Raw genomic sequence first — 62,834 nt, 5'->3', positions numbered from 1 at the left:
GGCAATTGGGACCTAGTGTAGCTTGGACATGTGGCCGGTTGTGGGCAAGTTGGGCTAAAGAGGCCCATTTCACACGTCATCACGCTATTGTATCACTCTATCCTATTCCATAGAATTAATGTAAAAATCACCAATGTTCCTGCACAATCTACTCCCTTCAACTTCAGACAACTCAATTGTATCTCCTGCCATTAGGTGAAGGAGGTTCTGTGTTGCAGTTTGCTTTGGTTCTAGATTACCAGTATCCCCCCATTTCACAACAACACGCTAGCAACATGCCCTGATCTAGTGCTTTCAAATTATAAATAAAAACTTCCTACAGCCTTTTATTTGTATTTTAGAGTACAAAGTTCCTGCTTTGGTGTCTGGTGCTTGGTGGTATAAATTCCATTGCTGTGGATTCTGGCTCTGCGCAGCTTGTGCTTTGGAAAGGAACATTAATATAGTTGGTCTTTGTATAAATGATAGTGGGCCATTGTTTGTTTCTCTGCTTCTGTATTTCTTTAACCAGTTTTATCTTTCTCTGTACTACTGATGTTGTGGCAATTCCCAAGAACTATAAGATTTACTAATAAAATGTGAAACGGGTGATAAAATGTCAATGTCGTGAAGTTTTATTAATGCGACAGAACGTTAAGCACTCCTCAATCTTCCTCGAGTTCATTCATTCTATTTGTCATATGTAGGGTAACACAGGGTCAACGGTACATGAGTTTGACAAGACCACAATACCTCCAATGACTACACGGATGAAAAATAAATATAAAAATAAGATATTACGAGGATGAAATAAGATTTTAAAAAATAAGATAAAAGTGACATTGGTAGGTAAAAGCCGATAATAATAAATAATCAACGATATATGATGTGTTTATTGAGTTTAGAAGCCTGATTGGCCTCCTGAATTACATAGTGTTTAAGAAGGAACTGCAGATGCTGGAAAATCGAAGGTACACAAAAATGCTGGAGAAACTCAGCGGGTGCAGCAGCATCTATGGAGCGAATGAAATAGGCAACGTTTCGGGCCCAAAACGTTGCCTATTTCCTTCGCTCCATAGATGCTGCTGCACCCGCTGAGTTTCTCCAGCATTTTTGGTGTACCTTACATAGTTTTTAGTTTAGTGTATCGTCACTGGTACTGACTGGGTAGCATGCAACAAAATTTCACTGTATCTTGGCACATGTGACAATAAACTAAACTAACTGAAATAGTATATATTTTAAAGATTTGCTTAAGATTTGTTTCATCTAACCTTAATATATTTTTACTGCTATCTAGAAGCTACCATTGAGATGCAGAGGGGGAAATCAAATATATTTTATAAAGTACCTGCACACATTTTATTCTCTTAAATCTCTGTTTCTACTCTTATCACATTGTGATTGTCATCTTGAATGCAGAGATCAACTCTTATCCAGAGTCCACCAGGCGGGGTAATTAATGACTGAGTATCCACATTCTTTTCCGGATTGAAATGGTAAAAGATTTGAAAACACAAAGCTCTTCCTCAAATCATCGACTTCAACAGTTTAAACAAAATAAATGAGTTTAGGTTTGGTTTAATCCACTGCCTTTAGAAGTGGATCAACAGCACAACAGTATAGACTGGTTGGTACACAAAAATGCTGGAGAAACTCAGCGGGTGCAGCAGCATCTATGGAGCGAAGGAAATAGGCAACGTTTCGGCCCGAAACGTTGCCTATTTCCTTCGCTCCATAGATGCTGCTGCACCCGCTGATTTCTCCAGCATTTTTGTGTACCTTCGATTTTCCAGCATCTGCAGTTCCTTCTTAAACAGCATAATAAATAATAATGGATGGGATTTATATAGCGCCTTTCTAATACTCAAGGCGCTTTACATCGCATTATTCATTCACTCCTCAGTCACACTCGGTGGTGGTAAGCTACTTCTGTAGCCACAGCTGCCCTGGGGCAGACTGACGGAAGCGTGGCTGCCAATCTGCGCCTACGGCCCCTCCGACCACCACCAATCACTCACACACATTCACACACAGGCAAAGGTGGGTGAAGTGTCTTGCCCAAGGACACAACGACAGTATGCACTCCAAGCGGATTCGAACCGGCTACCTTCCGGTTGCCAGTCCGAACACTTAGCCCATTGTGCCATCTGTCGTCCCAGCATAGACTGGTTTGTAGGTTAATTGACTTGGTATAGTGTAATGTCCCCAGTGTGGTAGGATAGCGTTAGTGTGCTGGATCTCTGGTCGGTGCAGACTCGTGGGCCGAAGGGCCTGTTTCCGCACTGTAATCTCTAACTAAACTAAATATTAAAGTACAAAATAGAATACTGATGAGGTGGAGTAAGAGTACGTGAGGCACTCTGGGGGAAAAGGCTTGAATGGAGGTGTGGGGTTCAGGAGTCAGATAACAGAAGATAGCTTCTGCTATAAACAAAATCAGTTTGCAATGTTATGACAGTGTTGTCACCCATGGTTGCATTTGGTTCAGTGTCCTGTCCGAAGTTTCAGACACGGATCATAGAACCATCTGTTCGCCACAGTGCCATCCTTCCCTGTAATATTAACAAGGGGAACAACTGTCCCAACTCCCCTGGGGGCCATACCATTACACTGCAGCCCACGCGAAACAGTGCACTCACCCAGCAGTTCAGAATGACACTGAGGTACAGGATGCAATGGCTAGATTTGAGTTTCATATGACTGATTTTTTTTAAATGGAAACTCTCACATTACCTGAATGCATTCTAGATTACAATTATTTACTGTAAATTATAAGTTTTCTAAACAGTGTTTACTTCCTGTAACATTGATCGAGCTTTTGTCCTTTTTACCTTTGTGTTTATAGATACAGCGTGGAAACGCCCTTCGGCCCGCGCCGACCAGCGATCCCCGCACATTGGGCTGAAGGCCTGTTTCCATGCTTGCTTACTCCAATTGAAAGTGCGAGGGGTGGGTTTAAAGCAATTGTCAGAGCCACCATTACATGAAAGAAAACTGCATTTCCCCCACTGCCTCCCAGCAACGAACATGCAACACTGCCCTAGTTTGGTGCAAAGGTCTCACCTCTGAGCGATTGGTTGGAACTCTGTTTCACACTGAAAATTAAAATACTCTCAATCGCACGGTGGCGCAGCGGTAAGTTCTGCTTACAGCGCCATTGTACCCAGGTTCGATCCTGACTACGGTGCTGTCTGACGCGTTGTACATTCTTCTCCTTCGTCCCCGTGGGGGTTCTCTTCCACACTACAAAGAAGTGCAGGTTTGTAGGTTATAATTTGGCTTGGTATCAGTGAAAATGTCCTTAGTGCGTGTAGATATTTTAATATGCGGTGCCCGCTGGTGGTGGGGACTCGGTGGTTGAAGTGCCTGTAACTGCACTGTACCCTCGAAACTAAACTAAACTCAACCCTACTGATGCCTTTTAAACAAATCAGTAACGTGCATCTCACTTTTCTATGCAGCATTGAAAGAATTAACTGAGTCCCACTCCTTTATCAACCATGCCAGCATCCATCACACTCAGGCTACAACACTGGTGCCACAATCTTAGAATCAACCCATACCAAGTTGTGAAGCCCATTTGTCCCAGATTGAATAATGAATCATGGACCATACTTGATAGCAAGCTATTTATTCACATATACTGATATTAAACACATACGAAAGATGGAACAGGAGCAGGTAGCAAAGCAAGGGAATAGCTGAGTGAGATGAAATATTATTTTGGGTGTACACCGAGCGATTTATTAAGTGACAAAGAGATGGCTATAGTCAACGTTCAAGACTCACACTTCACTTGCATGTACTTTAGGTGGAACTATAATTGTCACTTGTAAATGCTACCCCCCTTCCCGTGATAAACCTGTCAGCGTTATGGCAGGACCGCTGTTAATTAACTGAAATCCTATGGAATCTAATTGTGTCTGAAGAATGCAGATGCTGGTTAAAATCGAAGGTAGAAGCAAAATGCTGGAGTAACTCCGGACAGGCAGCATCTCTCATGTGAAGAATGGTCTTGTGTCGAAACATCACCCATTCCTTCTCTCCAGAGGTACGGCCTCTCCCGCTGAGTGTACGCCGCATTTGTGGTCTACCTTCGAGTCTAATTCAACTGGCGTACTCATGTACCAAGATTCAAGATACGGGAGTTCAGCATGTTTTTATTGGTCTCATTTCGAAATTCGCCGCACAGAGTCAGTTGCAAATGACTCAGCTTCGACAAGTCGCTCTGCATATCAATAAGGACCCGCTCCAGCCTAGCCGTGTCCAGAGCACGGGCAACATCGAGTTCAGAGACAAGGTTCACGATTCTAAAAGGGCCTCCTTATTAAATGAAGGCAGACGTGACATCTCCCACCTGGGAGTGAGGAAGCTTGACAAAGAACAACACCTGCCTCCCAGTCACCGACGTACTGGTCAAGCTGGAGGAGCAAGTCTTCAGTCAGCAATCTTGAGAGAATCACACAAGGTAATTAGGAGAGAGAGCTATATCTTAATTGAGGAGGCCTGTGATGCAGCAAAGTATTCAACAAGATGCAATAATGCAAGGCATAGATAGAGTAGGATGTGGAAAGAGTGTTTCCACTGGTGAGAGAGTCTAGGACCAGAGGTACAGCCTCAGAATTAAAGGGCGCTCTTTTAGAAAGGAGGTGAGGTGTAACTTCTTTAGTCAGAGGGTAGTTAATCTGTGGAACTCATTGCCACAGAGGGCTGTGGAGGCCATGTCAGTGGGTATTTTTAAAGGCAGAGTAGGACAAATTCTGATTATAATGGGTGTCAAGGGTTATGGGTAGAAGGCAGGAAAATGGGATTAGGAGGCAGAGATCAGCTATGATTGAATGGCGGAGTAGATTCGATGGGCCGGAATGTTACTCCTAAAACTTGTGAAGATACTGCAATATGCCGAAGATAGACACAAATTGCTGGAGTAACTCATCGGGTCAGGCAGCATCTCTGGAGAAAGGAAGAGGTGACGTTTCGGGTCGAGACCCTCTTTCAGACGAGAGTCAGGGGAGAGGGGAAACGAGAGATATGAACAGGTAGAAAGAACAAATGAATGAAAGATATGCAAAAAGGACACGTCAAAGCCAGCGACAATGATCAAAAGAAAGGTGGAGCCCACAATGGTCCATTGTTGGCTGTGGAGAAGGTGATAAACGAGTGGATACCAACAGTAAACCTCAGCAGGACGGCAGTGAAACTAGTTCGATGACCAAGATGGGGGAGGGATGGGAGAGAGAGAGAGAATGCAAGGGTTACTTGAAATTGGAGAACTATGCACCATGGGGTGGATAGAACACAGCTGATCAGTTTGATTAAGATGAACATCGCAAACTATTTACGTCAACCTTCAGATATCTATTGATCCGATAGCTCAATATCTGCATGAAGGTTAATACAGCCTTTTACTCGTCTATATTCTATCACTGCTCGCTGATGAACCAATTCACTACGTTTTGGAAAGGCTCAACTCCCCACCAGTTACTTTGTTCCCCCGGTACAGAGAAACAAAATGGTTGCCGCGTTCATAGATTGGCAAGAGAGACCAGCTTCCTCTCAGTGAAGAAGCGATGCGGCTGAACCTTTGGGTCTTCGGACTTGCGCTGGAAGTAAGACAGAACTGAGGGTGTATCCTTCTTGCTGGCATCCTCCTCATCATCATCATCATCCCTGTAAAATTAAAACAAGCATCAGAATCGTGGGTCCGAGAGCAGGATTAAAACTTCGGGAGTTTCTGCCTCACATCCCAACAGTGGGAAGTTTCAATCAAGGACGAGGGACGAGAGTGAGGCTTATTGAAGAATGGGAATAGGCGGCATCGACTGCTTGTATCTCCAAATCAGACGCAAGCTGACAAATGGAACAAAAATCAATGAAGAAATACGTTCTCGGAGCAGAATTAGGCCATTCGGCCCATCATGCCTACTCCGCCATTCAATCACGGCTGATCTATCTTTCCCTCACAACCCCATTCTCCTGCCTTCTCCCCATAGCCCCCGACACCCGTACTCATCAAGAATTTGGCAATCTCCGCCTTAAAAACATCCATTGACGTGGCCCGCACAGTGGCAATGAATTCAATTCCAGGTCTTCTTGAATTCCCTCAACTTTTATGGAATTCATTCCCTTTTCCTGGTGGTCTCAGGCTTGTCATCACAGACGAAACAGCCCACTCAAATGTCATCCATTCAATTCCTTAATGGTTGGCCACAGTGCAAAACTGCATAAATAAGATGCTATCAACCATATAATATACACTGTGGTATCCAATCGAAGAACAAAGCCACAAAGCCAAGTGGAAAACAAAGGCAGATTTACTAGGAAGTTACCAGGACTCGAGGGCCCTCAGTTAAATCGAGAGATTGGGAAAGCTAAGACCTTATTCCTTGGAGCACAGGAGGCGAAGGGATGATTTTATATAAAGGTATATAAAAGTGTAAGGCGAATAGATCGGTTAAATGCACAGAGTCCTTTACCCATGAAAACAAATCAAGACCCAGAGGACATTGGTTTAAGGTGGGAGTAGAAATAATTAATATGAAGAACTATTAATCTGATGAAAACACCACCCATTCCTTCTCTCCGGAGATGCTGTCAGTCCCGATGAGTTATTTGTGTTTATCTAAGAATTAATAGGAAACTGAGAGGCAACTTTTTCACTCAGAAGGTGGTGGATATATTGAATGAGCTGCCAGAGGAGGTAGTTGAGGCAGGTAGAATATCAATAGTTAAAAGGCACTTGGACAGGTACATGGATAGGAAAGGTTTAGATTGATTTGGGCCAAATGCAGGCAAATGGGACTAGATTAGATCAGTCATCTACGTTGGCATGGGCGAGTCGGGCTGAAGAACTTGTTTCCGTGCTGCCTGACACTAAAACCTCAGGCAGAATAACCCCATGTATTTTACACTGAATTTGTCAACAAGTCAACTGTTGAAGTCATGCAGCAATGGCCAGTGGCGGCATGTCCCATGCAATTACTTATAACATCAAGCAGCTTAAAACCCCCTGACTCAAGAGAAGATAAAAACTGCCGACATACACAGTCAAATTGGACATTGTAGAATCCATCAAGTGGATGGAGCAGGACGGAGAATCATTTTTTTTTTAGAGATACAGCGTGGAAACAGGCCCTTCGGCCCCACTGAGTGTGCACCAACCAGCAATCCCCACACATTAACACTATCCTACATTAGGGACAATTTTTACATCTATACCAAACCAATTAACCTACAAACCTGTACGTCTTTAGAGTGTGAGAGGGAAACCGAAGGTCTCGGAGAAAACCCCACGCGGTAACGGGGAGAACGTACAAACAGCACCAGTAGTCGGGATCGAACCCGGGTCTCCGCCGCTGCAAGCTCTGTAAGGCAGCAACTCTGCCTGCTGCGCCACCGTGCTGATAGCAAGGCTAAAGAAAGAGTCGGCAAAGAGACCCATGTTTTGTGATTGAAATAAGAATGGGCAAACTCCTGCAACACCCGCTAGGCAAAATGGGAACTCCATTTTGTAGCATGAGGTAGAACGGAAGAGAAGGTGCACCACACACAATAATCTAGCTCATCTCAGTTCCCAATCATTTGTATTGGTAATATTGTACCTAGGTATATTTGACAATAAAGTATAATTTATTTATTCACTGTGCACTCAGAGACAGTTTCTTCCCCAAAGCACTCAATATGAAAAAACACTGAGTATTATTCATGCTGCACTCTTCCATGCTGCTACCCACCTAGAACTTTACTATCACCATGTACAGTACTGATTACTTACTTATTTTAATACCTAGTTTTAAACATTGTTTTTAAATTGTGTCCTGTGTTTTTATGTTTGTATATTATGCACCAATGAAGTAGCAACAACAATTTTGTTGTATGCAGTGCTTACAATGACAAATAAAGGCATTTCATTCATTTCCAATGTTTCAAACCACCTTTGAACTTCATATTTTAATGATCTGCCCCAATAATGAGTAGTTCCTTTTTGATTATTGTCACGTGAACCGAGGTACAGTGAAGAGCTTTTGTTGCCTGCTATCCACTCAGCAGAAAGACAACACATGATTCCAATCGAGCCATTTCCGTATAGATACATTATAAGGGAATAACGTTCAGTGCAAGCATAGGTAAAGTCAGAAATGTCGCTGTAGGAGTAGAGATTTAAGAGCGTGGAACGATTGTGATATGTGATTGTTGATCTACTTCTGTGGCTAGCAGGCAAATCGTCTCCTGGGTTGGGTGCTATTTTGCATATAATTGCGTGTGGCACACTGTGGTACACTGCAAGGGCCAGGAAGCGAGCTGGTAAGATCATCTCTGACCCTGGCCACAAACTCTTTAATCACTTCCCTCTGGAAGGCGACTCCGGACTGTCAAAGCTGCCACAGCCAGCCATAAAAACAGCTTTTTTTCCCACGAGTAGTAGCTCCACTCAATAACCAAAAATCTGTAGCCTCCTGTTGCTCTGGTATTTTATTTCATTCACATGTTTAATCAATAATGTTTTATTATTAATGTTTAATGTGTCATTCGTAACTGTCACTGTATGCCGTGTTGTCACTTGCGGGCGGAGCACCAAGGCAAATTCCTTGTATGTGAATACTTGGCCTATAAACTTATTCATTAATCTTAAAATTGCCGCATATGTCACACTGTAGAAAATCAGAAATCAAATAACCCAAGTTTCAAGGGCGCAAGTTTAATATTATTTCTTACTCTCAATTGCTTTAAGGAGAAGCGTCAGTATTTGATGTGTAGAAATAGATGCCTTCACGTAGCACTTTCTGTGAGCTCAAAACATCCCAGAGAATTTCAATCAAAAGTTATTTTGGAAGCAAGATTACTACCGTTACACTGGGAAATATGGCAACTAAATTGTGCACAGCACAGTACCATAAACAGTTTTGGCAGCCACAAAACTAATGAATGGTAATCTGTTCAAGAGGATACAGTAAGATTGACAAGTGCAGAAAGTGGAGGGACAGGGCTTCAAGAGAAACACTGAACTTTTGGCATCCGCTTCAGCTAGCAGCTCAATTGAATATCTTGCTAAAAAGACGTTGGCTCGGCGCTAAAGAACAACACGATTACACGCTCAACTCTCACAAAAAGACCATTGAACCCATCCGATTTGAAATGTGCAAAGTGCTACCACAGCCAAGGCCTCATGAATACCATCATTGTTTGGTTTTACTGACGAGCTTTAATCCCGATTCCTCTGCCTTTCCGATCCACTTTTCTTAGGTGCAAAAAAGCTCAAAAAGGTTTTAAAAGCTCCAACGCCGAACCTGCACAATTAAAACGTATACACGACAGCGATGAGATTATGAGAAGCGGCTCACATAAGGTTAGAGGGATATGGATCAAACATGGGTTAACGGGACCAGCTCCAATAGAGCATCTTGGTCGGCATGAATTAGTTGGGCCGAAGGGCCCATTTCCGTGCTGTATAACTCTAAACAAGTGTAGATGGACCTACATGTAGATGGATCTCCAGTAGTATTTTAATAACCTTGGTTATTAGAATACAAGCAGCTCATAATTAAGAGATGACAAAGTGCTGTATAACACAGCATCTCAGGCAACATTTTTGGAGAATATGGATGTGTCCTTTCTATCCAATATTCTCCAGAGATGCTACCTGACCCGCTGAGTTACTCGAGCACTCTGTCTTTGCCGACTCTTTCGTTAGCCGTGCTATCAGCACGGCGGCGCAGCGGTAGAGTTCCGCCTTACAGAGCTTGCAGCGGCAGAGACCCGGGTTCGATCCAGACAGCGGGTGGTTTTCACCCCGAGATCTTCGGTTTCCTCCCACACTCCAAAGGCATACAGTTTTGTAGGTTAATTGGCTTGGTATAAATGCAAAATTGTCCCTAGTGTGTGTAGGATAGTGTTAGTGTGTGGGTATCGCTGGTCGGTGCAGACTCGGTGGGTCGAAGGGCCTGTTTCTGCGCTGTATCTCTAAACTAAACTAAAACTCTTAAGTGCATGTTGAAGGTAAACTAATAGACCTAGAAAAGAATTGCAATTGTTGAAAGCTAATGGGCCATTTCACAACAGGTGTGTTTATCAGCTTAAACCAAGGAAACTTTTGCTGCTCTCACAAGAACAAGGAATAAGGTCATGTGATTGGAGCAGAATTAGGCCATTCGGCCCATCCAGTCCACTCCACCATTCAATCATGGCTGAGCTATCTCTCCCTCCTATTCTCCCATTCTCCTGCCTTCTCCCCATAACCTCTGACACACATACTAATCAAAAATCTATCTATCTCTGCCTTAAAAATATCCACTGACTTGGCACCTACAGCCTTCCGAGGCAAAGCATTCCACAGATTCACCACCCTCTGACTAAAGAAATTTCTCCTAATCTCCTTCCTGAAAGAACGTCCTTTAATTCTGAGTCTGTGACCTTACTAGCGGAGACATCCTTTTCACATCCACTCTATCCAAGCCTTTCACTATTCTGTGTGAGTACGGGTGATGACCAGAATGATTCAGGACAGTAATTAGGTCTTTGGTAGGCGAAAAGAGGATCTATCTGGAATTATTCAAGAAGAAACTGCCTGTTAATTTGGGGAGGGGGTGGGGGTGGGGGCAGTGAACTGGGAAGTGTCTGAAGAAGGGTTTTGGCCCAAAACGTTGCCTAGTTCCTTCGCTCCATAGATGCTGCTGCACCCGCTGAGTTTCCCCAGCAATTTTGTCTCCCTTCGATTTTCCAGCATCTGCAGTTCCTTCTTGAACATCACTGGGAATACATTTTATAAAGTATAAAGTCCCCCTATCCAAGAAAAACATCCACAAAAACTCATTCATACCCATTGCCATAAACAGTTTAAATAAAAAATGAACAAGGGACAAATTAACCCTGACGCACTGTCACTTTACACGTATCCACAACTTTTATCTTGTCTATATTTACAGTTTTTAATCTTTATACTTGCTTTTAAGATCTATACACACTGTGTGTGCTCGCAGAAATCTGTGTTGTATGACTGCTTATCAGTACATTGTCCTGGTTGTATGTTGAGCCACGTCAAAGAAGATTTTCTGTTACGACAGACAATAAAGTTTTCTGAATCTGAATCTGAATTTTGCCTCACAGATGTGCTATTGCATGGTTTATATTAAACAAGGCTTCAAAATCTTTTCTCATTGCAATGCAGCAACACAAGCCACTGCTGTGAAAGTCGAAAACAAAAAGGTTAAAAGCAAAGGTGACGGGACTTGCTTTCACTCTGTCACGCTGAAACAAACTGCCTGTTAAAAGCTGGGAAAGTGGACTCCAAAAATAAATAAAATCAATGCAAATTACTTAGTAAGCCCATCAGCTAGAGGGTTTCAGGCAAACCAGACAAGGTGAACACAGAGAAACAGATCATTTATCAACCCGCTGTGCTGGTGATAGGAAGACATCTACCAGATCACTGATTTTACAAACTTGCACAATTCAAGGGAGATAGAGCGTGTTAATGAACAAGTTTAATTTCAGCATAATACCCACAACATATTCTCACCCTCCGATGACTCCCGCCTCTAACATTCCTCCATGCCTGAACCAGAGGCACGGTGGCACAGCGGTGGAGTTGCTGCCTTACAGCGCCCGAGACCCGGGTACAATCCTGACCACGGGTGCTGTCTGTACGGAGCTTGCACGATCACCCCCTGACCACGTGGGTTTTCTCAGGGTGCTCCGGTTTCTTACCACATTCTAAAGACGTACAGGTTTGAAGGTTAATTGGCTTCTGCAATTTGTCCCCAGTGTGTAGGATAGAACTAGTGTACGGGGGATCGCTGGTCAGCATGGACTCGATGGGCCGAAGGGCCTGTTTCCATGCTGTATCTCTAAACGAAACGTAACCAGTTTTTCCTTCATCTGATGTGCGCTGTAACAATCAACATTATATCAACCACTATTTAAAGAATACTATGATCCAAATATTAGTGTGTTTATTTGGCACTATGGCACTCTTTACAGAATGCATTAGATAAGCACACCATAAGGCAACTCATGCCTTGATCTACCTGGGAATGTAGAACCAAACTACGGAAGTGGGGACAACTGTTTTAATTTGGTTGTCAATTCACTTCAGAAGCGCGATTAGATTTGTGAAGTCAAAGCCAGCATCCTCAGGTAGTAATGAAAAAGGATGTGTTAACTATCTTGCCCTCCTTCAGGCAAGATGAATTGAGGTTTAGTTTTAGTTTAGAGATACAGAGTAGAAACAGGCCCTTCGGCCCACAGAGTGCATGCAGACGAGCGATCTGCAGATGGATTGAAACATATAAGATTATTAAGGGATTGGACACGCTAGAGGCAGGAAACATGCTCCCGATGTTGGGGGAATCCAGAACCAGGGGCCACAGTTTAAGAATAAGGGGTAGGCCATTTAGAACGGAGATGAGGAAAAACCTTTTCACCCCAAGAGTTGTGAATCTGTGGAATTCTCTGCCTCAGACGGCAGTAGAGGCAAATTCTCTGGATGCTTTCAAGAGAGAGTTAGATTTAGCTCTTAAAGATAGTGGAGTCAGGGGATATGGGGAGAAGGCAGGAACGGGGTACTGATTGTGGATGATCAGCCATGATCATATTGTATGGTGGTGCTGGCTCGAAATGCCGAATGGCCTACTCCTGCACCTATTGTCTATTGATCCCTGTACACTAACACTATCCTACACACACTAGGGACATATTGCATTTATACCAAGCCAATTAGCCTACAAATCTATACGTCTTTGGAGTGTGGGAGGAAACTGGAGCTTCCCGGAAAAAAACCTAAGCAGGTCACGGGGAGAACGTACAAACTCCGTAGAGACAGCACCCGTAGTCAGGATCGAACCCGGGTCTCTGGCGCTGTAAGGCAGCAACTCTACCGCTGCCCCACTGTGCCACCCAGGTCCTATCCATCTAGTCAAGCAGGAATTGGAGAATTCATCCTAATTCTTGTATCCACATGCACTGAGTTTGCACTACTGCTCCTTTTGCAAATGTATTCAACCATAAAAAAAGATGCCTGCGCATTGCCTATGCTTGATAGCATCTTGTTTATGTAACCATATATTCTTGCAAACACAAGACAGACTCATTGCAAAAATAATTCTTTGCATAAAACACTCGAGGTGCATAATGATACAATTCATTGGCTGCCACGAGCTTTTTTTTTCCTTCTAAAATAAGTGATAAAAATAAGAAATTGTAAATCCCTTCCTCTCTTCTACGAGGATGTATCTGTAACATTGTGCTGCCTTCATATCAAAATGAGCACCATATTCCAATATACTTGTGTGCAACGTTCCTGAGAGAATACCTATGGAAATGGAGCCACCTGCTGGAGTGTTGCAATCATTGCAGAGCTTATAGCCCTGTCCCACGGTACGAGTTCATTCCAAGAGCTCTCCCGAGTTTAAAAACTCATGGTAAGCACGGAGAATGAATGTAGAGGGTACGTCGGAGCTCAGGGACGTCTCTTAGCGCTAACGGTAGGTACTCGGGAAGACTCGCTAACGGCAGGTAAGCACGGGAAGACTCGTGAAGATTTTTCAACATGATGAAAAATGTCCACGAGAGCCCAGAGTTGCCATTACCGTAAATCTCCAAGTTCGAATCAGGGCAAACCCGGGAGAACTCTTGGAATGAACTCGTACCGTGGGACAAGGGGTTTAAGAATGGAACAATAATACAAATAATGTATCTATTCCAGAAAAGTGCTGGGCTAACTCAGCAGGTCGGGCAGCAGCAGCACTGGAGAACATGGATAGGTGACGTTCTGAGTCGGGACTTTTCCTCAGACTTAAGGTTTGCTCCTTAAACAGAACACTTCAACCATAGATTAACTAAGCAAGTCATTCATTACATACCAGTGAACAGGTACTGCTCGGTTATCCAATATAGTCTGGGCTGTGCTCCAACTGAAACGTACGAACTGTGGATAACCAAAAATAGGGTCCACATGGCTCGCCATCCATGCCTTTGTTTTAGGGTCTGTTGAAAACAAAGACAATCAGATCTTCAATTGAATTGAATGTATACTTTATTGTCACATGTGACAAGTCACAGTGAAATTCTTTGCTTGTATACCCAGGTATGCAAATAGTCACTACATAAAGGGCACAGACAAAGTAATGAATCCCGCACCAGGCCACGCTTGTTCACCCCCTCCCTCCCCTCATGGCGGTCCCCCCACACCGGGACCTTCCCCCCCACCCCCCTCACAATGAAAAACTGTAACAAATATATAGGCGTATAGGAAGGAACTGCAGATGCTGGTTTAAAATCGAAGGTAGACTCAAAATGCTGGAGTAACTCAGCGGGACAGGCAGCATCTCTGGAGTGAAGGAATGGGTGATGTTTCGGGTCGAGACCCTTCTTCAGACTGATGTAAAGGGAGCGGGCGGGAGATAGAATGTAGTCGGAGACAGTAAGACTGGTGGGAGAACTGGGGAAGGGGAGGGGATGGAGAGAGAGGGAAAGCAAGGGCTATCTGAAATTAGAGAAGTCAATGTTCATACCGCTGGGGTGTAAACTACCCAAGCAAAATATGAGGTGCTGTTCCTCCAATTTGCGCTGGGCCTCTCTCTGAGAATGGAGGAGGCCCAGGACAGAAAGGTCAGATTGGGAATGGGAGGGGGAGTTGAAGTGCTGAGCAACCGGGAGATCAGGTAGGTTCAGGCGGACTGAGCGGAGGTGTTCAGCGAAACGATCGCCGAGCCTGCGCTTGGTTTCGCCGATGTACAGGAGTTGGCACCTGGAGCAGCGGATACAGTAGATGAGGTTGGAAGAGGTGCAAGTGAACCTCTGCCTCACCTGGAAAGGCTGTCGGGGTTCTTGGACGGAGTCCAGGGAGGAGGTAAAGAGACAGGTGTTACATCTCCTGCGGTTGCAAGGGAAAGTGCCTGGGGAGGGGGTGGTTTGGGTGGGAAGGGACGAGTTGACCAGGGAGTTGCGGAGAGAACGGTCTCTGCGGAAAGCAGGAAGGGGTGGGGATGAGAAGATATGGCCAGCAGTGGGATTTGTTGGACCTGGCGAAAATGTTGGAGGATTATATGCTGTATGTGACTGTCTGAAGAAGGGTCTCGACCCAAAACGTCACCTACTCCTTTTCTCCATAGATGCTTCCTCATCCGCTGAGTTTCTCCAGCATTTTTTGTCAACTTTAGATTTTTCCAGCATCTGCAGTTCCTTCTTAAACATATGCTGCATGTGACGGCTGATGGGGTGGAAGGTGAGGACAAGGGGGACTCTGTCCTTCTAAACAATGGGGGGAAGGGCAGCAAGTGCAGAGCTGTGGGATATCGAGGAGACCCTAGTGACAGCCTCATCTATAATGGAAGGGGGGAACCCCAGTTTCTTAAAGAATGAGGACATCTCCGATGACCTGGTACCTAGGAAACCCCTCCCTAGCAGTTTCCAATATAAATCCAATGTGCTAAGTGTGATGGATTGGTTGGTGCCACTAATCTAAGACCATTTGCCCCGAGTTTAAACCTGTCAGATGGCCTCTGAATTACATGGGCAGTAACAAGCCCTGGTTGCGACTGGAAAGGGAATAGACAAAATCACCAAAGGCATTTATCAAAAACAATTGCACAAGTCAAAACTCCCCAGATAACGTACACAAGAAATCACCGCCAATTAAATTAAGCCCATCTGTTGCTTTGTGCAATCGCAACTAAACCATTTTAATCCATCATTAGCTTAAAAACCAAACAACAAATAATGCAGACATAAATTTTTTAAAAGGGAAAGTGTTGTTGATATACGTTTATTTTTCGTTATAATGTGAGCCTTTAGTGAGAACACAATAATAGAATTAGTTACCTTTGAATTTCATCCCAGACACTCCCTCTTCTCCCCTCTCCCATCACGCAAGAGGCACAGAATTTGGAAGGTGTGGAAAACTCACACCTCCAGATTCAGGGATGTTTCTTCCCTGCTGTTATCAGGCAACCGAACCATCCTGTCACCACTAGGGAGCAATCCTGAACTACCATCTCCTCATTTGAAACCCTTGGACTATCTTTAATCGGACTTTACCTTGTCATTCCTTTTATCCTGTATCTGCACAGTGTGGACGGCTTGGTTGCAATCATGGATAGTCTATCAGCTGACTGGATAGTACGCAACAAAAAAGCTTTTGACTGTATCTCAGTGCACGTGAAAATAAACAAAACAATCTGGTCAGAATTAAACAATTCATGCTGCCATCTTTTACAAGAGTTTCAATTTCCACAGAAATAATATTTGTGATTGTTTCCTCAACATGTTGGCTGTAAATGTCGAACAGCAACCTTGATTCAGCTGTTCCCGATAACTCAATGTTCGTGTGATGTCTCAAAGAAAATTACTATCAGGTACAAACATGAACAGGGCCAATAGGAGAGTAATGTACTTCATGAGGGAAAAGGGCTCAGTCCAACATATCCTCGATTCCCCCTCTAGCTTGCTGCCTCAATAATATCCAAAATAATGCAATGTATACACTAGATAAAGGTCATGTGATAGGAGCAGAATTAGGCCATTCGGCCCATCAAGTCTATTCCACCATTTAATCATGGCTGTTCTATCTCTCCCTCCTGACCCCATTCTCCTGCCTTCTCCCCATAACCTCTGATACCCGTACTAATCAAGAATCTATCTACCTCTGCCTTAAAAATATCCAGACTTTGCCTCCACAACCTCCTGTGGCAAAGAATTCCACAGATTCACCACCCTCTGACTGAAGAAATTCTCCTCATCACCTTCCTAAAAGAACATCCTTTAATTCTGAGGCTGTGACCTCTAGTCCTAGATTCTCCCACTAGTGGGAACATCCTCTCCACATAAAACTAGCCTATGCTAAAAACTAGAAACTTTTGTCTCTAGTTTTTGTTGATATCTGCATTTCTATTCATTATTGATCCTATTTTTCCGATGATAGTTTTATCATTCTACGTCAAATACTTCTGAGAAAATAAGAACCATTGCAGGTATCAACAAAAAACTAGAAACAAAAACAGTTCAGACTGAGAAAGTTTTAAGTAATTTTTGACAGGTTCAATTCTTTTTCATCCCTTGAAAAATCTAGCCTAAACTTTCCAAATTATCCCAGTAGTGGGATGGCGCAGTGGTAGAGTTGCTGCCTTACAGCGCCAGAGACCTGGATTGGAGCCTAACTACGGGTGCTGTCTGTACGGAGTTTGTACGTTCTCCCCGTAACCACGTGGGTTTTCTCCGAGATCTTCAGTTTCCTCCCACACTCCAAAGACGTACAGGTTTGTAGGTTAATTTAGAATAGAATGGAATGCCTTTTATTGTCATTCAAACAGCTTGGTTAGAACGAAATTGCATTTTCTACAGCTTGGTATAAATTGACTTGGTATAAATGTAAATTGTCCCTAGTATGTGCAGGGTGGTGTGAATGTGCAAGGATCGCTGGTCGGTGTCGACTCGGTGGGCCTGTTTCTGCGATGTATCTCTAAACTAAATTAAACCAAAAAAGTAATAAGCAAAGCACTTCCCACCCCACTGAGCCCATCACATGACCACTTATTGCCGAATCTCACCGTTGGGATATCCTGAACCATAATCCAAGTTTATGTCTCCCAGATCTTCAATAAACTTCCATGACTGAACGACATGGTCTCTTGCGACCTAAACAGGGGATGCAAGTCAAAGGTCAGTCAGTCAATAGCTCTACGGTTTTCAGTTAATTTCCAGTATTACGTTCAAAATATATAACTTAGGATCATTAATAGCAATCCATACAATCTTTTCATGAGTTAATTGGCTTGGTATAAATGTAAAATTATCCCTAGTGTGTGTTGGGTAGTGTTAATACGCAGGGATCGCGGGTCGGTGTGGACTCGTTGGGCCAAAGGGCCACCGTATCCACCAGGTGGCGCCAGCAATGGCTGCCTCGCCAACAGTCTGTTTGTCCTTTCCTTTGTGTTTTAATTGTAGGTGTTAAATGTATGTTTTTAGTGTCCTTCAGCTTGTTTTATGCGGGGGGTGGGGTCGGGGGAAACTTTTTCCAATCTCTTACCTCGACAGAGATCCGTATCATATCTCCGTCTGCACTGCGGCCTAACATCGAGGAGTTGGTGGAGATCGACAGGGAGCTGTCAGGGGTTGACCTTGGAGCTCCAACCGTGGGTGCTTGCGGACTTAACATCACGGAGCCCGTGGTCTCTGGTCAGAGACCGACTTCGGGAACTCCAAGCCGTGGGAGTTTCGATCACCCCAACGCGGGAGTTTCGATCGCCCCAACACGGGAGTTTCGATCGCCCCAACGCGGGAGTTTCGATCGCCCCAACACGGGAGTTTCGATCGCCCCAAAGGATGGTTCGACTGCCCCGACCGCGGGAGAATAAAGAGGAAAAGATTGGACTTTTTTGCCTTCCATCACAGTGAGGAATGTGGGGAATCCACTGTGGTGGATGTTTATGTTAACTCTTATGTAGTTATGTGTCTTGTTGGGTTTTTTTTGAATGGCTGCATGGTAATTTGCATATCACTGTACTTTAATTGGTGCATGTGACAATAAAATACCTTTGAAACCTATCTCTAAACTAGCATACACATTTCAGAATCCCACTTTGAATTGCATTTTTTATATTTCTTATGCAACTGTTGGCAGACCAATTTCCCTCCTGAGATAAATATATTTCTATCGTATCGTATCGTATTGAACAGTACAGGGCGTTCAGCCCACAATATCTGTGCGGACATTGATGCCAAGACAAACTCATATCTGCTTGCCCATAACCCACACCGCTCCATTCCCTGCATATCCATGTACCTATCCAGTCGTCTTACAAAATAGCCTTTCAATTTTTTTAAAAAGATTTTTCTTGCTACAAAATACACACTAGGAATGTCATAATATTCCCTAAACCTAACAGATCAAACTGTAAATTTGATTTTGTTTTTAATTTGAAGAGGACAACACAACATTGCCATCCACTGGTCATACTTTGTAGTGCTTCACATTGAAACACAATATGCTGGGGATTTGGTGCTAAAGAGAGAAAAAAAACATTTCCACAACGCACTTAATGAAACACTAACATGTTGGTAACATTTCGGTTCATACTGCAGTTTGGTAAGGAAACATATTTGCAAATGTCTCAATAATGTTCAGTCCAAAGACAGACAAAAATGCTGGAGAAACTCAGCGGGTGAGGCAGCATCTATGGAGCGAAGGAAATAGGCGACATTTCAGGTCAAAACCCTTCTTCAGACCTGAAACATCACCTATTTCCTTCGCTCCATAGATGCTGCCTCACCCGCTGAGATTCTCCAGCATTTTTGTTTACCTTCGATTTTCCAGCATCTGCAGTTCCTTCTTGAACATTCAGTCCAAAGAGATGCAAGTTTGTAGGTTCATTGGCTTGGTATAAATTTAAAAATTGCCCCTAGTGTGTGTGTAGGGTAGTGTTGGTGTGCGGGGATCACTGGTCGGTGTGGACTCGATGGGCCGAAGGGTCAGTTTCCGCGCTGTATATCTAAACTAAACTAAACAAAAGCAAAACCATTTTAGCGCCAAATTGTGTCATACTGATCCAAAGTAGAAATTCAAACTGCAGTCAATTTTCTAAAATGATAACATCTATGAATGCAATTGTGATGTTAAGCCCGCATGCACCCAACCAATAATTAATGATGATTAAAGAACGGAGCTACCCAGAAAATGAAAATGCTGTAATATTAATATGCTAAATGGTTGGCACACACTTTACCCTGCAGGAATTGAGCCTCACGGTTTCATCTGCGATGGTAGTTTCAAATGTTATTGCTTCTCAGGGAGTGGAGACCTGAGAGGGAGAAATTGGTTGTCCCTGCCTGCCTTGGAAAAGATGGTGGTAAGACCTGATTGAGCCAGAGGTATAGAGTCATAGTGTGGAACAGGCCCTTCGGCTTGCCCACACCGGCCAACATGTCCCAGCTACACTGGTCCCACCTGCCCGCATTTGGTCCATATCCCTCCAAACCTGTCCAATCCATGTACCTGTCTAACTGTTTCTTAACTTATCTATACTCCCAAGCCTTTCCTGACGTCCATTGAGCGGGGGCTATATGTATGTAGTTTGTTTGTTTATACTATTCTTATAACAAATGCAAATCACTTTGGCCAACGAGAGTTGTTTTTTAAACGTGCTATATAAATAAATGTGACTTGACTTGACTTGACCTGACTTAAATGTTTGGATAGACCCAGCCTCAACTACCTCCTCTGGCAGTTCGCTCCATACACCCACCACCCTTTGTGTGAAAATGTTACCCCTCAGATTCCTATTAAATCTTTTCCCCTTCACCTTAAAACGACATCCTCTGGTCCTTGGTCCACTGGGCCAGAGACTCTGTGCGTCTACCCGATCTACTCCTCTCATGATTTTATGCACCTCTATATGATCACCCCTCATCCTCCTGTGCTCCAATAAGCCATAACATTCTGTTGCCAGAATTGGAAGGCAATGTATTACCGATCGCTCAACACTCACCTTAGCACAAATACTGGCTGCACTGACAATTGGGAATAGGGAATCAGCCTTGGGTCTGACTGTAACCTCAAGCTCTGGAAAACGCTGCTTCAGCTTTGCCTCGTATTTCTCAGCAGGTCCAACTGTGTCTACATATACCTACAGATAGAGAAAGGCACATCAGAACACAGTTGGGTAGAAACATTCTCTCACAAGTAGCACTTCCACCTTGTTTTGAAAATCCAGAATAGCTTCTTATAAACTGGAGATCTGATCAAGATAGACACAAAATGCTGGAGTAACTCAGCGGGACAGACAGCATCTCTGGAGAGAAGGAATGGGTGATGTTTCGGGTCGAGAACCTTCTTCAGGCGTCAGAAGAAGGGCCTCGACCTGAAACATCACACATTCGTCATCCTCTCTCTAACTTCTACAGGTGCACAGTAGAGAGCATGCTGCATCGTGGCTTGGTTCGGCAACTTGAGCGCCCTGGAGAGGAAAAGACTACAAAAAGTAGTAAACACTGCCCAGTCCATCATCGGCTCTGACCTTCCTTCCATCGAGGGGATTTATCGCAGTCGCTGCCTCAAAAAGGCTGGCAGTATCATCAAAGACCCACACCATCCTGGCCACACTCTCATCTCCCTACTACCTTCAGGTAGAAGGTACAGGAGCCTGAAGACTGCAACAACCAGGTTCAGGAATAGCTACTTCCCCACAGCCATCAGGCTATTAAACCTGGCTCGGCCAAAACTCTGATTATTAATAACCATTTTCTGTCATTTGCACTTTATCAGTTTATTTATTCATGTGTGTATATATTTATATTATGGTATATGGACACACTGATCTGTTTTGTAGTAAATGCCTACTATGTTCTGTGTGCTGAAGCAAAGCAAGAATTTCATTGTCCTATACAGGGACACATGACAATAAACTCACTTGAACTTGAACTCTGCAGAGATGCTGCTGCCGGTCCCGCTGAGTTACTCCAGCATTTTGTGCCCATCCTCGGTGTAAACCAGTGTTTGCAGTTCCTTCCGACACAGTTCCGATCAACACAGAAAAACAAGAGGATGCAGAGGAGATTTGTAAAAGATACTCTGGATTGGCGAATTTTGTTCACGCGAAGAAATTGGTTGGGATGGCCGTGTTTTCCATGAAGTAGACCAGCCTGAGGGGAGGTATTATTAACTTGCATAAAATGATTAAAAGATCAGGCTATATTTAGATGACTCTCAGTCTGAAGAAGGGTCTCGACCCGAAACGTCACCCATTCCTTCTCCCAGAGATGCTGCCTGTCCCGCTGAGATACTCCAGCATTTTGTATCTATTCATTGGATGAACGATCAACAAGTAGAGTTGTGGGATGACAGATGGCACAATGGGCTAAGTGTTCGGCTGTTAGAGTGGAGATGAGGAACCTTGCATGGTATTGCCCTCCATGCAAAGAACAGCAAGGGATCAAAACCTCACCCCCTGAAAGAGTAGTGGTGGCAGAAACCTTCATCATATTTTCAGACAACCAAAGTGCCATAACCTACAAGACCACCGACCAAAAGATGGGAAGTGCAATTAACCCAAACATCTCCATTTTCTCCAGCTTGGACAAGATGAATTGTCACTTTACCAAAATTGCAGCTTTTTTGTCTATTTGAATTTTATCATTAAAAGCATGCAATCTAATGAAAGTTGACGATGAATCTCACAGAGGAAGAAAATAGGAGCTACTACTCTACTACTATATACACTTTGATAGCCAAATTGTGAATTTTAAGCATAAGTTCACAGCAATAGAAATTAATATTACATTATGCGTGTCTGGTAAAAACATTATTTTATTATTAAACATTAAAAGTGGTGCTCTAATTTCAGTCAGTTATTAATGAAAGTCCTCCAGGCCAACAGTTCACATTGATTCACAACCAAGAGAACTTTGTTGCACAAAAGCAAAAGCTTGCCCAAACTTTATAAGACCAAAAGCTAATCATTTATCCTGCTCATAGACACTCAGCTGGCCAAATTACACTCGCAAATCAACCATTCGGGCCAGTGGTAGTAATTCATGAGTGCATAAGATAACACTGGCGGTGGGAAAAAGGAATCTTAAATATATTATTGTGTGTTTTGTTGTTTATTATTATATGTATGGCTGCAGGCAACGACATTTCGTTCAGACCGAAAGGTCTGAATGACAAATAAAGGATCTAAGTCTAAGTCTAAGTGACAATAACTCCTCAGTTTCTCTGCTTTTACTGTTGCCATAGTAATGTTGCCACATTTCTGCAGAGATGACCAATTATTCGAACTGTTTTTGGAGATATAATCCTGTCTAGACACTGCAAACATAGCTCGACAATAACGAGAGATAAAAGGAAATTAAACTTGCTGAATCATAATAACATGAATTTGCAAAGACAAGCGTGGCAGGATATTGGATGAAATAAGTATGTGGCAATACTAAACAGGCGGCTTGTGATCCATGTTGACAGTAATAACGAAGACCGTGGTGCCAAACCATCCCTGTCTTTGACATCAACTACAGCTAATTAGTGCATGCAAGCACGATTTCCCTTGTTGGAGATTCCTTGTGACTGCAGTCAAAGATGTACAGTTTTCTCAGTTTCTTTAAACCCGTACACTATTTACTTTAGTTTTGTCTAGAGAAACAGCGCGAAAACAGGCCCTTCGGCCCAACGAGTCTGCACCGACCAGCAATCCCCGCATATTAACACTATCCTACACATATTAGCCCACACACAGAGCCCCAGTGAGACCACACCTGGAGTATTGTGTGCAGTTTTGGTCCCCTAATTTGAGGAAGGACATTCTTGCTATTGAGGGAGTGCCGCGTAGGTTTACAAGGTTAATTCCCGGGATAGCAGGACTGTCATATGCTGAGAGAGTGGAGCGGCTGGGCTTGTACACTCTGGAGTATAGAAGGATGAGAGGTTATCTCATTGAAACATGTAAGATTGTTAAGGGCTTGGACACACTAGAGGCAGGAAACATGTTCCCGATGTTGGGGGAGTCCAGAACCAGGGGCCACAGTTTAAGAATAAGGAGTAAGCCATTTAGAACGGAGATGATGAAACACTTTTTCTCACAGAGAGTGGTGAGTCTGTGGAATTCTCTGCCTCGGAGGGCGGTGGAGGCAGATTCTCTGGATGCTTTCAAGAAGAGCTAGATAGGGCTCTTAAAAATAGCGGAGTCAGGGGATATGGGGAGAAGGCAGGAACGGGGTACTGATTGTGGATGATCAGCCATGATCACATTGAATGGCGGTGCTGGCTCGAAGGGCCGAATGGCCTACTCCTGCGCCTATTGTCTATTTGGGACAATTTACATTTATACCAAGCCAATGTACCTACAAACCTGTATGTCTTTGAAGTGTGGGAGGAAACCGAAGATCTCGAACGGAGTTTGTACGTTCTCCCCTTGACCTGCACGGCTTTACTCCGAGTACTCCGGTTTCCTCCCACACTCCAAAGACGTACAGGTCTGTTGGTTAATTGGCTTCTGTAAGTTATAAATTGTCCCTAGTGTGTTGGATAGTGCTAGTGTACGGGGTGATCGCTGGATGGCACGGACCCTGTGGGCCGAAGGGCCTGTTTCCACGCAGTATATAGAAACATAGAAAATAGGTGCAGGAATAGGCCATTCGGCCCTTCGAGCCTGCACCGCCATTCAATATGATCATGGCTGATCATCCAACTCAGTATCCTGTACCTGCCTTCTCTCCATACCCCCTGATACATTTAGCCACAAGGGCCACATCTAACTCCCTCTTAAATATAGCCAATGAACTGTGGCCTCAACTACCTTCTGTGGCAGAGAATTCCACAGATTCACCACTCTCTGTGTGAAAAATGTTTTTCTCATCTCGGTCCTAAAAGACTTCCCCCTTATCCTTAAACTGTGAGCCCTTGTTCTGGACTCCCCAACATCTTAAGTCTAAAGTACAATAGTCACAACTGGTTTTGTTTAATTTAGAGGTAAACGCGGAAACAGGCCCTTCAGGCCAGCCGAGTCCACTAGGACCAGCGATCACCCCGTACACTAGCACTCTGTCGTACAAACTGGGGACAATTAAAAGTTTTTACTGAAGCCAATTAACCCACAAACTTGGACGATTTTTGGAATATATGAGGGAACTGGAGCACCCGGAGAAAACCCATATGGTCACAGGCAAGAGCGGAACTCAATATCAAAACATGGAGGGGACGGGGGACACAATTTTTTGGCGGCCGCGGGCGCATGCGCACACTCACACACACGCGCGTGAGGCTTCGGAGGCTCAATCCAGCGCAAAATGCAGCTCAACTGTGCCTGTCTCACCGGGTTAACTAACAGCCCTGTCTGGACTGACGGGACACCAGCGCTGCTTCTCCGCGCTGGCCATATTTAACGCAAGCCCAGGCAGGTTAACCTGGCGGGGATGTCCCCCACCTCTCAAGACATGGGGGGGGACGTGTCCCCTCTGGCCCACCCGAGTTTTCCGCCCCTGGTCACGGGGAGAAGTTCAATAGATTTCACTATTCATTCTTTCCGCAGATCTTAAGCAACAGAAAGGGGATTTCCATCATTTGATTGCAGATTTCCATTGCCAACAACATTTGACTTTTACACAGAATCATATTTCTGCCGTACATTTTTCCCCACTCACCTCGCTCACTTGGACACCACTGTCTAACGCGTACTGGATGAGTCCAATGGCAGAATCGTGAGACAAAGTGTTCAGGTTACATTTGGTTCTGTTTTGGAAACAAGAATTAAGTTTGGTCAGCAACTGGTCCACCCCCTTCGAGTCTCCTGAAGTCTGAAATCATGTGGCAGAAATTTGAGTATTTATCCCCCTAGTGCAGTTATAGCGGACAGTGGGCAATAATGGACACTAATTCCCCCCCCCCCCCCCCCACCTCCCTCCCCCTCCCCACTGTGGTTTGGTCCAGCAAGGATTTACTGTACTTTATCCCACACATTATAAGCCTTCGTTTATATCAAAGCAGCAGAGTCATAGTCATAGAGTGATACAGTGTGGAAACAGGCCCTTCGGCCCAACTTGCCCACACACCGGCCAACATGTTCCAGCTACACTAGTCCCACCTGCCTGTGCTTGGCCCGTATCCCTCCAAACCTGTCCTATCCATATATTTTTCTATTGACAAGGATGGAACACAGATGTCTACTGTCCTGATAATAGCTAGACGGGTGGAAATAGGGCAGCACAGAGCACAGCTGGCTTCTGAGATCCGTTACTTGTAGAGTTTGCGTTCTCTCTCTGTGGCAGTGTGGGTTTCCTGTAGGTACTCTGATTTCCTCTAATATCTCAAAAACATGCTGGCTGGCAGGTTAACTAGTTATTCTAAATTACCCCGAGGGTGGGTGAGTGGCAGGAGAACCAAGAGACAATAGACAATAGACAATAGGTGCAGGAGTAGGCCATTCGGCCCTTCGAGCCAGCACCGCCATTCAATGTGATCATGGCTGATCATCCCCAATCAGTATCCCGTTCCTGCCTTCTCCCCACATCCCCTGACTCCGTATCTTTAAGAGCCCTATCTATCTCTCTCTTGAAAGCATCCAGAGAACCGGCCTCCACCGCCCTCTGAGGCAGAGAATTCCACAGACTCACCACTCTCTGTGAGAAAACGTGTTCCCTCGTCTCCGTTCTAAATGGCTTACTCCTTATTCTTAAACTGTGGCCCCTGGTTCTGGACTCCCCCAACATCGGGAACATGTTTCCTGCCTCTAGCGTGTCCAAGAGAGGAGTGATGTTGATGGGCACCAGAGACACATTAGGTTACGGGGAAGGGAAGTGGTTTGTGAGCCTGCCTAGACTTAATGAGCCAAATGATCTATGGATTTAGTGTATGGAAATAAAAATGAGAAAACACAAATGAGAGTGCTCAAATGCATTGTATCAAGTGATAGGAGCAGAATTAGGCCATTCGGCCCATCAAATCTACTCCGCCATTCAATCATGGCTGATCTGTCTCTCCCTTCTAACCCCATTCTCCTGCTTCTCCCCATAATCCCTGACACCCACCCATACTAATCAAGAATCTATCTATCTCTGCCTTAAAAAATATCCATTGACTTGGCCTCCACAGCCTTCTGTGGCAATGAATTCCACAGATTTACCACCCTCTGACTAAAGAAATTCCTCGTCATCTCCTTCCTAAAGGAACGTCCTTTAATTCTGAGGCTAAGACTCTTGGTCCTAGACTCTCCCACTAGTGGAAACATCCTCTCCACATCCACTCTACCCAAGCCTATAAAGGACACAGTCACACCCACCGAGCACACAGCCAGAAACGTCTGGGCGGTTGTACATAAAAAAAATAAGTGTCTTATCATACGCATGCAGTTGATTCATGGTTTCACTGTCACTGACCAGATTAGATTTATTCCAGCTATTGCTAGACTTGTTCATTAATGGATCCCTCCTGTTAAGTCGATAAGTTGAGACGTACCTTTGTTGCATGCTTGTCGAAATGACATTGGGTGAGATGATTTCCAGAGCCCAGCCAATAAAATCCTTTGCTTCATCTAGATTGGCAAACAGTCGCTCTCTCTCTTTCTCTGTTAATGTTTTGGAGTCTGCATGAAGCAAGTTAGAAAACGGAAATGTCAAGTCAAGTAACTTTTATTTCTATAGCACATTTACAAAACAACTCTCGTTGACCAAAATACTTTACATTGGTGGAGGTACTAACGTTATACAACATTGGTTCATAGATTAAGTACATACATAAATACATACATCACTGACATCAACTTTAGTTTAGTCCACAGATACAATGTGGAAACAGGACCTTCATCTCACCAAGTCTGCACCGACCAGCGATCCCCACACACATTAACACCATCCTACACACACTAGGAACAATTTTACACTCATACCAAGCTAATTAACCTACAACCCTGTACGTCTTTGGAGTGTGGGAGGTGTCTGAAAATCTCTGAGAAAACAAGGTTAATTCCCGGGATGGCGAGACTGTCATATGCTGAGAGAATGGAGCAGCTGGGCTTGTACACTCTGGAGTTTAGAAGGATGAGAGGGTATCTCATTGAAACATATAAGATTGTTAAGGGTTTGGACACGCTAGAGGCAGGAAACATGTTGGGGGAGTCCAGAACCAGGGGTCACAGTTTAAGAATAAGGAGTAAGCCATTTAGAACGGAGACGAGGAAACACTTTTTCTCACAGAGAGTGGTGAATCTGTGGAATTCTCTGCGTGTGTGTAGGATAGTGTCAGCGTGCGGGGATCGCTGGCCGGTGCAGACTTGGTGGGTCAAACGGCCAGTTTCTGTACTGTATCTCTAAACTAAACTAAAAGAACATAATGCATAAGGATAGTAGAATTCTTTCACTGTAAATCCTGCAAAGACCCAAGTTTATATGATCAAATCCATAAAACAGAGCACAGATATACAATCTAGCGGAAGAAATGCAACATATACTGTTCATGTGGCTAATTGTTTCTTTGTTTGGATTTCGGCACGGTTCTGGTTTGACTGCATTATCAGTCATGTTTGATGTTTAGACTCCCATACCTGCAACCTTGAGATCTTGAAGCTGTTGCTGCTTGGAGAGTGGGCAAAAGCAGATTCCATACACCATTGGCCCTGAAAGATAGGGAAACAGTGGGTATAAGGGACAACAGTCACTGATACTGAACACAGGTGGAGAAGTCCGAAGTACATTCCGGACAACCTCGGAGCAGTGCAGGAAGGAACTGCAGATGCTGGTTTAAACCGAAGATAGACACAAAAAGCTGGAGTAACTCAGCGGGACAGGCACTGGAGAGAAGGAATGGGTGAAGTTTCAGGTTGAGACCCTTCTTCAGATTCAAGAAGACACCTCCAGTCTGAAGAAGGGTATTGACTCGAAACGTTACCCATTCCTTCTCTCCATTACACTGGAGCATCTTGGCTGTCCAATAGTTTCTAAACTTTGAAAGCTTCTTCCCACAAACCCAAGGTGCAAAATTTAAGATTTCAGAAACTTGAGAAAAAACACAAAATTATTGTTTCAAAAGCCGTATCCTGTCCAGTGTCAGAGGTTATGGGGAGAAGGCAGGCGAATGGGGTTAGGAGGGAGAGATAGATCAGCCATGATTGAATGGCAGAGTAGACTTGATGGGCCGAATGGCCTAATTCTACTCCAATCACTTATGAACATAAATTCAGTGCCAAGTAAAACTCTTTAAAACTCTTAAACTGCTTTGTACACGATTACTTAGGAAAGCAGCTGGCTGGAAAAAAATAGTGTGTCTCTCATTGCCAATGCAAACTGATCGGGGTAGAAACAGGTCACAGGATCAGAACCTGTTATTACCTATGGAGGTGTGTGGTAAGGAACTGCAGATGCTGGTTTAAACCGATGACAGACACAAAATGCTGGAGTAATTCAGCAGGTCAGGCAGCATCTCTGGAGAAAAGGGATAGGTGACGTTTCAGGTCGAGTCTAGGGAGGACCTGTAAACCTCAAAATGCAGGTATCTGTACACATTGCATTTCTAATGTGTTAGAAACCATGCAGCATGTAATGGGATATATTTGATACCACATCAAGTTTCAACAAGACTATTTCCCCCAAGTTGCCTATAATATAATGAAAGCGACATGGGTTTGTAAGTCTCATTCGGTGAAATTTTCTCAGTGGTCAATGTCAACATGTACTATGAAGTCCCTTCTACCTCTATAATTAGCTATCCCAAAGCATTAATGAGCATTACAGAGTGCGATATGCCACCTGTGGCCAAATCTTTGGGGTGAAGCATGGAAAGTAACTGCTCATTAAGCAACAACTCACTAGCAATGTCAATCTTCCCACCCTGCATATATCAGAGAGTGCAGAAAATCAAACATTTGATTATCTTTGTGCTGGCTCTTTGAAAGTTGATGCAATGAGTTGGTGTAGAGCCTCTTTTCCCAACAAATCGCATTTATCCAATTCCTTTTTGAAAGTTATTGCTGAGCCTTCTCCCACCGCCCTTTCAATCCATTTCACACCAAACAGCATAAAACTGTTCACTTCAACTCATATTTATCTGTACACTGTGGACAGCTTGATTGTAATCATTTATGTTTAATGTTTGATGTGTCATTCCTAACAGTCACTGTATGTCATGTTGTCCCTTGCGGGCGGAGCACCAAGGCAAATTCCTTGTATGTGAATACTTGGCCAATAAACTTATTCATTCACTCAAGTCTTTTCTTCGACTGTATCGCACGTACCTTGGTACACGTGATAAAACAAAACTAAAGGCTTTTTTGCCACCTATCTTCAATTTCGATCCTCCTGACTAGAGTGAATACTAAGCCAAGTTCACGTTTAACATTAGTGGATAAATGTGGGCATTGCTTTTCACAGAGAGGCAAGGCAGCGCCTTTACCACCTCAGGCAATTGAGGAAATTCAGAGTGTCTCCGAGGATCCTCCAGTGCTTCTACGCAGCGGCTGTGGAAAGCATCTTGTCCGGAAATATTACCATCTGGTTTGGGAATTGCTCTGCCCAGGACAAGAAGGCTCTGCAGTGAGTAGTGCGTTCGGCCGAACGCACTATGGGAACTTCACTTGCCCCCCTGCAGGAACTATACATCAGGAAGTGCAACTCCAGAGCCAATAAAATCATGGGAGACCCCTTCCACCCCTGCAACGGACTGTTCCAGCTGCTACGGTCAGGCAAACGCCTCCGTTCCCATGCGGTGAGAACGGAGCGGTTGAGAAGGAGTTTCTTCCCAGAGGCCATTCGGACTGTAAACTCCTATCTCACCAGGGACTAACTTTACTGAACGTTTTTCCTTCCAATATTTATTATGTAAAAGAATATGTGTGTGTTTATGATTGTGTTTATAGTTTGTTTGGTTGTTTGTTTGTTTGTCTTTTTGCACAAAGTCCGCGAGCATTGCCACTTTTCATTTCACTGCACATCTCGTATGTGTATGTGACGAATAAACTTGACTTGACTTGACTTGAGAGTTGCGAGTCTGTGGAATTCTCTGCCCCAGAGGGCGGTGGAGGCCGGTTCTCTGGATGCTTTCAAGAGAGAGCTGGATAGAGCTCTTAAAAATAGCGGAGTCAGGGGAAATGGGGAGAAGGCAGGAACGGGGTACTGACTGGGGATGATCAGCCTTGATCACATTGAATGGCGGTGCTGGCTCGAAGGGCCGAATGGCCTACTCCTGTACCTATTGTCTATTGAAACCGTACCAAAGACAGACCATGGGGTATTTCCCAGTGATATGTTCAAGAAGTTAGTGCCAGTGGCAATTTAAAACAACATCTGTGGCTACATTCATTTTTCCACCTCTGTAAAATGGTGTCTTCAAAAACAAACCATGAGTTTTGTGTAATAACAAGGAACTACACAGATCCTAGCTTTTTACTATCTTGCAAAATTTATGTTTATAGACAAATACAAAAATCCAAATTGTACAAGTCCATGTGCAAGTGGTGCTGCTATAGGTAGGATTTTCATTGTACAGTATTCCTGCTACAACAGACCAGTATGGTGTAGCCAATTGTCCGCTATAACCAAGAACAGCACAAAATGCTGGAGTAACTCAGCGGGATAGGCAGCATCTCTGGAGCAAAGGGATAGGCAATGTTGCGGATTGGTCTGAAGAGTGCAGACTGAAGGGTTTCGGACCGAAACGTTGCCCATTTCCGTCGCTCCATAGATGCTGCTGCACCGGCTGAGTTTCTCCAGCACTTTTGTCTACCTCCAGAGATGCTGCCCACCCCCTCCTCTCACTCCCCCCTTCCTCTCACCCCACCCCCCCTCCTCTCAACCCACCCCCCCTTCCTCTCAACCCCCACCCCCCTCCTCTCAACCCACCCCCCCTCCTCTCAACCCCCACCCCCCTTCCTCTCAACCCCCACCCCCCTTCCTCTCAACCCCCACCCCCTCCTCTCAACCCCCACCCCCCATCCTCTCAACCCCCTCACCCCCCCTCCTCTCAACCCCCTCACCCCCTCCTCTCAACCCCACCCCCTCCTCTCAACCCCCTCACCCCTCCTCTCAACCCCCACCCCCACCCTCTCACCCCACCCCCTCCTCTCAACCCCCACCCCTCTTCCTCTCACCCCACCCCCCTTCCTCTCACCCCCACCCCCTCCTCACCCCCACCCCCTCCTCTAAACCCCCACCCCCTCCTCTAAACCCCCACCCCCTCCTCTCACCCACCCTCCTCTCACCCCCCAGCCTCTCACACACACCCCAACCCTCATTCCCCCCTCCTGTCCCCCCCACTCACCCAGCACGGGGCCTCTCCCCGCCTCATCCACCCCCAGGGTGCAGGGTTCCCCGCGGCAGGCAGCGGCCACGGCCGAGCTCAGTCGGCAGCTACTGCCCGGGTCGCGGCGCCACTCGCTCAGCTCCATACGGCTGGGAAGCTGCAGCTGCCGGGCTGGGGTGTAGGGGGTTTGCGGGCTGGGGTGTAGGGGGTTTGCGGGCTGGGGTGTAGGGGGTTTGCGGGCTGGGGTGTAGGGGGTTTGCGGGCTGCAGAAGTGCAGAGTGCAGACCAAAGATACTAGAGGATATAATCTTTGGTGCAGACTACAGAAGGACAGGAGACAGGAGACAGGCGGGCGGGGGTGAGAGGTGTGCGGGCTGTATAAGGGCAAGGCGGGCGGGCAAGGGGTGCGGGCTGTATAAGGGTAAGCCGGGCAAGGGGTGCGGGCTGAGTCCGGGCGAGGGGTACAGGAGTTTGCAGACTCTCTCCAAACTTTCCCGCACTCGGCTTCCACCTCTGACCCTTGACTCCCCTCAACTTTGGAAAAAGCACAACCCAATTCCAAATTGGGAATGTTCCCAAATTCAGGAGTTAAAATGCAAAAGAGACATTTCACAGCACGTTGCAATTTAATTAGCGATTGATACGAGTGAGTTATGATCACGAACAAGTTAGTGCTTCCGCCTGTGGAGCCTTCACACGGCTCTCATGTGCTTTGCTTCATTCACACTGCCGGCTGGGAGATGTAGTTTTACTCGCCAGGCGCTGTAGAGAAGAACTGCAGGTGCTGGTTTAAAACGAAGATAGACACAAAATGCTGGAGTAATGCCCCTGTCCCACTTAGGAGGCCTAAACAGCAACCTCTGGTGACCTTGCCCGCCACCCAAAAAAAAAATCAAGGTCGAGGTGACCTGCAACCTCCTACCACCTCCCACGCATATGTTGAAAACCTTCCTCCACTAGGAAGAAAACCGGCTTCAACTAGACCTGCGACTAAAAAATTATCGATTTTTAAAACGGCAACCTATTTTTAGTCGAGGCCGGTTTTAAACATGATGAAAAAATAGCAGCAACCTAGATGAAGCCTCGACCACGCAGAAAAATGTTCCCAATGTTTGGCAGGAAAAATGTTCCCAATGTTGGGCGAGTCCAGAAGCAGGGGCCACAGTCTTAGAATAAAGGGGAGGTCATTTAAGACTGAGGTGAGAAAAAACTTTTTCACCCAGAGAGTTGTGAATTTGTGGAATTCCCTGCCGCAGAGGGCAGTGGAGGCCAAATCACTGGATGGATTTAAGAGAGAGTTAGATAGAGCTCTAGGGGCTAGTGGAGTCAAGGGATATGGGGAGAAGGCAGGCACGGGTTATTGATAGGGGACGATCAGCCATGATCACAATGAATGGCGGTGCTGGCTCGAAGGGCCGAATGGCCTCCTCCTGCACCTATTTTCTATGTTTCTATGAAACCACTTTTGACCATTAGGGAGAGTGACCAAAACCTCCGGTGACCTCATGGGAACCTTGGGTGGCGGGCAAGGTCACCAGAGGTTACTGTTTTTTAGGTCTAATGGGACAGGGGCTTAACTCAGCGGGACAGGCAGCATCTCTGGAGATAAGCAATAGGGGACGTATCTGGTCGACGCCCTCCTTCATACTGAGAGTCTGGGGGAAAGGAAACGAAAGATAGAGACGGTGGAATAGAGAGATATGGAACAAATGAATGAAAGGTATGCAAAAAAAACAAACATTAATCATGGAAACTGTCCATTGTTGGCTGTGGGCGAGGAGGTAACGAGTTGTATAGACAGTGAAACTTAACAAGACGACAGTGAAACTAGTGCATCGACTAGGGTGGGGGAGGGACGTGGAGAGAGAGGGGATCCAAGGGTTACTTGAAGGTAAAAAAATCAATACTTACAGGTCAGGCAACATCTCTAGAAAACATAGGCAATGTTTTGGGTCGGGACCTTTCCAATTATTTGAACGAGTGCAGTATATATCTATATAATGGTATATGGACACACTGATCTGTTTTGTAGTCAATGCCTACTATGTTCTGTTGTGCTGAATCAAAGCAAGAATTTCATTGTCTTATAGAATAGAATAGAATAGAATCTTTAATTGCCACGCAACCAGGGTTGGTGGTATTTGGGTTCGGTACATGATGGTACACTGCTTATCAGGGACACATGACAATAAACTCACTTAAACTTGAACTTGAGGTTAATTCCCGGGATGGCAGGACTGACATATGATGAAAGAATGGATCGACTGGGCTTATATTCACTGGAATTTAAAAGGATAAGAGGGGTTCTTAAAGAAACATATAAAATTCTTGAGGGATTGGACAGGTTAGATGCAGGAAAAATTTTCCCAATGTTTGTGGAGTCCAGAACCAGGGGTCACAGTTTAAGAATAAGGGGTAGGCCATTTAGGACTGAGACTAAGAGGGGGGGAAAGTTCTGGAAACAGTAATCAGGGCAGAATTAACAGTCACTGATTAGAGAAATGTAGGATTTGTTAAAGGCAAACAAGGTAGACAAAAATGCTGGAGAAACTCAGCGGGTGAGGCAGCATCTGTGGGAAATAGAGATAATAGACAATAGACAATAGGTGCATGAGTAGGCCATTCGGCCCTTCGAGCCAGCACCGCCATTCAATGTGATCATGGCTGATCATCCCCAATCAGTACCCCGTTCCTGCCTTCTCCCCATATCCCCTGACTCCGCTATTTTTAAGAGCCCTATCAAGCTCTCTCTTGAAAGCATCCAGAGAACCAGCCACCACCGCCCTCTGAGGCAGAGAATTCCACAGACTCACCAGTCTGTGAGAAAAAGTGTTTCCTCGTCTCCGTTCCAAATGGCTTACCCCTTATTCTTAAACTGTGGCCCCTGGTTCTGGACTCCCCCAACATCGGGAACATGTTTCCTGCCTCTAGCGTGTCCAAGCCCTTAATAATCTTATATGTTTCAATGAGGTATCCTCTCATCCTTCTAAACTCCAGAGTGTACAAGCCCAGCTGCTCCATTCTCTCAGCATATGACAGTCCGGCCATCCCGGGAATTAACCTTGTAAACCTACGCTGCACTCCCTCAATAGCAAGAATGTCCTTCCTCAAATTAGGGGACCAAAACTGCACACAATACTCCAGGTGTGGTCTCACAAGGGCTCTGTACAACTGCAGAAGATAACAGAGGGTGTGTGTGTTGTTTGTTAAGAATGGTAGGGTGGGTTTATGAAGTGGATAAAGAAGTATTCATATCCCGAGCACAATCAATACAGGCATGAATACAAGGGCACTGATCTGACTACAACTAGAGTATTGTATCTAGTTTTGTGTGTTACACTAGAAAATATATTAAAGCTTCAGAAAGGGTGTGGAAGAGATTTACCAAAATTATTCTAAGGAGGGGGGATTAAAAAAAAAAATTCATTCATATTTTTCAGAATGTATGCAGGCATCACTTGCAAACTAGCATTTATCACCCATGAATGAATGAATTTATTAATACTTCGTTGTCACGTGACAAGTCACAGTGTGAAATTCTTTGCTTTGCATACCCAAGAGTCTGAAGAAGGGTCTCGACCCGAAACGTTGCCTACTTCCTTCACTCCATAGATGCTGCCTCACCCGCTGAGTTTCTCCAGCATTTTTGTCTACCTTCGATTTTCCAGCATCTGCAGTTCCTTCTTGAACAAGGTATGCAAATAGTCGCACATAAAGGGCACTGACAATGTCACAGTGTGTTTATGCCAGGTCCCCCCTTTGTTCTCCCCTCTCCCCCTCCCTTACAGTAGTCCCCCTACGCCAGTTCCTCCATTGTCCATCCCCTCCCCTAACCCATATCTAATTGTCTCTGAATAGAGGGGCTTCCTCAACCCTTTAAAGGGGACATTTAAGGGTAAACGGACACAAATTGCTCAAAGCACTGGAGCAACTCAGCGGGTCAGGCAGCATCTTTGGAGAACATGAATAGGTGACGTTTCGGGTGGGGACCCATCTTCTGACTGATTGCAGGATGGGGAAGAAAGACGGGAAGTGTGGCGGATAATAGGTGCACACAGATGAGGAGTGGGTGGGTTTGATAGATAGATGGTTGGAACAAAGTCCAGAGATGAAAGCAGAAGGTGTGAGACAGGTTTGAAGAGTTGCCAATTGTGAAGCTGGAGGAGGGAAGATTGGGGATAGGGGAGCAGAGAAATGGGTGGGAGTCCCGGTGGGGTACATGTTAGGGGAGGGATGGAGAAAGGGAGGGGGTTTGGGGGAGAAAGGGGAGGGGAGTGGTTGTTAGAGGTTACCTAAAATTGGAGAACTCATTGTTCATAACTCATTGTTGTAAGCTGAGCAAGCGGAATATGAGGTGCTGTTCCCCCAGTTTGCGTGTGGCCTCACTCTGGCAATGGAGGAGGCCCAGGACAGAAACGGCAGTGTGGGAATGGAAGGAGAGTTAGCAATTGGCAGATCCAGTAGGCCTTGCTGGGCCGAGCCCAAGAACAAACAGATGGTTATGGATCTGATCACATATTAACAGACCAACTAAGGACAGTGCAGCCATTTCATAATCTCCTGGATATTAGTGAATGAAATGGGATTTTAATGACAAGCCAGTAGTTTTGCACGCATCATTGCCAGGACCTGTTATTTTCCTTTAAATCCCAGATTTTCAACAATAGGGCCTCACAGCTTCAGAGACCGGGGTTTGATCCTGACTATGGGTGCTGTCTGTACGGAGTTTGTACGATCTCCCCGCGACCCAGTCGCCCCAAACACCGGCCACCGAATGGTGAACGAGGTCTGATTAACCTGGACGATGACACGTTGGCCTGGCTCGCCTCAACGGAGCTGCAGGTCTAAAAGACATACGACAGGAGAAGAAGAAGTGACCTGCGTGGGTTTTCTCCAAGATCTTCGATTTCCTCCCACACTCCAAACACGTACAGGTTTGTAGGTTAATTGGCACGTTCTCCCCGTGACCTGCGTGGGTTTTCTCCAGGTGCTCCGGATTCCTCCCACACTCCAAAGTCGCACAGGTTTATAGGTTCATTGACTTTGGTAAAATTGTAAATTGTACCTAGCGTGTAGGATAGTGTTAGTGTACAGGGTGATCGCTAGTCAGCATGGACTCATTTGGCTGAAGGGCCTGTTTCTGCACTGTATCTTTAAAATATAACACCTCGGGGCAGAGAAAATAAGCTGATTTGATTGTTTTGATCGCTCTTGCCATAGAGCTAGTACGGACTCAAGGGGCCGAATGGCATTTTTTAAATGTTGTAACCATTCTGAGGTTCTGCAATGTCCCTGCAAGTAATTACCTTTCCGATGAGCTCCTTTTCCTTTTGAATTATTCTCCCTGATATATTGGCCCAGCTTTCCCTTTCAAATGCTAATTGCTTGCTCTGTTCTTCCGCTTCTCTTTCAGATGTTCAGCATTTGGTTTCCTTTTATCTTGACAATGAAATCAGTCGCCTCACAGGTTGCCATGGGAGTAACATGTCTGCTTCTTCCAGAGATAAGCCTTGTGACAATATTCATCGAAGAGCAGCAATTTGATCCAATGGTCATTCTTTGACTGTGATCATCAAAAACTGACATTGATTAATTGCCATCATATATTTTATGTTTCCAATCCAAACTTTACCCCTACAAACTCTGTAGATGATGTCCCATCTTCTATCTCTGCATATCTAACATGCGGCCTGCATCCTTTCCAAATTCAGCTCAAATATTCTTTAAAAGGACACAAAGTGCAAGGAGAGGCTCAACACTAAAACAAATTGAAACCATCTGTTGGGGAAATTGAACAAGGAAATGCAGATGCTGGTTTATCAAAGACTGGCAGTAGATCAGGCAGCATCTCTGGGGAACAGAGATAGATAGTGGCATTTCGGGTTGGGATCCTTCTTCAGACTGATTCTTCAGATGGGTTCAGAACTGAATCATCACCTTTCCATAGGTACACAAAAAAGCTGGAGAAACTCAGCGGGTGCAGCAGGATCAATGGATCGAAGGCCATAGGCAACGTTTTGGGCCAAAACCCTTCTTCAGACTCAATAGGCAACGTTTCGGGCTGAAACCATGTTCTCCAGAGATGCTGCCTGACCCCCTGAGTTACTCCAGCACTATCCTACACACACTTGGGACAATTCACACATACACCAAGCCAATTAACCTCCAAACCTGCACGTCGTTGGAGTGTGGGAGGAAACCTAAGATCTCGGAGAAAACCCACGCGGTCACGGGGAGAACGTACAAACTCTGTACAGGAAACACACGTAGTCAGGATCGAACCCGGGTCTCCGGCGCTGCAAGCGCTGTAAGGCAGCAACTCTACCGCTACACAGCCCCTATATGCGGTAATAGTACCTGCCTCAACTACCACCTCTGGGAGCTCGTTCCATATACGCAACATGCTTTCAGTGAAAGAAGTGATGATTTTAGAGGCTTTTCGTTAACCCTACCCCAATTGGTAAATTGTAACATATGTAATACTGGCTGGTATTACTTTACGAATTCAAGCACGTGACCAACTGCTGGAGCGTATGTTGTTGACACGTTGTATGTTCCAGAAATAATCTCTTGTTACTTCAGGAGAAAAGCTGCCTGTGTTTCAAAGAGATTCTGCTTCAAGATTCAAGATTCAAGGGAGTTTATTGTCATGTGTCCCAGATAGGACAATTAAATTCTTGCTTTGCTTCAGCACAACAGAATATAGAAGGCATGAAGCATGAAGGCATATCCCTTTGTATATCAGTATCCCTGTTTATTACACTATCAGCTATCCTCTAATATCTCAGAGATGATGATAATTCCTTGGCAAAGGAAATACGGCACATCTTGGTGCACAACACGTAACAGCATGCCATAACGGGGCGGCCCAGCCCGAGGGAGGTACGGCGCCCATGTCGGGGCGGCCCAGCCCGAGGCTGAAGACGGCACGATAATCACGTGAGGGTGGCTGGGACGGTGTTCTGGCGGTGGTGGCCTGAGTCCGGGGTTCGGCCGCGGGCCAGCGGCTGCGTCAGCAGGACTGGTGGGCGGCAGCTTCGACCACCCCGGGGGCGCGGTGATTGAGCCGCGGGACTGTTTTTAACATCGCCCGGTGGGGGTTCGCCTCAGCGCAGAGGGAGAAGAGGAGGGAAGAGACTGCAGCCCTAAATACTTTTGCCTCCATCACAGTGAGGAGATGCTGGGTGGACTCACTGTGGTGGATGTTAATATGTGTTTATTGTTGTTTTTATTGTATTGTATTGTATGTATGACTGCTGCAATTTTGTTCAGACTTCGGTCTGAATGACAATAAAGGCTATCTAATCTAATCTAATCTAATCTATCTAACCTGAGAGATGGTGAATGACCAACATGCACATATGTACGCACACACTAATCAACATTAACTAACACTAAGAAATTAATATTGAATTGCTAAACTTGCTATTGTATTGTACTGCTTACAGCTGCAAGAACGTGTAGCAATCAATAAAGGGCTATAGGCCTATTGCAAGTTTATGTACAGGGACATATCTATCCATGCACTGTATACTTGTATTTATACTTATGCATTTCAAATATGTATGTCATGTTTTATATAATTTGGCAATATAACAATGTTTTTTTATCATGCCAATAAAGTTTTTAAATTGAATTGAATTGAATTGATAGAAGAAATAAAAGAAACGATGAGGCAGAGAATTCTCCTTCATCTCCTTTCCAATAATTATTGTTCAATGTACATTAACATTTTCTGGTCATAAACCAAAGGCCTCATTAAGGGTGATTATGGTGAACATATTATCTGTTACATGTTTCCTGCTTGTTCAATGATACTCCCTCTCTCTCTCGCTCTCTCTCTCTTTTTCTCTCTCTCACTTCCTCCTTCCCCCACACCTTTTCACCCCAGTTTCTTATTTCTTGGTGTTTTTCTTACTTTATCTCGCTTGTTTCTCGTTTTATCTCACTCAGTTACTCCAGCAATTTGTGTCAGTTTCTTTAAACGTTGTTGTCGCCAAAACAACATCATGTCTCTCTGTCAGATTGCAAACTTGCCAACAAGTCTCTTTGCAACAAGAAGCTTTTTGTACTTTCAATCTTTGATCTTTCTGTGTCTTAAATTGATCGCATCTGACACTCTCAAGTAAAGACTGATTGTTGATTCTGTCTAACTCCCAGTGAAAACGTGGGGTTTTTTTCGGGTGTCCAAGTTCCTCCCACACTCCAAAGATGCACAGGCGTGTATGTTAATTGGCTTCGGTAAAATTGTAAATTGTCCCTAGTGTTTGTAGTTTGTTTGTTTGTTTGTCTTTTTGCACAAAGTCCACGAGCATTGCCACTTTTCATTTCACTGCACATCTCGTATGTGTATGTGACGAATAAACTTGACTTGACTTGACAAGTGTGTGTAGGATAGTTTAGTGTGCGGGACTCGCTGGTCGGTGGGCCGAAGGGCCTGTATCTCTAAACTATACTCTAAACCCACCAAGAAATCTCAATGTTCCAAATAATGAGCTTGATCAGTCTGAAGAAGGGTCTTGACCCGAAACATCACCCATTCCTTCTCTCCAGAGATGCTGCCAGTCCCGCTGAATTACTCCAGCTTTTTGTGTCAATCTTCGAAGACAACTTGACATTTGAATTCAAACTTTGCTGGGCATCTACCACTTGATCTCAGCTGGTTGTGAAGCCAATGTTCTCAAGAGTACAGATTTAAGCTGCCACTCTTGTGCCTGTAAATAATAGCATTTGCAATCTGTGACTGTCAGACTCAGCTGTCTGTGTTACATATACCAAGTGGCTTTCAATGTGCTGTAAAGCCCAGTCTATTTTCCCAACTGTATTTTCAAATCTGCTTTCATGTCTTTAAAACTCAAGAGAATCTTGGTTGGAAAACTTCCTCAGAGTCATGGAGTGGTACAGTGTGGAAACAGGCCCTTCGGCCCAACTTGCCCACACCGGCCAACATGTCCCAGCTACACTGGTCCCACCTGCCTGCGTTTGGTCCATATCCCTCCTAAACCTGACCTATTCTATCCTTCTCATTGACATTCGGACCATTGGTCTAACCTTTCGAATGTGTCGGCATTTTCACACTAAGCCTCTTTTCCTCCCATTTTGAGGCAGGAGGATGCTTGTTTTCATGCATGCTCTTGCAAGTGTCAATTGACAACCTATAAAGCAGGGTATCAGGTCAGGTCGGGTGGCGTTCCCTCCGCCACGGGTTACCATGTAACCCCGTGCTACCTCCTCCAAAAAATCATCACCAGCATGATAAACTAACCAGCTCTCACCTTCCCCAACAACAACCCAACCTAAAACCAAAGATCAGCGGAGAGAACAACAGACAACTCACCCTATTCTTCATTATCAAGTCAAGTCACTTTTATTTCTATAGTACATTTAAAAAACAACTCTCGTTGGCCAAAGTGCTTTACATTGTTGGAGGTATACAACAAATACAAATACAACAAATACAACAGTGTTTCATATTAATCTGTTAAATACAGATTAATACAGATAAATATAGATTGTAGTGCCATGGGATCTTTAACAAAATACAAAAACGCTGGAAGAAATCAGCTGGTCAGGCAGGATCTGTGGAAGGAAAAGGCAGATGATGTTTTGGGTTGAGATCGTTCATCAGATTGAATGGGATCTTTTAGCCTTACCGAGAGTAGATGTGGCCTTGATTTTTTTTCAATTGACACATCTAGAAACACAGTAAGTTGTAGGATCGTGTTGATAGGAATGAATGGAAATAGGATGGAAATTAGTTTAAATGAGGTATATATGCTGGCATGAACAGGTTGGGCCAAACAGCCTTTTTCTACTGAAGATAGACACAAACACATGGAGTAATTCAGCTGGACAGGCTCTGGAGAGAAGGATCTCTGGAGAGAAGGAATAGGTGATGTTTCAGCTCAAGACCCTTCTTCAGACTGAGAGTCATGAGAAAGGGTAACGAGAGATATGAATGGTGATATAGAACAAATGAATGAAATATATACAAAAAGTAAAGATGATGAAGGGAACTTGCATGTTCAATGTAGATTTATATAACTTTAAATATTATTCTTCCTACATTTCCTCCTAAAGCTTTGAGTCGACTTTGGAACCATGAACCACAATTACCATTGAATTCTGATCATTTCAAGAGCCACACCTTCTGGACATTTACCAAATCCATTACTCAACCACTTCCATCCAACACTATTAACTATTAACTCATAGTGACTTCTACATTTCTGTTTTCATGTCTTTAAAACTCAAGAGAATCTTGGTTGGAAAACTTCCTCAGAGTCATGGAGTGGTACAGTGTGGAAACAGGCCCTTCGGCCCAACTTGCCCATACCGGCCAACATGTCAGTCTGACAGTCACAGATTGCAAATGCTATTATTTACAGGCACAAGAGTGGCAGCTTAAATCTGTACTCTTGAGAACATTGGCTTCACAACCAGCTGAGATCAAGTGGTAGATGCCCAGCAAAGTTTGAATTCAAATGTCTACCAAAAATGAACCATGTACTGTTTTACTGGGGTAATGCAGCAGATCAGGTAGCAGGTGCAGAAAGGAACTGCAGATGCTAGTTTATACCGAAGATAGACACAAAGTGCTGGAGTAACTCAGTGGGTCAGGCAGCATCTCTGGAGAAAAAGGACGGGGTGACGTTACAGGTCGGGACCCTTCTTCAGACTACAGTTGAGGTAAGGTCCCAGCCCGAAATGCCACCCATCCTCTTTCTCCAAAGATGTCAGGTAGCATCTCTGACATCTATAAGTTTGAAGAAAGGTCCCGACCCAAAGTATCACCTATCCACTTTTTCCAGGGATGCTACCTGACCCGCTGGGTTACTCCAGCATTTTGTGTCTACATTTGGTCTAAACCAGCATCTTCATCCATTTTATTACATCTTCAGTACCTATGTTCTCCAGAGATGCTGCCTGGCCTGTTGAGTTACTCCCACACATTGTGTGCATTTTTGCAGTCTTTTTTAATTCTACTACATATGCTCTTCAAATACTTTATTCCTGCAGACTGGATACAATAAAAAGGTTTATCATTTAATGGACTATTCTCAGATTCAGATTCAGATTCAAACTTTATTGTCATTGTCAGTGTACAGTACAGAGACAACAAAATAGAGTTAACATCTCTATAGAAGAGCGACATAGAATATGAGCAATAAATAAATATTTTTCGGTGGAAGGAGTGTCCGGGGGGAGGGGGGGGTGACTGGCAATCACTGAGGTACAGTGTTGAGTAGTGTAACAGCCGCCGGGAAGAAGCTGTTCCTGGACCTGCTGGTCCAGCAACGGAGAGACCTGTAGCGCCACCCGGATGGTAGGAGGGTAAACAGTCCGTGGTTGGGGTGAGAGCAGTCCTTGGCGATGCTGAGCGCCCTTTGCAGACAATGCTTGCTTTGGACAGACTCAATGGAGGGGAGCGAGGAACCGGTGATGCGTTGGGCAATTTTCAACACCCTCTGCAGAGCTTTCCGGTCGGAGACAGAGCAGTTGCCATACCATACTGTGATACAGTTGGTAAGGATGCTCTCGATGGTGCAGCGGTAGAAGTTCACCAGAATCTGAGGAGACAGATGGACCTTCTTTAGTCTCTGTGAACCAAACCTCTTTGTTGGGCACAATCCATGTAGAGGAGAGAGAAGGCAGTGAGTAACAAGAAGCCTATCTCCCTTCCCTCTTCCTTGTCTACATGTTGCCACTTATTAATTCTGTCTGATTATTCAGCAGGCCACTCTCATCTCTGGAGCTAACGTATCTCTGCACCATTGGTTCTGCCACCTCACTGCCTGAGTTGGGCTTGTTCCATGTATGGTCATCGATGGGATACCTCGTGAAAGTTCTAGGAAGAGCAAAACCACTGCTCCAGCGCTGAACATGCCAACAAATTGTTCTCCAACCCTGTACCTCACCCCCTCAGCCAAGTTCCTCAGGCTGTTCCAGCTTGCCACCCATCCGGCCAACAATTGAGGGTTTTTTTTAAATAATATTTTTATTAGAAGCATGCACAGTGGTAACCATTGTGGGGGGATGATTTTTTTGTGTGTAAGTAAACATGTTATAATAATAATAATAATAATAATGGATGGGATTTATATAGCGCCTTTCTAATACTCAAGGCGCTTTACATCGCATTATTCATTCACTCCTCAGTCACACTCGGTGGTGGTAAGCTACTTCTGTAGCCACAGCTGCCCTGGGGCAGACTGACGGAAGCGTGGCTGCCAATCTGCGCCTACGGCCCCTCCGACCACCACCAATCACTCACACACATTCACACACATTCACACACAGGCAAAGGTGGGTGAAGTGTCTTGCCCAAGGACACAACGACAGTATGCACTCCAAGCGGGATTCGAACCGGCTACCTTCCGGTTGCCAGCCGAACACTTAGCCCATTGTGCCATCTGTCCCATTGCGCCATATGTTAGTCTGTGTCCAAGATGGCTGTCGGAAGGGAGAGTGGACGCTGGCGCGCTTTAGCTGCCGCTGCTCTCTCTTCACATTGTGTTTTTGATTTTTTGTCTTTAGATTGAATTCTGTTTTTAATTTGTGTTTTGGTGATGTCTTTATTATTTATTTTATTCCGATTATATGTTTTATTATTCTTGTTAATCTCTGTAAGGTGTCCTTGAGATTTTTTAAAGGCGGCCAAAAATAAAATTTATCATTATTATTATTATAATCAAAACCCATCTTGTATATCAATCACACATTGCTAATAGATGGGAATCCAACTATCAAAATAATAGTGGTCCTCATTTATCAATTGTATATTAACTCTGCTTCTATTTTTTTTTTTTTTATATAGATAGAAAGTAAGAAGAAAAAAAAAGTCACGATAAAAAAGAATGGGGTAATTTACCCATAATACAAATTTGCAGATAAATCCATAGATTATAAAACATAACAATTCATCTAATCCTGAGTTCGAGCTTCAGTCAGATTCCCGTGCCAGACCAATTTACCCGTTCAAAAAGTCAATAAATGGAGACCATATTCTAGCAAATAATTCTTGTTTGTCAATTAAGACAAGTCTAGTTATTTCCAAATGTAAGGTCTCCGACATTTCCATAATCCACATTTTTACTGTGGTTTTAATTCCATTTTTGAGTTTTTAATTCCATTTTAGAGTTGAGAGATACAGCATGAAAACAGGCCCTTCAGCCCACTGACTCCGTGCCCACTGCTACTTCTACCCTACACATTTGTGACAATTTTGCACATCTTTGGAATGTGGGAGGAAACCAGAGCCATTTTGTGTCTTGTGGAGTCGTTGGTGGCCTCCCATTTAAGGTCCCTGGAGATGATGGTTCCAAGGAACTTAAAAGACTCCACAAGTGTGACTGTGGTGCTGTTGATGGTGAGTGGGGGGAGGGGAGGGGAGGAGGAGCTCTCCTAAAGTCTACAATCAGTTCCACCGTCTTCAGAGCATTGAGCTCCAGGTTGTTGCGATGGCACCAGGACACCAGCTGTGCCACTTCCTGGCTGTAAGCTGATTCCTCCCCATCCTGGATCAGTCCAATCAGGGCTGTGTCGTCCGCAAACCTGAGAAGCTTTACAGTGTTGTCTGTGGTGGTGCAGGCGTTGGTGTAGAAAGAGTAAAGGAGAGGGGAGAGTACGCAGCCTTGCGATGCTCCTATGCTGAGGGTCAGCGGGCCTGAGATGTGCTTTCCCAGCCTTACATGTTGCTTCCATCCTGTCTGTCAGGAAGTTGGTGATCCACTGACAGAGGGGTTCAGGCACAGTCAACTTGGAGAGTTTGGAGTGCAGTAGCTCTGGCACAATGCTGTTGAATGCAGAGTTAAAATCCACAAACAAAATCCTTGCATAGGTCCCCTTGCGGTCTAGGTTCTGGAGGATGAAGTGCAGGCCTAGGTTGACTGTGTCATCCACAGATCTATTGTATAGCCTAGATAGTCTAGTGATCTTCTCTGTATAGTCCAGATTTCTGCCCTGGTTCATTTTCCAACTCCATAAAAGCCTGCACCATTTTACAGCCTACTCTTTAGGGTTAATTAGCTTGGAATTCATATTTAGTTATTCTACCTTTGTGAAACATTCTGCCATGTTCATTGATATTAAACTGGCTATGGAAATGCAAGCCGTTGTTGAGTATTCTCATCCTCTTTTGGTTGCCGGGCAACAAAACAAAATGGAACTAAACAGACTGAAAATCTTTTGAATCTTCACAAAAAACATTGAATTTTAATGCCATGTATATTATGAACCTGAATTAATTAAAACATCGGGCGCATGATTAAACAGTGTTTATTTCAAGGACTATTCAGGTGATGCCTCTTCTTATGCTAAACAGAGTTTATTTGATTATTGCTAATCATTTTTTAAATAAACCTACCCCATCATATAGGACACAGAACTGTAAGCAGAGGAATAGGCCAGTCCGTCACAATGTCTGTGCCAAACATGATGCCAAGCTGATCTGAACTCCTCTGCCCATACATAGTCCATATCATCTATTCCTTGCAGTTCCATGTGCCGTCCTGAAACCTTTTAAACGCCACTATAGTATCTGCCTCAACCACCGCCCTCGTCAGCGTGTTCTAGGCCCCGCCACTCTCTGTGTAAAGAACTTGCCCCGTACATCTCCGTTAAACTCTCCCCCTCTCATCTCATGGCTACGCCCTCTGGTCTTCAACATTTCCACCCTGGGAAAAAGGATTTGACTGTCCACCCAATCTGTGCTCTCCTAATTTTATACTTTTCTATCAAGACCCCCCTCAACCTTTGACATTCCGGAGAGAACAATCCATGTTTATTCACGTGTACTAATTAGGTTACAGTGAAATTTGATTTACCATACAGTCGTAACAGGAAATAACAACAAGACACACAACTACATAAAAGCTAACATTTACATCCACGGCAGCGGATTCCCCATATTCCTCACTGTGATGGAAGACAATAACCTTCAAACTCAAGGTTAATCTAAACCATAATAGGCTGGTATTATTACTCACTGGACAGCAACAGAGGTAGCAATATGAATACATTTGCCCTGCCTCTTGTCAAATCAAATATTAGACCAAATATGTGTGTGTGTGTGTATATATATATATGTATATATATATATATATGTGTGTGTGTGTGTATATATATATATATATACACACACACACACACACACACACACACACACACACACACACACACACACACATATATATATATATATATTTGTGTGTGTGTGTGTGTATATATATATATATATATACACACACACGCACACATATTTAGTCTAATATTTGATTTGACTTTAACAGGGATAAAACAGGAGGCTAAAGTAATATCACCCACCACCATTCAATGTACAAGAGGCAGGGCAAATGTATTCATATTGCTACCTCTGTTGCTGTCCTATATATATATATATCCAAAGTGTCATGGGCTGCAAGCCAAGGTGAATGACAGCAACACTTTGTACCATCATGTAGATCACAACATCCCAATGTCTAAACACCTCCTAATCAAATTCTACACAGCCATCATCCAAAGCATGCTCACTTCATCAATTACAGTCTGGTTCAGCAGTTTAGACACTCACTCCCGTAATAAATTACAACGCATAGTTAACAAAGCATCCAAAATCATCAGCACTCCCCTCCCATCAATAGAATCACTCCATCACAAACGGTCTGTGTCAAGGGTGAAGAAAATCATCTCTGATCCCTCCCACCCAGCACACCACATCTTCCACCTGCTGCCATCAGGAAGGCGCTACAGCTCACTGTCCGCCAAGACATCTCGATTTAAAAACAGTTTTTACCCACACACAATCCGAATTCTGAACACACTATAACAGCACATATCCTCCCCATGCATGTACTGTATATTGTATGATGTTGTGTTTTATGTTATGTTTGACGGGAATCAGCCTACCTTGTAACATCCTGTACTGAACCTGAATTCCACCAGCTTGACTGTGTGGTCATTAAATAATCTAAATCTAATCTAAATCTAAATTATACCTTTTCCTGGAACACTTTTGCACCTTTCAAGCGCTTTCCAAAGAAGCATTCCTTGTGCGATATGAAAGAACTAACATCACAAACACACCCAAGGGGATTATCCTGTAATTGTCCGTAACACATGGCAGCTGCTTATCACAACAAACAAAGAATGCACTAATATTCTTCATTGTGAGATACTGAAAGTTTGGTTCAACTGGAATAACAACTTCACACAATTTCTCTGTAACATAGAACTCCATATAGAATGACTGTAGGAAATTAGACTGCAGATGCTGGAATCTTGTGCAAAAATACAAAATTGTCTCAGGAACTTAACGGGTCAGGGGGTTTTCTCCGGGTGCTCCGGTTTCCTCTCCCACTCCAAAGATGCGCAGGTTCATAGTTTAATTGGCTTTGGTAAAATTGTAAATTAAGGATAAGGGGGAAATCTTTTAGGACCGAGATGAGAAAAACATTTTTTACACAGAGAGTGGTGAATCTGTGGAATTCTCTGCCACAGAAGGTAGTTGAGGCCAGTTCATTGGCTATATTTAAGAGGGAGTTAGATGTGGCCCTTGTGGATAAAGGGATCAGGGGGTATGGAGAGAAGGCAGGTACAGGATACTGAGTTGGATGATCAGCCATGATCATATTGAATGGCAGTGCAGGCTCGAAGGGCCGAATGGCCTACTCCTGCACCTATTTTCTATGTTTCTATGTGCCTAGTGTGTAGGATAGTGTTAGTGTGCGGGGTGACTGCTAGTCAGCGCAGACTTGGTGGAATGTGGGGAAGGTTCCCGGCCCGAAACATCGCCTATCCATTTTCTCCAGAGATGCTGTCTGACCCGCTGAGTTACTCCAGCAGATTGTGTCTATCTTTGCATAAACAAGACTTGATTTCATTGTGTTGTATGAACCTTAAGGCATGTTAGCTTGCAAAATGATCATGGTGGAAAAAATGCAACTCGCCACCATATGTGAACATATCTTTACATAACACATGCTAATGTAGACAGAATATACAGTATCTCTTCCCCATCAGAACTAAGTGCATTTCCTGCACCAACGCTCTGGCGAATATGTGTTAGTTCAGCACCGTTGAAATAATTTAAGCTCATAGTTATCTTGGTGTTGAAATAATATTTAAAAAAGCCTTTGATTTTTCTCTTTGTTATAAACAATTTGTTGTTATGTTTGATCATATGCAAACCATGAGGCTGGGAAACCATTTACTGATGAAAATGAGGAAACAGATATACTGGACACACCCAGCATGTTAGCTGATATCTTCACTGGAAATACCACAGATAAAAAATGCTGTTAAAATAAACAAGCACGTATAATAGTGCCTTTAGGTTTTAAACTTTAGAGATACAGCATGCTTTTTGGCCCACCGAGTCCGCATCAAACAGCCATCACTCCTTACACCAGCACCATCCTACACACAGGGGGGAATTTACAACTTTTACCGAATCTAATGAACCTACAAGCCTGAACGTCTTTGGAGTGTGGGAAGAAACTGGAGCACCCGGATAAAACCCACAAAGTCACGGAGAAAATGTGCAAACTCTGTAGAGACAGCACCCGTAGTCAAGATCAAACCTAAAGGCCAACGTACAGGATGCAGCGGGTAGTTAGGAGAGGACACAATGGAGGACACAAGGTGCTGGAGTAACTCAGCGAGTCAGGCAGCATCTCTAGAGAATATGGATAGGTGACGTTTCGAGTCCAGCATCTGCAGTTCCTTGTTTCCCCAAGGGGTCACAGTTTAAGGATAAGGGGGAAATCCTTTAGGACCGAGATGACAAAAACATTTTTCACACAGAGAGTGGTGAATCTCTGGAATTCTCTGCCACAGAAGGTAGTTGAGGCCAGTTCATTGGTTTTATTTAAGAGGGAGTTAGATGTGGCCCTTGTGGCTAAAGGTATCAGGGAGTATGGAGAGAAGGCAGGTACAGGATACTGAGTTGGATGATCAGCCATGATCATATTGAATGGCGGTGCAGGCTCGAAGGGCCAAATGGCCTAATCCTGCACCTATTTTCTATGTTTCTATGTTTCTACTTGTTAGGAAGCTAATTGGATGTCAGGCTTATGATGCATACAGGAGTAAGTAGATCGTACTGCAGATTGTGTTGGACCTTGGGGAGATTACATACATTGTGCACAGTTTTGGCCTGCTTACCCAAAGGAAAGGATGTACGTGCATTACAGTGAGCTCACTGGCCCTAGTGCCAGGAGTGGCTGGTTGCAGCTGAAGGAGAGAGTAAATGCACAGACCATAGAACAGTACAGCACAGGAACAGGCACTTTGGCCCACAATGTCCATTCCAAACTTGATTTGTATGGGTGTGAGAGGTTATGGGGAGACGGCAGGAGAATGGGGGTGGGAGGGAGAGATAGATCAGCCATGTGATCACATGATCAATGGTTGGCATGTACTTGCGGGCCAAAAGGGTCTGTTTCCATTCTATATCATTCAATCAAAACATGGAGTTGGAGGTATTGATGCTGCAGTCCTGAGTAAAAAACATAAAGTGCTGGAGTAACCCAGCAGGTCAGGCAGCATCCAAGGAGGACATGGGTAGGTGACATTTCAGGTCAGGGTCCTTCTTCAGGAATGAGGGAGTGCTTGGTCATACATCACCTTGGTAAACGTACAGGGACATAGATAGGAAACATTTAGAGGGATGTGGACAAATGGGATTAGCTTGGATGAGGAATATTGGTTGGCAGGGACAAGTTAATTGAATAATCAAATCATTGGTTTGCATGGATGAGTTGGGTTGAAGGACCTGTTCCCTTGACGTGTGGCTCTATGACTCGAATAGCAGAACATATTCGAAGAGCAGGGTATATTACTCCTGCTCCTGTTTCATGCTCTATCTATCTCGCTTTTCCTCTTTTCTCCAATGCCCAACACTCACTTCCCACCTCACCAGCCACCCATTGTCCTCTCCACTCACCCCCCTCAATTTCCTCTCTTCCTCCACCCTCCCTTCTTCCTACACCCACCCTCCTCTCTTCCTCCACCCACTCTCCTCTCTTCCTCCACCCACCCTCCTCTCTTCCTCCACCCACCCTCCTCTCTTCCTCCACCCACCTCTCTTCATCCACCCACCCTCCCCTCTTCCTCTACACACAATACAATTTATTTGTCACTTGAACCTCATAGAGGCTGAAATGAAATGTTGTTTCTGCAGACATACACACATGAAAAAAAAGACCCAAGACACAACACAATTTACACAGACATCCATCACAGCGCATCTCCTCCTCGCTGTGATGGAAGGCAAAAAAACTTATCTCTCCCTTGCACTCCCCATTCCCCTCCCGATGTCAGAGTCAAAGCCCCCGGCGGGCGATGGCAATTGTCCCGCGGCCATTAAAGCCACGCCGGGCGATGCAAGGCCACGTACCCACCCTCCTCTCTTCCTTCATCCACCCTCCTCTCTTCCTTCACCCACCCTCCTCTCTTCCTTCACCATCCTCTCGTCCTCCACCAACCCTCCTCTCTTCCTCTACCCACCCTCCTCTCTTCCTTCACCCACCCTCCTCTCTTCCTTCACCATCCTCTCTTCCTTCACCCACCCTCCTCTCTTCCTCCACCCACCCTCCTCACTTCCTCCACCCACCCTCCTCTCTTCCTCCACCCACCCTCCTCTCTTCCTCCACCCACCCTCCTCTCTTCCACCAACCACCCTCCTCTCTTCCACCAACCACCCTCCTTTCCTGGAGAGAAGGAATGGGTGACATTTCGGGTCGAGACACCTCTTCAGACTTCTCTCCAGAGATGCTGCCTGTCCCGCTCAGTTACTCCAGCATGTTGTGTCTACCTTCGATTTCAACCAGCATCTGCAGTTCTTTCCTACACATACCCTCCTTTCCTCTCCTGCACCTCTCCACCCATCTCTCCCTGGCTCATTCCCAACTTTTCCTCCACCACCCACACCCTTTGCGTTCTCTCCTCCCCGAAACCAGCCAAGGTTAGTGTGGTTTTGGGACGTGGGGAGTGTAAGCGCTGACAGTCATGCTGAGATTGACACTCTACCTGCACCTTTAAGAGCAGGGAGTTTGTTTTCTGCAGAGTCATTGTGGACCCAGGCGTCTCTCGCGATCTTTGCTCTGACTATAAGAAGGAGGAGACGGCGAGGCAGCGGGCATTGGCTGCCGGAGCATTGCAGAGGGAGTACTTGTCGTGTGTTCGCCTCCCTGCAAGACCTACACTGCAAGGTTTGTCTCCTCGATCTGCCCAGCCGGTTTGGGTTGTTTTTTTTGCATACAGTTTAAAAAAAAGTCAATTTGCATAGCTATGTGCTTCATTTAACATCTGCAAAGTATGTTTTTAAATGTTCTTGAACACCCTGGCTGTTTTGCTGCATTGCATTCTCGTTTCATGTGGAGCCGGGACAAAGGGTATCACGTGTGGAGCAGATGGGTTTGCTGGTAATCCGGTCAAATCTGGAGCGTCTGCTTGCAACATAAACCACTCGACTTCAAGAATTCACCCACTGCTCTCCCGGCCACAGATTTTTGCATCGTTCTATGTAACTTAATCAAATGAAACAGTCCTGGCTCGGTGAGGTCTCAATTCCCCATTCATCTTGCAACATTTAACTACATGTTGCTAAATTGTATCTTAAAAATGAGATGAAAGCAGTTTGGGGCCCACGTTTTCCCCTTGGTTTATAACCCCATGAGCTACAGTGTATCATGTCGAGCAGAAACATCATCTATTCCATTAATACAGAGATGCTGCCTGACTCGCTGAGTTACTCCAGCTATTTGTGGCTATCTTCGGTTCAAACTAGCATCTGCAGTTCCTCCCATCGCGTGTATTATGTTGAGATTTGATCTACGAAGTTTTAACACTTATTCAATGTGTGCTGTGCTGTCGAAATATGAGTTCAGTTGATGCATGTAAGAAATTTGGGTCTATCCCAGTTGATTTTAGCTCCGAATAGTTTTGGACTCTTTTCAAATTGGTTGAGTGGAGAAAGGAAATAACTTTTTTTGTTGTTGCTATTGTTGACAAACTTACAGTGGAGCTGCATTCTCGTAACATTAACACTAATCGGAGTTCTAGGCATATAGAAACACAAGATTGACACAAAAAGCTGGAGTAACTCGACAAGTCAGACAGCATCTCTGGAGAGAAGGAATAGGTAACGGTTCTGGTCGAGACCCTTCTTCAGACACAGAACTGCGGATGTTGGCTAATGCTGTATACAAGGACACGGTGCTCGAGTAACTCAGCGGGACAGGCAGCATCTCTGGAGAGAAGGAACAAGTGACGTTTTGGGTCGATGTCTGAAGAAGGGTCTCCACTCAAAACGTCATCCTTCTCTCCAGAAATGCTGCCTGTCTTGCTGAATTATTCCAGCATTCTGTGTCTATCTTTGGTGTAAACCAGCATCTAAAGTTCCTTCCTACATATAAAATGGAGATCATTAAATTAAACCTGGTCTGAAGAAGGGTCTCGAACTGAAACGTCACCTATTCCTTCGCTCCATAGATGCTGCCTCACCTGCTGAGTTTCTCCAGCATTTCTTTGCTACATTAAATTAAACCTGGTAACTGATTTTCCGAATCTCCAAGCCAAGTATGGTAACAGGTCACAATCTAGTGTTCCTGGCTCTATAAATATCTAAATCAACAATGCAAAGCCAATCAATCCAGTGCCTTTAAGCCTGTAAATAGCCATTAACCTTTTAGTGTGCATGCTAGGCTGATTCTTCAGCAGTTACAACTGACAGGCAGGGAGTGTCTCTGCAAACCCTGATTGTCATTTAAAGACTACACATGCTAAACACATTTGTGTTGCTGCATATCTGTTTGTTGTGATCATTGCAAGTGATGCTGGTAGCATTCTGCATGTCCCATGGGCAAATGCACCAGTTATGTTTGAGTGTACACAAGGACTTGCGAAACCAGTATTTGATGGGACAAAAATGCAGCAGTGGAGAAAAATATTGCAGTTTCATGTATCTACTAATATTTTGACTGCATTGATCTAACCCAAATTCTATAGTTGATCCAACTACAAGACAACAGTGCAAGAATGTGTAGGAAGGAACTGCCGATGTTGGTTTAAACTGAAGGTGGACACAAAAAGCCTGGAGTAACTCAGCAGGACGGGCAGCATCTCTGGAGAGAAGGAACGGGTGACTGAAGAAGGGTCTCGACTCGAAATGTCACCCATTCCTTCTCTCCAGAGATGCTGCCCGTCTCGCTGAGTTACTACAGCTTTTTGTGTGTTATCTTTGGCAAATGAACAATATTAAATCGGTCCAGAAGAAAGTTGTGTCTTAAGGCCTCTAAGGTTAGCCCTTTTACAAAGTAGATCAGTGGTCCTTGCTCACAAAAGAGCAACTTGTTTTAAAGTAAACATCTATGTCAGTAGCATCAACATTAGTCAATGATCTGAAATTGCTATTAATATCTAGGGATATTGTGTAATTCAACAAAAGGATACAAGGGTTTCGGCCCGAAACGTTGCCTTTTTCCTTTGCTCCATAGATGCTGCTGCACCCGCTGAGTTTCTCCAGCTTTTTTGTGTACAAAGGATACAAATGCTGGAGTAACTCAGCGGGCCAGGCCACATCTCTGGAGAATGTGGATAAGTGATGTCTCGGGACGAGGCCCTTCAGATGTGTGAAGAAGGCTCTCAACCTGAAACGTCACCTCTCCGGAGATGCTGCCTAACCCGCTGTGTTACTGCAGCACTTTGTGACCATCACTGGTTAAACCAGCATCTGCAATCCCTTGTTGGTGTAGTTCAACAGGATGGTTTTAATGTTGACCCTCTCCTTGCACAGCAACTCTTCAAGATGGCAGCTGGAAATGCAAAAATTGGCCACCCTGCACCTGACTTCACAGCCAAGGCAGTGATGCCAAATGGAGAATTTGTGGACTTAACTCTGTCCAGCTACAAAGGTAAGGTAGTTAAATAATCTTTCCCCTTGCAGTTTGCTAGTCTGCTGTGCTGTGAGCACAGACTTTAATCCGGTCATAACTATTAACAGAACTTTAATTCAATAAGCTGCCTGATGCCATCTGGAAAACTGGAGGCTGTGGGGAGATGTGGTGGGGGTGTAGTAAATGGAGGAATAGATGCAGTAAACAGTCAGAACCTTCTTCTCCCCCCTCACCTCAGTATGGATATCTCAAAAACTAGAGGGCATGACTTTAAGGTGAGAGGGGCAACATTTAATGAAGATATGTGGGGTGTTTATTTTTGGAAGGTGAAGGATGACTGTAACCCATTAGCAGAGGTGCTGGAGGCAGATGTGATAGTGGCATTTAAGAGGCTTTGGGATAGGCACATGGAAATACCAGGAATAGAGGGATTTGAATTGCGTGCAATCAGAGATTAGTTTACCATAGCATCAAGTTTGCAATGGGCATTGCTGGCCAAAGGGTGTGGTCCTGTACAGTCCTGTTCCCCCCCCCCCCCAATGTGTTCTGGTGGTACAGGTACAGGTTTTGTAACATGGACGTGGGGCACTTGGCCCAATTCATCTGTGCTGCCCAATGTAGCTAACGCCCTGAGCTAGTCCCATTTGCCCATGTTTGACCTATATCCCTCCAAACCATTCATATCTATCCATGTACCTGTCCAAATATCTCTATGCATTGTAATTGTACCCACTCTACCATTTGCTGTGTGGTCCATATACCCTCCACTATCTGATGGGAGGGGGGGTGGGAAGACCTGCTCCTTGGGTCCCCTTCAATTCTTTCTACTTTCACCGTTACAGATTCTTGATTAGTATGGGTGTCTGGGATTATGGGGAGAAGGCAGGAGAATGGGGTCAGGAGGGAGAGATAGATTAGCCATGAATGAATAGCAGAGTAAACTTGTTGGGCCGAATGGCCTAATTCTACTCCTATCCCTTATGACCTTAACCATGTCCCCTATTTTGGCCTCTGACCCTGCGAAACAGATCGGCGATCCATTTTGCATAAATCAGATGGAGTATAATTACACTTTCTATAAGTTCAACCTTGACCATCAGTGGCGAACTGGGTCTAAAAACATTGGTTGCCAGGAGACAAAGGGGGCCCACCCACAACTACAATGCTATCACTTCATCAGGGGCCCACTTACCATCGGGCAAGCTGACACCCTGGCCAGTCCGCCACTGTTGACCATCCTCTGCTCCAGGGAAAATGGTCCCAGTCTATATTGTCTCCTTGTAACTAGAGCTCTCCACTCTCCTAGAGCAATATCCTTGTGAAACCTTTCCACGCCTTGTGGCTAGAACTGTACACAATATTCCAGGTGCGACCACACCAATGTCTTGCACAGATTTACAGTGATGTCCCATCTCTTGTACCCCATGCCTTGTCCCTTTGGTGGCAAGCATCTCCACGCCTTAATTGCCTTGTCTACATTTTCAGGGAGCCCCTCAATGCACAAGACCATCCAGCTTTATTCTGCAACACTTGTCTGGGCCCTGCTATTCGCAAATGCCCCACCCTGATATTAAGTTTACAAAACTCATCACTTCACACTTGACAAAGTTTTTTTTCCTTTGCCATTCTTGACCCAATTTCCCTGTTGACTTGGATCCAGTTGACAACCTTCTTCACTGCCTCTATCACGCCGCCACTTTGGTCAACAGCACACTTGCTCTTCATCCCATCGAAATTCTCATCCACATGACGTAAGAATAACAGTGGCGCCAATGCTGATCCCTCTGGCCACAGGCTGCTGATCTGAAAAAACAAACCTCCACTACCATACTCTGTCCACCAAAACCAAGCCCTTTTGTGCCCACGTGGAGAGACTGTGTTAAAAGCCTCTAGGGAGATATCATCTACTGCTTTGTCAATCCTCTTCAAAAACTCAAATCAATGCATGTGCCTTGCTTTGCCCTGCACAGTCATGCTGACTTTGTTTAAGCAGCCTATTGAGAAACATGCAGGACAGTGAGTCAACTATGGCTAGTTTTGCTTGTATCTTTGAGAAGTGAAGCCTTCATTTTAAAGGAAGCTGTGGCAGGATGTCAGCCTATTTGTAGACACTTGTGTGCCATTCAAAGCAGGCTTGCTGGCCCACCCAGCCTGCCTGCCCTGCACACAGTTGCACTACCTTCATTCATTCTCTGCACGCTCCCCTCTACTTTTCACAAAGTGCTGGAGGTGCTCGGCAGGTCGGGCAACATCATAGTGGGGAATGGACAGACAATGACATTGTCTGGAATATTGCACACTGTCCTAGTCGGATGTGATTAGAGGAGGCATGGAAAAGATTCACAAGTATGTTACTGAGACCGGAGGGCTCGAGTTACAAGGAGACTGTAAGCTGGGACCACTTTCCCTGGAGTGAGGGTGATGCATTTCAGAAGAAGGGTCTTGACCTGAAGCATTGACTATCTATCCTCCAATTCTGCCTGGTTGTGATGATGATGATGATGCTATTTATTGTCCTCACTAGGTACAGTGGAGATCTTTGGTTTTTACATAGAAAGTATCAGTGCATCTTAAGTCCAATGACATGTTTTTTCTTGGACTTCAGTGACAACCCATTAGGGACAACCATGCGAATCTCGCCTGCTGAGTTGCACCCTTTCCTTTCCCCCACTCAAGAATGGCACAGTTGCTGACTTACACCGCAAGAGAACCAGGTTAGATTCTGACTAGGGGTACTATCCGTGCGGAGTTAGTACGCCCCCCTCGTGGCCTCATGGGTTTTCTCTGAGCGCTTTGGTTTTCTCCCGCATTCCAAGATGTGCAGGTTTGTAGGTTAATTGGCTTCTGTAAATTGTCCCTAGTGGCTAGGATAGAACTAGTGTATTGGGTGTGATCATGGACTTGGTGGGCTGAAGGGCTTATTTCCACACCATCTCTAAACTAAGCTCCAGCATCTGCAGTTCCTTGTGTCCCTGGTACTCCCCCCCCCCCCCCCCCCCCCCCCCTCGCACCCCCAGATTCTATTACCTGTGCAGATGTGGGTGGTGGTTTGTGTGAACTCCATTCAGATGTCACCAGAGGTTGGGATAGTCTGAAGAAGGGTCTCGACCCGAAACGTCGCCTATTCCTCCGCTCCATAGATGCTGCCTCACCCGCTGAGTTTCTCCAGCATTGCCCTTAACTTGTGGATTTGTCTGCACACTAATCAATAACCAAACCCAGAGTGAGAAATGGTGTGTAATGTTAACTCTCTCTTTCTCTCTTCTGCAATCCAGGAAAGTATGTTGTGATTTTCTTCTATCCACTGGATTTCACCTTCGTCTGCCCGACTGAGATCATCGCATTTAGTGACCGAGCAGATGAGTTTCGCAAGATTAACTGCGAAGTTATAGGTGCCTCAACAGACTCTCACTTCAGTCACTTAGCCTGGTGAGTCTTCCTCTGCTTTGATGCTGTGTTCGAGTGTAAGCTTGAACTTGGGGCTAGCATTTTGACTCGTTAAACACTGAACGCAATGGTTTGGGTGAAAGGCTGGGAATCGGTAAACCAATTCACTACTTGTTTATTTTTTCAGATTAGAGAGACAGCGCTGACCTCTGCTGTCAGTGGAGTTTGCACATTCTTCCTGTGACTACATGGGCTTCTGTTGGTAGATTAATGGATCCTTAATTTGTCCCCAGTTGCATTGAGATAGAAAATCAGCAGTTTTTCGGCAATTGATGGGAATATGGGGGCAATAAACTGAGTTGGGATAGGATCGTGCAAGAATGGGGACTCGAAGGTCAGAGTGGACCCTATGCAACATGCTGAAGAAGGGTCACGACCTGAAGGGGGAGGGGGGGGAGGGGGGCAAGGTGGTGCAGCAATAAAGTTGCTGCCTTGCAGTGCAAGGGACCCAGGTTTGATCTTGACTAGGGGTGCTGTCTGTGTGGAGTTTGTATGTCCTCCCTGTGACCATGGGGTTTCTCTGGTTTTTTTCCCACCCTGCAAAGACATGTGTGGGTGTGTAGGTTAATTTGGCTCCAGTTTAAAAATTGCAAATTGTCGCTGATGTGTAGGATGGTGCTAGTGTGTGGGATTGTTGGTCGGCACAGACTCGGTGGGTCAAAGGGCCTCTTTCCGTGCTATGATCTATATAACATAGAAACATAGAAAATAGGTGCAGGAGGAGGCCATTCAGCCCTTTGAGCCAGCACCGCCATTCATTGTGATCATTGCTGATGGTCCCCAATCAAGAACCCAAATAAACCTCTTGAATGTTCTGAAGTGGGAATGCTGACCTGAAATGGTGTTTTCAGAACATTTCCTCCACAGATGATGCCTGACCTGTTGTTTCTCCAGCACTTTGTTTTGCTCAAGATTTCAGCATCTGCATTTTTATTATCTGCATCTGACTAGATTGCTTTCAATTTCTTATTGAAACATATAAGATTGTTAAGGGTTTGGACACGCTAGAGGCAGGAAACATGTTCCCGATGTTGGGGGAGTCCAGAACCAGGGGCCACAGTTTAAGAATAAGTGATAAGCCATTTAGAACGGAGACGAGGAAACACTTTTTCCACACAGTCTGTGAAATTCTCTGCCTCAGATGGTGGTGGAGGCCGGTTCTCTGGATACTTTCAAGAGAGAGTTAGATAGAGCTCTTAAAGATAGCAGAGTCAGGGGATATGGGGAGAAGGCAGGAACGGGGTACTGATTGGGGATGATCACATTGAATGGCGGTGCTGGCTCAAAGGGCCGAATGGCTTACTCCTGCACCTATTGTCTGTTGACCACCAGTAGAAGTGTGATATCTACAACTAAAGTACCCACTTAAGAGGCTTGCCTTGTTCCATCAGGAGGATTCTGATTTGATGAGCCGCCACTTCTATGCCACTGTGCTGCCCCGTCTTCAGGTTGTGGCCCTTCATATCTGTAACCTGTAACATATACCATGCAAAATGAACATTATTCTTAATGTGAGCAAATAGTCTTTTCATTCCAGGAAGCTTGCTGGGGAAAAAACGCAGAGTCGGTCTTTCAGCGTGAAAACGGGCCCTTCGGCCCGACTTGCCCACACTGTCAAGTCAACATGTCCCACACTGGCCAACATGTCCCTTCTACACTAGTCCTGCCTGCCTACATTTAGCCTAAACCTGTCCTCTCCATGTACCTGTCTAAATGTTTCTTAAACATTGCGATAGTCCCTGCCTCGACTACCTTCTCCGGCAGCGCGTTTCGATACACCCACCACCCTTTGTGTAAACTTGTTCCTTATAAATCTCCCAACCCCACCCTTGCCTTAAACCCATGTCTTCTGTTTCTTGATTCCCCTCTTCTGGGCAAGTCCTCATGGCTTTTGCACATCTCTAGCCTGGATATTTGTGCTTTTTCAAAGTTCTTGTCTCCATGTGTTTTCAGGATCAACACACCTCGGAAACAGGGTGGCATTGGTCACATGAAGATTCCACTGGTGGCCGACCTGACACATTCCATCTCCAAAGACTATGGCATTCTAAAAGAAGATGAAGGCATTTCGTACAGGTCAGTGTAAACGAATCTTAGGTCGGATCCCGGTCCTTCCCAATGCTTCTGTGATACTTGATTGCCACATTTACCAACGTACAGTGAAATGCTTTGCATTCATAAATGATGGGAGCAGAATTGGGCCATTCAGCCCATCAAGTCTACTCTGCCATTCAATCATAGCTGATCTATCTCTCCCTCCTAACCCCATTCTCCTGCCTTCTCCCCATAACCCCAACACATGTATTAATCAAGAATCTATCTATCTCTGAAGTTAAAAAATATCTATTGACTTGGCCTCCACAGCCTTCTGTGGCAAAGAATTCCACGGATTCACCACCCTCTGATGAAAGAAATTCATCCTCATCTCCTTCGTAAAAGAACATCCTGTAATTCTGATGCTATGACCTCTGGTGCTACACTCTCCCACCAGTGGAAACATCCTCTCCACACCCACTCTATCCATGCATTGCATACAACCTGGTAAAATCATACAGCAGACCTCACCTGGGCAGTACACAGGTGTGCCCTGTTTCTGGCACTGCCAAAGTTACAAAAAGTTCACCACGGATGGATTCAACAATTTGAAACAATCCCTGGTCATTAACTGAGCCTGAAGGTTTGGCCACCTCCACTGGACTAGACTAGTGGTGCACTGGTAGAGCCTCTGCCTCAGTGCCAGAGATTCTAGTTTTAATCCTGCCTTTATAAAGGTCCTGCTGCATTCTCCCTGTGACCATGTCAGAGCTGCCAAGACGTACGGATTTTCCGAATTTTGTACGGGAATGCGATAAGAATACGGATGTATGGATTTGCTTTGTAAAATGCGGGTTTTTTAAACATCCGCCCGACTTCCTGTCTCATCTTGTTGCTTAAAAAATGCAAGGATTTTAAAAAGTCATCCTGTAACTAAAAAATTATAGCAGATTAAATCTATTAGTATTTTAAATTTCAAGATCTGGATGATTATTTTTTGTAAGCTTTGATCTGCCTGTCCCGCTACAGGTTTAAACATCGCTGTCAATTTCACTCGTGGGAATTTAAACTTACAGCGTTCTAATTATAGCGCTACCAGCTGGAGTGCTATGGGGGGGGCTTTACACATAGTGCTGTGGGTCACAGACTGTTTGGGGGGGAGAAAAAAAGGAAGGGAGGGAGAGGGAGGCTTCCAAAATGGCTTCGACACCATCATCTGGTGCTAAAAGCAGGAAGCAGCCATTCAAACAAAAGTATACAAAGAGATGGCAATGAATGCACTGTCACGCAAGGTGCATAGAAGACATGTCAATTGGTAGCAATGTTATGCATTCTTGTACTCTTACATGGGTATGCCCGCACACAAAAAAGAACATTTTTTTTCAGCAAAATGGCACCGCGTAAAAATACCGATTTCCTCAGCAAAATACTGATTTTTCAGGTACTAGATTACTGAAATGCTCTGACAAAACTTGGCAGCTCTGCCATGTGGGTTTCCTCCCACACCCCAAAGACGTGCAGGTTTGTAAGTTAATTGGCCTCTGCAAATGGGTTCGACCCTGACCTTGGGTGCTGCCTATGTGGAGTTTGCATGTTCTCCCTGTGTCTGCGCAGGTTTCATCGGAGTGCTCCCGATTTCTTCCCGTATCCCACGGACATGTGGGCTTGTGGGTTAATTGACTGTAAAATTGCCCATAGTGTGTAGGAAGTGGATGAGATGGTTGAATAACACGGAACTAGTGTGAAAAGGTGTTCAATGATCTGTGGGCTGATAGATCTGTTTCCATGCTGTATCTTTCAGTTGATCAAAGTGATTAATACTCCATATTTGCGTATGACATTGGGCATTTAGCACATTGTTTGTCAGTTCCCAATAATCTCATTTTCCTACACCTACATATCCTGTATTTCCCATCAATTCTCCCGGATTATATCACTCCCATACCAGGAAAATTCAGTCAGCCTTCAATATGTGTTTGGCATGTGGGATGGAACAGTCTGTACCAACCAAACATCCACTTGCATTATGTGGAGGAAGGAACTGCAGATGTGCAAGGAAGAACTGCAGATGCTGTTTTAAATTGAAGAGGGGTCTCGACCCGAAACGTCGCCCATTCCTTCTTTCCGGAGATGCTGCCTGGCCCACTGAGGTACTCCAGCATTTTATGTCTATCAAGGAATGCTGGGTTACACCAAAGATAGACACAAAAAGCTGGAGTAACTCAGCGGGCCAGGCAGCATCTCTGGAGAGGAGGAATGGGTGATGTTTTGGGTCGAGACCCTTCTTCAGCCAGATGTGTCGACTTGTTTTCATTCCACAATGTATTTTGATCCCCTGAATCCACTGGACTATTAACTCTTGATTATTTTGCATTAAAGGGGTCTCTTCATTATTGATGAGAAAGGAATCCTGCGGCAGATCACCATCAATGACCTTCCAGTTGGTCGATCTGTGGACGAGACCCTAAGGCTGGTGCAAGCCTTCCAATTCACGGACAAACACGGAGAAGGTAACGAGAGGCAGTGGGGTGATTACAAATGTGGCTTTAGTGCAGTGACTCGCAGGGACCTGTGGCAACCAGACTTTGCAGAAATCCTCCCATACATTTATCAAGCTGGTAAAATGTTGTGGTTTACATGGCTGGATGCAGTTTATATTCCATTAACTTATGGGTAATAATAATAATGGATGGGATTTATATAGCGCCTTTCTAATACTCAAGGCGCTTTACATCGCATTATGCATTCACTCCTCAGTCACACTCGGTGGT

At 44.8% G+C, this 62,834-nt stretch overlaps 2 protein-coding genes across 3 annotated transcripts in view; one reads left to right on the top strand and one right to left on the bottom strand.

The window, feature by feature from the left end:
* Positions 1-4,744: 4,744 nt before the first annotated feature.
* Positions 4,745-32,068, bottom strand: rnaseh2a (ribonuclease H2 subunit A). 2 transcript variants are annotated; one of them, XM_033050794.1, is made up of 8 exons: positions 31,706-32,068; positions 27,999-28,070; positions 26,915-27,041; positions 25,105-25,192; positions 20,460-20,597; positions 17,523-17,610; positions 13,838-13,962; positions 4,745-5,648 (listed from the first exon to the last, which is right to left on the bottom strand). In XM_033050794.1, exons 1-8 carry the CDS (start codon positions 31,830-31,832, stop codon positions 5,508-5,510), a joined length of 906 nt encoding a protein of 301 aa, XP_032906685.1. In that variant the 5' UTR covers positions 31,833-32,068; the 3' UTR covers positions 4,745-5,507. The 2 variants fall into 2 exon arrangements, with proteins under 2 accessions (XP_032906685.1, XP_032906684.1); XM_033050793.1 differs by having other exon boundaries at positions 4,745-5,652; positions 13,839-13,962; positions 31,706-32,067.
* Positions 32,069-51,741: 19,673 nt separating this feature from the next.
* Positions 51,742-62,834, top strand: part of LOC116991790 (peroxiredoxin-1-like) — a 12,792-nt gene continuing 1,699 nt past the window's right edge. The window contains exons 1-5 of the mRNA XM_033050712.1: positions 51,742-51,897; positions 54,483-54,600; positions 57,858-58,011; positions 59,983-60,105; positions 62,443-62,573. Coding sequence (XP_032906603.1) covers positions 54,495-54,600; positions 57,858-58,011; positions 59,983-60,105; positions 62,443-62,573 — 514 coding nt within the window. The 5' untranslated portion in view covers positions 51,742-51,897; positions 54,483-54,494. The remainder of the gene's footprint in view (positions 51,898-54,482; positions 54,601-57,857; positions 58,012-59,982; positions 60,106-62,442; positions 62,574-62,834) is intronic.

The sequence above is a fragment of the Amblyraja radiata genome, chromosome 35 (assembly GCF_010909765.2).
Source record: "Amblyraja radiata isolate CabotCenter1 chromosome 35, sAmbRad1.1.pri, whole genome shotgun sequence".
Classification (NCBI taxonomy): Eukaryota; Metazoa; Chordata; class Chondrichthyes; order Rajiformes; family Rajidae; genus Amblyraja; species Amblyraja radiata.
This window is presented reverse-complemented; position numbering and strand designations above follow the sequence as displayed.

Coding starts and splice junctions, on each gene's coding strand:
- rnaseh2a (XM_033050793.1), bottom strand. CDS start 31,832: ATGGAGCTGAGCGAGTGGCGCCGCGACCCGGGCAGTAGCTGCCGACTG. Junction 27,042..27,998: donor TCAAGATCTCAAGGTTGCAG/GTATGGGAGTCT, acceptor TGCTTCATGCAG/ACTCCAAAACATTAACAGAG. Junction 25,193..26,914: donor TCGACAAGCATGCAACAAAG/GTACGTCTCAAC, acceptor TTTCCAAAACAG/AACCAAATGTAACCTGAACA.